A 72089-nucleotide genomic window follows, 5' to 3' on the forward strand; every position below is an offset into this window, starting at 1 on the left:
CTTATCTTGGAGCCTTCCAAACAAGGCTCAAGAAAATCACTGGAGAAAAGCATCCAATCTGATACCACTGCTTATGATGTCAGCTATACATTTTCAAAGATATCCATTATTGTTAGGAAGTTTACTTCTATTCTTTGTTTACTGGGTGCTTATATCAGGAATGACGTTGAATTTTGTCAAAATGTTTTGTTTTGTTTTGCATCTATTGAAAGGATATTTAAGGTTTCTTTTTTTTTTAATTGCTAAATTGGTTAATTCACTTGTTTAACTTTCTGGAGATAAACACCACTTGGTCATGATATATTATTCTTTTATATGTTATTGAATTTGACTGCTAACACTTTAGTAAGAATATTGCATCTATAATCATGAGTACTGGCAATCCATAGTTTTATCTTCTCATAGTGTCTGTCTGAATGTGGTATTACTCCCATTCTGTTTTATCAACTGAGTTGAAGACTATTTTATCCTCTTCAATTTCCTGGAAAATTTTGTGTAGAACTTTTTTTTCTTTTTTTCTTAAATGTTCAGTAGAATTCTTCATGAAACTCTCTGGCCCTGGAGTCTTCTATGTAGGAAGGTTTTAAACTATAAATTCAATACCTTTTATGTAGAATTATAAGGTTACCTATTTCTTCTTGAATGAGCTTTGGTAGTTTATATCTTTTCTATTTAAATTAAGTTATAGAAATACTGGCATAAAGCTCCCCTTTATTATCCTCTAAATATCTGCAAAATCCAGAATGATATTACCACTCTCATTTCTGATGTTGGTAATGTGTGTCTTCTTTTTTCCTTATGAGTCTTACTAAAGATCTATCCATTTTTATCGATCTTCCTAAAGAGCCAGCTTTGAGTTTCATTGATTTATCTCTATTATTTTTGTTTTCTGTTGATTTCCACTATGATGTCCAATACTCTTCTCTTTCCTTTGGGTTTCAAATGTCTTTCTCATTTTAATTTCGCAAAGTGGTGGTTGAGGTCATTAGTTTGCAACTTTTTCTAATACAGATATTTAGTGCTATAAATTTCCCATTAAGACTATGTAGCTGTTTCTCACAATTTTTTATTTTTTTATTTTCTCTCAGTTAAAATAATTTTTACCTTTCCTTTTTTATAATTTTTTTGACCCATGACATTTTTAAGTGTGCTATATAATTTTGAAAAACCTGGGAGCTTTCAAAATATCTTTGATATTTAGTTCTAATATACTTCCTTCATAATCAAAGAACACGCATTGATTTGAACCCTCTCAAATTTATTGAGGCCTGTTTTATGATCCAGAATATGGTCTATCATGGTAAAAAACATTCTGTGTAAACTTGTAAAGAATGTGTATTCTGCTGTTGTTGGGTAGTGTGAACTATAAAATTCAATTAGAACAAGTTGGTTTATAGTGTTGTCCATGTCTCCCATAACCTTGCTGATTTTCTGTCCACTTGTTCCATGAAGTCCTGGGAGAAGGGTGTTGAAATTTCTGATTAATATTGCATAATCTAGGGGCACCTGGATGGCTCATTGGTTGAGCATCTGCCTTGGGCCCAGGTCCTGGGATCCGATCCCTCATCAGGCTTTCCACAGGGAGCCTGCTTCTCCCTCTGCCTATGTCTCTGCCTCTCTGTGTCTCTCATGAATAAATAAAATCTTAAAAAAAAAAAAAAAAGATTGTGTAATCTCTTTCTTCGTGTAGTTGTCTCAGTTTTTGTTTCTTTAGGATTATAATATCCTATTAAGAAATTGGCACTTTTGCCACTATAAAATGAACCCTTTATCCTAGGCAATATTTTTTTTTTAGGCAATATTTTTTGTTCAGAAATCTACTTTGTCTGATATTAAAGTACCCACTCCTGCTTATTTCTTTATTAGTGTCAGCATGTCACCATTTTCCATACTTTTGTGTCTTTGATCTAAAATGGATTTTTTACAGATGATATAGTGTTGGGTCTTGTGTGTGTGTTTTTTAATGAAATCTGACAATTTCTGTCTTTTGATTGGGATTTTTGGGCCATTTACATTTACTGTGATTAATGATATGGCTGCATTTTAACCTCTTATATTGCTGTCGGTTTTCTCTGTCCCATCTGTTCTCTTTTACTTGTTTCCTACATTATTTTGGATTAACTGAATATTTTTTTACAATTCTATTTCATTTGCTTTTTTGCTTATTAGCTGTAACTATGTTATTTTAGTAATTTTAATAATTTACCTTATTCATCTTTATCATATTCAAACTTTGTGATAATGGTACCACTTCAAAGAGAAGTATCTTACAACTTTGTACTTTCATTTCCCACTTTTGCATTTCTAATGGAAAATTTTATCCATTATTTCTTCAAATTTTTTTTTTCTGTCTTGCTTTTCTCTCTTCCCTTTTAAGGACTCCACTGACATATTAGACCACAGGCAGTTCACTGGTGCTCTGTTCTTGTTTTGGTTTTGGTCTTTTTCAGTCTGTCCTTCTCTGCTTTTTTGTGAACAGTTTTTATTGTTATGTCTTCAAGTTCACTGATGTTTTCTCCTGCAATGCTGGTTTCTTGAATTTATAAATTTAAAGCAGTTATAACAGTTTTAGTGTCCTAGTCTATAAATTCTATCCTCTGTGTAATTTCTTAGTTGGTTTCCACTGATAGATTTTTCTCTTCACTATGGGTCATATTTTCCTGTTTCCTTGCATGCCTTATAGTTTTTTTTTTATCAAATTGCTAGACATTACAAATTTTACTTTGTTGAGTACTAGATATTTTTGTATTCCTCTAAACGTTTTCAGTTTTTTTCTGTGACACAGTTAAGTTGCTTGGAAACAGTTTGATTCTTTAGGTCTTTTTTAAGTTTCATTGGATGGGATCAACATTTAATGTTTGGCTAATGTTTTCCACTACTAGACAAAACCCTTCTGAGTATTCTATTCAATGTCTTGTGGATTATGAGGTTTTCTATTCTGAATGACAGAAACAGGAACTATTTCTGTCACTTTATGATCTGCAAAGATGTTTCCTCTAATCCTTGTAGTTGATTCATTCTCTAGCCTTGGGTAGTTTCCTCACATGCATGTACTGATTAGTACCACCCAACTGACAATCTGATGGGACCCTCTACAGATCTCTTTAAAGGTCTCTCAACTCTGCTAGTCTTCCCTATGCACTCTCATCACTTTGCCTTCCCAGACTGCAGCCATGTCCTCTAAACTCACAGAAATTGCTAGGATTTCCTTTCCTGTACCATGGCTTGGAAACTTTCTTCAGACATTAAGCTAGAGTGATCAGATGGCTCACTTCATTTTCCCATATTTCAGGGATACCATCCTTTGTTGCTTTATGCCTAATAACTCAGCCCTTATTGCTTATATTTTGTCCAGTTTCACAGTTTTTTTGGGGGGTGGAAGGGTAAACCCTGTCTCTCTTACTCCATTCTGATTGGAAAAGGAAGGCCTGAAAATACCTTTATCACAGCACTTTCTGCATTTGTTTATATAACTGACCCTCACAAGATCATACCTTCTTTAAGACTTTATTCACCACTACACATAAGATATATTCAATTAGCATCTACTGAACTTAATTATTATGGTAGATTGTGTCTCAATAATTCCTACTCTAGTAAGCATGGGTGAGACAACTCCCTCTTGTTCAATATAAGGTATGAGACTCTGGGATTTCTAGGTTCTGACCACACTTCCATCACTAAAAGTACACTATTTTGGATAAAGTACATAACCTCAATAGATCTCACATGTGAAATGGAGATAAGTATCCTTGTTAATTTCAAAAGTATGCTGAGAAGAACTTTTTAAGGGATAAAAAAATCAGCCCAACAAAAAAAAGATTATCAAAAGCAATTACAAGAATCTCTCAGGAAACCTAAGAAATGACCATACCTAGCAATACATTTTTGAAGTTACTATGATTCAATAATCATAAACATTACATTCTAGAATTGTAAAATGCTGAAACTGGAAAAGTTCTTTTCACATTTTACAGACAGGAAAACTAAGACCCAGAGAGGGTAAGTGATCCACTCAAGGTCACTCGGACAATCAGTGACAGAGCTGGGATTGAAGCTCTTCCTATTACAACACAATGTCTTTCAGTTCAAACCATCATTTTCTTATTGTTTTCATTGATGATTGTTTTTCGTTCATTCTTTGATTTCACAATCTCAGTGTGGTGCATTCCCATGGATGGAGTGGATTACAATGTCATAAATTTTTTTTAATTGTGAAACCCAAAGGTCACTTGCATAACTGTCATGATAGGCAGTAGGAGGATGATTTACAGATGCAGGAAATACTCAGCTGCAAAGGATTCCTCTGGCAGTTAACAGTATTCATTCTATGCCACATGCTGGAGTTAGAAGCTGCAACACTCTAACAGAAAAAAAAAATCCAAGACCAACATATAACTACATTTCACTGTTTAGTGCTCTTGGGATTAAAATACCAGTATGTCTGAAGACAGAACCCTGACCAACCACGTCTAAGGTTTGGCAAACAGGGCAAGGCAGTAACTGAATGGAGGATTAAAGTCCAGAGGGGATGGATGTGAGGTGAAATCTACTGAGCTCCCCCTATTGGACTGGCCCAGAAGGCACAGCCCACAAAAGAAGAAAATCAGAAAACACTGTCCTCCAAAACAACAATGCAGCAGAAGTCCATGGGCTTCTCTGGAGCAGGGGTTAAGGGGTAAATGAGAATGGCAGGAAGTCTGGAAGTATCAGGCCCTTATTTTGCTTAAGTAGTGACAAAGAAGCAACATGATTAGGGGTCCTCTCATTACAGTTTCCTGGAGGACTTCAGCAATGTTCAGAAGTCACTTAGAATGAACTCTCCGGTTCTATATTGTTGGTGGACTGCACAGTTGCTCCCTGGCTCCTGGAAATTTCTTGTAAGCAGATCATCTGTTAGAGAAGCCCAGCAAAGGGTTCACATGGTCATTCATGTTTGGTGTTTTGCTTTTGTTTTTTTAAGATTTATTTATTTGAGAAAGAGAGCGAGAGCGCATAAGCAGGGGGAAGGGCAGAGGGAGAAGGGTTCCCTGCTGAGCAAGGAATCCAATGTAGGACTTGGTCCCAGGATCCTGGAATCATGACCTGAACAGAAGGCAGCCACTTAACCCACTGAGCCACCCACCCAGGCACCCCTCATGGTGTGGTCTCTAAGAATGTCCTGCCCCAGGGCACCTGAAAATCAGGCTCCTAGTCAAGCTCCCTGCTCAGTGGGGAGTCCACTTCTCCCTCTCCTACTTGCTCATGCTCTCTCTCTCTCACTATCTCTGTCATTCTCTCTCAAATAGATAAATTCTTTAAAAAAGGAAGAAAAAAGAATGTCCCACCCCTTAATTGTTCGGTACACAACCTCATAAGTATATGTTACAGTCCTGCGTTTATCTTGAGATACATAGACATCGGAGTTATTTGGTGTTCCACATAATTTACTTACCTACCTAGTTCAAGTATCTAAACAAAAACATTTCTCTCTTTGGCCAGGATTTGGCTTTCTGATATTTGGTTTATAGCAATAAAAAGAGTAAGAGGCCAGCTAAGTAGATCTTTATTCAGAGGCAGGTAAAAATTGTATATATAAAGGCTGAGGAAAAGAAACCACATAGAAATACAAATGAATATGTATGCATATTTGTGCATCAGTCAAGAGAGTCCAATTATGTCACAATCATTTTTTTAAAAAACTAAAATTCCAGTGGCACAGAACTACAAAGGTTTATTTCTTGTTCATACCATAGGTCAATGGCAGATCACCTGGGGGCTCTCACCCCAATATCCAAGCTCATGGAGTAGCCACGATCTGAAACACTGCCAGCAAATGCGACAGAAGAAAAAGCATACCAAGCTACCATAGCTTCCACCTGGAAGTGACACTCATTGACTTTAGTTAACGTTTATTGGCCAAATCAAGTCTGGTGACCATGTCTGCCAATGTCCGGGAAGTGGAATGTTCCCCACAAGGAGGAGAACTGGCAGTTGGTAAATGGTCTTCCATAGCACAGAGACGAAAGGTTTCAGAGAAGTCAATCTAAGAAGATGTCCTGATATTTGGGGACAAGATATGCTAGGTTATATTACATTATGATTTATTCATCCATTTATTCATTTAACCAGACTATTACTCTTTGCCAAGCACTGGCTAGTGTTACTTCAAAGCCTGTGCTATTACCCACTGGCTGTGGGGCCTGCCCAAGTAACCATCCCTTTTTCTCACCAGAATGATCTGGTAAGGGAGCTGGAATGCCTATGGAATCAGAAGAGAAATGGGTGAAAAGAGAGCACTGCCTCATCCCGTAGAGGTAAATGAGACCAGCCACAAACTTCTGAACAAATAAACAAACTAAAGAACAGCAAAAAAAGAAGAAGAAGAAGAAGAAAGAAGAAAGAAGAAAGAAGAAGAAGAAGATGGCTCCAAGTCAAGCTCCCTGCTCGGTGGGAAGTCCACTTCTCCCTCTCCTTGCTCTCTCTCTCACTATCTCTGTCATTCTCTCTCAAATAGAGAAAGAAAAAGAAGAAAGAAGAAGAAAGAAAGAAAGAAAGAAAGAAAGAAAGAAAGAAAGAAAGAAAGAAGAAAGAAAGAAAGAAGAAAGAAAGAAAGAAAGAAAGAAGAAAGGAAGGAGAAAGAAAGAAAGAAAAGAAGAAAGGAAGGAAGGAGAAAGAAAAAGAAAGAAGAAAGAAAGAAAGAAAGAAAGAAAGAAAGAAAAGAAAAAAAAAGAAAAAAAAAGAAAAGAAAAGAAGGAAAGAAAGAAAAAGGAAACCAGCAACAAAAAACGATGAATCACGATGCACAAGGCAAAATAAAATCTGGAAGGGAATAGCAGAGATGGGAAGAATAAGAAGAACCCAGTGAACTAGCAAAGTACATCAGTGAGGGGCATCTGAGAGGAAGGGAGGATGTCAGAGAAGACAGTAAGCCCAAATCAAGGCCTGTCCCCAGACACCAGCCATCAACTGCCCTCAGGTAGGAGTCTATGAACACAGACCCCTGCACTGGGATATGCTCACACACCCTCACCAACAGACCAGTGTGCTTCCCAGCAAGGCTGCAGGCCACTCCATGGCCCAGCTGCCCTCCTGGGACAGCCACCATCTTTCTTTCCCTTTTCCATCTTGAATGGCAATTAGGAGAAGGTTAACTGAGTGTCTTTCTCCCAGGAATCCTCTTCCACTTTTCAAAATCACAGCGTTAGCAAAAGAAAATCCCAGCTTAGGCTAACAGGTAGGAACGTGGTGCGGCCCTGGGAGCTGCTGTTGGAAGTGGGGAGATTGGGCGAATCTTCCCAGCGGGAGGTTAATACTCATCATTCGGAGTTGCAGCTGAGGCCCATTTGAGTGACAGGCAGCCGGGAGCTGAAAGAGCCGCTCGGATCCCAGAACTGCTGGCATGCGGGCTTGAAAGAGATTTATTTCAGGATAATTAGCTGGGAGTATTAAAGGTGGCCAGGAAGATCCGCAATTACTGTTTAGCAAACAGAAAGGAGACACACACATGCAAAAAAAAAAAAAAGAAAAAAAAAGCCAAAAATGAAATTAAAAGACCCAAATTTTTCTCCACTTGAAAGCTGTTGAATAATTGAAAAAAAAAAAAAAAAGCTCAAAGCAACTTTACTATATTCAGACACATATGTAGAAGTGTCAGAGGGGGAAGGAAGGGAAGAAAAGAAGGGAGAGAATGGAGTCTTGGGTGACAAGACTGATGGCAAAAATAGTGTCTTCGAGACCAGGGATTTGGGGTGTAGAATTTTATGACAAATTGTTCCGATATCAAAAGGAACTTTTCATACCTCTTTTCTTTGTTGCTTCCTTTTACCAACACAAAAAGATCTGTGCCAAAACTAACATTCCTTGAACTTAAAAAAAAAAAGATTAAATCAAATCATACTAAAGTGCACATAACTGAAACAAGAAAAGTCACATTTCCTAGATATTTGGAAAGAAGGAAGGAAAGAAAGAAGAAGGAAGGGAGGAATGCAGGGAAGGAAAGAAGAGGCCCTGCAACTTGATCCTCTGTGCCATGGAAGGAATGAGCAGCTTCACCTGAGCATGGTCCTGGCACCTTCCAGAGTCAGAAGGCTGGGTGGGGTATTTCATCCTCCCATTTTTCCACATGTCCACCCTGGCCAGGGACAAGGCTGTCTAAAAACGAAGCCAGCACTTGTTTACCTCCTTTTACCATGCGGTGAACCAAAATAGGATTTTCTAAATAGTCCTCTCAAGGAGAGCCCTGTTCCTGATCGGGGACAGCCAACGTAAGGAGCATTTTCTTCTCCGAGTCTGGTTACCAACGATAGCCAAGGAGATAAACGGGGCTGCATACCTTCATATACTTTCACTTCTGGAGCACTCCAAAGAGGAGCTCAAAAGGTCCCCATCCACTCTCAGAATTCACTCACTAGAGATGCATTCCTTCCTTAGCTTTTAAATGTTCCCTCTCAGGTGTTTTCCCATAAAAAGTCTCCTTGGAGAACGGATCTTTAAGTTTTTATGAGCTAAGGTCTTGGCCTAGAGTCTTTCAAAAGCCTTCAGAAATAAATGTCAAGCCCCTGGTGGAGGGATCTGAGGAAAGGGGCACCAGACGGGAGGGGTGGGATGAGTGTAAGGAAGGAAGGCAAGGTGGCCTCCCAGGTTACACCTTCTCAAATCTGGTCAAGCGTGAATACCACACTAACTACTCAGTAAGGCTGGCAGGCTTACAACGAAAGACTAAGTCTCTGGCCATGTGTGTTTACATCATGCTGAAAAGATCTGTAGAATTTTAAAACACATAAAACAATAGTTTGTATTATTTATGGAAATATATGGTAAAAGTACAAAAGTATGCACAGCAATGATACGCATAAACGTGTCAGAGAACGAGAGCCTAGGACTTTAGTTCTCACAAGTCTTTATTCTTTAAAACAAGGTAATAATTCCAAAAGGAAATAAAGAAAGGTAAACAGCTTGAGAATTACTATAGAGGGAAGTCTGATTTGCCACACATTCAAGTGTTCCCAGGAAGTGTCACAGAAGGTGTAGGATTCATCAGGGAAGGTTCTGCTCCCACTGGCAAACAGCCTCCATCTCCCATGACTCTCCTGTGTCCACTGCCAGTCCTGACTTAGCCCAGGATTTCCTGTAGCCACAGAGAAAAGTTTATTGTTCTTCAGGTCTTACTTTCTTTTTTTTTTTTTTTAAGATTTTATTGATTGATTCATTCATTCCTTCATTCCTTCATTCATTCATTCATTCATTCATTCATCAGAGACAAAGAGGCAGAGGCAGGCTCCATGCAGGGAGCCCGAAATGGGCCTCGATGCCGGGTCTCCAGGATCACACCCTGGACTGAAGGCGGCGCTAAACCGCTGAGCCAACCGGGCTGCCCCAGGTCTTACTTTCTTCATAAGATCACAGGTTCTAGTGGGGAGAATGGTTTCTTCTGCTGGCTCTGGATTCGCCACTAAATTGCCTTCATATAGCTGGGCTGCAGGCATATGAAGGTAGAAGAGAATTCTGGGAGGAGAGGAGGTTCAGTTTTTCCGGCAATTGGGAATAATTACCCAGTGTTAACATATTCACTGAAGTACTGTTTACAATTTTAAAAATGGAAACAATCTAAATATTTGGCAATAGAAAATAGTTTACACAAATTAAGGCACATCAATAATATGGAATATTTTTTAGATTATTTATTTATTTGAGAGAGAGAAAGAGAGCACAAGTGAGGGGCAAAGGACAGAGGCAGAGTGAGAGAGGGAATCTCAAGCAGACTCTGTGCAGAGCCAACACAGGGCTCCACTTTACAACCCTGAGATCATGACCTGAACCAAAGTCAAGAATCGAATGCTGAACCAACTGAGCTACCCAGCTGCCCCAGTAATATGGAATATTTTACAGAATATTTAAAAGAATGAGAGTTATGGCAAGACATCCAAGATGTAGTAAATGAAAAATCCAAGTCCCACCTGAAACACTTTCACACTCAAAAAGAAAAAGGAACACTTGGAACACTTAAAACTAGGCATATAGTATATATACATTTTTATGTTAATGTTATCAGAGCTAGACCACTATATACAATATCAGTCATTATTCTGACCTATACCTCATCACTCTCTACCCCTCTGTGTATACAAAACAAAACTGTCATACAAAACAAAAATGTCAATGTGGCCCTTCTAGCCTTTGGTTTACCCTGGTTATTATATGATCTAAAAGACACTGGAATCACTATATTATCTTTGAGCATAAGAGTCCCTCTCTGGGTACATGAGGCAACTTACCCATCCCATAGGCCCTGTCCTTGCCCAAAGAAAAGGTAAAAAGGTATGGAAAAATCCCATCCCATAGAAGCTGTTTCTCATCTTGCAGAATCTCCGTATCTCCCCATCTCAGAGCTTATGACTCTTTCCAATCCTACCATGCACCCAACTCCCAAGTTGCTGGAGGTTTCAGAAAGGGAAGCTGTGGGCAAACAATGTCAGCTTTGACTTCATAATAAACAAAGTTGGCTCCTTCTGAGAATGGGAGAAGAAAACAGAATAAGAATGGAACACAAATTAATTTCAATAAATTATCCTGCTATGGATAGATGGACAGATGGAAGCAAAAGAGAACAGGCTAGGATATGATAGAGATCTCAGTCAGGGTTCTCTAGAGAAAAGAACCAAAAGGATAGAGAGAGAGAGAGAGAGAGAGCACAAGCTCAATGTATTAGTTCTACTGCCTTGGCTCACGTGATGGTACAGGCAAGTCCAAAATCTGTGGGGTAGGTTGGCAGGGTAAAAGCCCAAGAAAGAGTTGCAGTTTGAATCCAAAGGCATCCTTTGTTCTATTAAGGCCATCAGCCTGACTGGATGAGACCTACCTATAGTATGGACAGGGATCTGCTTTACTGGAGGTCTACCAATTTAAATGTTAATCTAATCTAAAAAACACCTTCACAGAACATCCAGAATAATGTTTCACCAAAGATCCGTCCATTTTGGCCCAAGTTGACACATAAAATTAAGCATCACAAATAGATACAGAGGAAGACAGACAGCTATAGAAATACATGATAGAAATAGACAGACAGACAAAGATAGAAGATACAGATACGTAGTCTCTGGAGAGAAACACTTTCACAATGGTTATTTTAGGAAGAAGTTGAATATATTTCTTACCTGTTAAAGTGTTTTACAATGAGAATGTACTAATACATTATTTGTGGGTGTGTGTTTACATTTTTTTTTTTAAAGAACAAAGATTCTGGAGGGAAGGAAGGGAAAAGAATGCTATTTATGCCTCCAAACTGCTGACAAAGGAACTCTGCTGTCCTCTACTGCTCCTTTGTAGAAGGGGTTAGTGCTGCTGTCACCTCTCAGATGCCAAGAGCGGTGTGAGGCACTGGATGTGGAGAAACAAATTCAACAAAGGAAGCCCCAAACTCATGGAATTTACATTCACATCATCCCATTTCAACAAGCCTATAACATAAGCACTAATGCCCTGCTTTTGCAGATGAGGAAACACAGGCTAGCTGATACTAAGAAAATGTCTCTAGGTCATACATGTTCCAGACCTTATTTTGTCTATCCTCAAATCTCCAGCTCCTCAGGATAAACACTGGACTCCCTCAGCAAAGGGACTCTGCATCTCTTGGATATTAGCACAACAAGCATGTTGCAGCTTTTACAAAGAGATTTCCATTTCCCTTCAGCAGTAAGATAAACTTTCCATCGCCTGCAGCTCCTGGGCCGTGGCTGGCAGTAGCTATATCACAGGCATGCCAAACGCAAAGAAAGTTCGAAGGACAAACGCAGCCAGAAAGCATCAGAGCTTTCCATCCAGCTTCCAGACTTATTATTTCTTATTATTTCTTGAGAGCGTCCACTGCTCTTTTAAAAACAAGGGGCCTATTTTGTGAGCTGCTCAATGGTCTATTTTAAACTCATGGGCTGTGTTTGTTTACATTCAATCCGAGGCCTTGCCCTTTGCAATAAACCGTCACTGGCATCGTAAAGAAAAGCATCGTGGAGACTGCCATATCACTGTTTACAGCTTTCTCACATGAAGAAAAGGGGTGGAAATCGAATATTTGCAATTGTCCCAGTTCTGAGAGGGCCCTAGAAAAGAAAGATGGTGCCAAGCCTACAAGTCTACGGATTCCTAGGGCAGGAGTAAGTAGTATGTAGGCGCCAGAATGGGAGAGAGTGCCTTCTCACATACCAAAGAGAAGAATAAACATAGTAACTTACTCAACAAACACTTATTGAGCACCAATGATGGTATGCACCAGGCACTGTTCTAGCTACCTGAATACAACAATGAACACAACAGAGAAGCTGCCCTCAAGAAATGGCATTCTCTTGAGGGGAAGCAGGCAACAAACAATAATTAATAACATATTATGTTATATATATTATTTTAAATATGATACTAATATGTTAATTATTAATAATAAGAATAAATATGTTGAAGAAACATTCGGTGATACACATACAAACTCAACACCTTTCCTAAAGAGAAGCCCAGGCCAAAAAAAAAAAAAAAAAAAGAGAAGCCCAGGCCTTAATGTGACATTGGCCAATCATTTAGAAGCTGTGACATCTGAACTCTGAACATTGTTGGTCTGATCTTATCACCACCTTACTCTTCCCTCTTCACCTTAGCCCAAATCTTTGCTCACTGAGGGTAGGCTCCAGCATGACCGGGAAGGAAGCCAGATTAATCTGCAACACCCTCCAGCCCCTTCCAGCCTTTTGCCCACAGCAAAGCTGCAGTCTCCACACTGACACCCAGCAGGCCCTCAGTCTTTGCTCTAAGACCCTCAGGTAGGGAGAGAAGAGTTTGCTACAAACAAATGTTTATAACTGTACAGGCTCTGGTTTACCTCTAGCAAGTATTTGCTGTTTAAATGTGAAGACCCTCTCCTACAAGGGGAATGCTTAACCCAAAATCCTACTCCTGGTGGAGAAATTTTATACTTTGTGAAACCTGAATAAGCAAGATATTTGTAAGCCAAGAGAACTTCTGGGCACTTTCCTGGGATCATAGAAGTCTCCCACTCTGTCCCTACATTTGCCTCCTGCAGCCTTCACTTGTCTAATGTCAGAGGCAAGTCGTGTTTTCCAAGGACCAGCAGTCACTATATGACACAGGAGCAGGGAGGAAGAGAGGAAGCAAGAGAGACAGACAGATATCAGAGAACCTGCACATGTGAGCAAGACATTTGTTAAGAAGGTCTTTGAACCCCTCAGGGAGAAGAAGTCCATCACAGATCTGATCTCATGGTCTATGCAAAGGGACCCTCATACTGCAGTGATGTTTTTGACAAGACCTGTGATTGATTTGCCGGTTCACTAATGAATGGACCTGGAATTGCACATTGCTTTGGCTCTAGAGAAAGCATATGATTACAGCATGCACAGTGGCAAATGCTATAATTAAAGATGCAAAACAGGGTTCATTACACACCCATTTTCAGTGCTTGGAACTTTCTGAAACAGTTTCCTTTTCAGAAGCACCATCTGCAGGTGATAAGCCTCAGGAGACCTTCTTTCACCCAGAACATACAAAAAAAAAAAAAAAAATTAAGGTAGAATTGGGGTAGAGGAAGGGAGCTTATAAATCTTTAGAATGAAAACAAACAAAAAAGCTAACACAAAGGAACCTACCTTTTCCAGGGAAAAAGTAAAAGAAGGATGCACACATCTCTCAGAATAGGGACCCAACCAGCTGGATCTCAAGAGTTGGGACAAATGCTGGCTCTCATTCAGAAAGCCACACTTGGAAATCATATCACAGCTCTGAAAGATCGCATCTCAACAGTAGATCACTGTAAGATATGGTTTGTCCTGATACTGGGTTCACAGTGGTTTCTACCAAGCCATTTAAAAATGAATAAAATAACTATAACCACAACAAAGGCAAAAAGAGCCATCATGAATGTATAGCATATCTTCCCCACCAAAGGCACCAAATAAATAGCCTGGGTGTACCTGACGTCTCTAACTTGGAGGAGGCAGAGGAAACGGTCCTTATTTTCCAGGTAGGGAAAGGAAGGTAAATGAGGCACAGACAGGTTATGTGAGCTGCCTAAGGAGAAGGAGTAGGACAACAGCCAAATCTGGACAAAAACTGGCACTCCTGATTCCCAATTCAGGGCTCATTCTCCTCAGACTGCACTGTCTCAGAAATGTCAAACATATTATGCAAGAATATCAGGAGTCTGTGTTGAGGTGGAAAAGCTTGGTTTCCAGTTAATAAAATTATCAGTACATGCACAGCACAAAAACGCTCTCCCCAACTGAGTGCAGACCACAGAGTAGGCCCTGGGAGCCCAGGCACCGGCCAAGCAGTGCATCCTTTTAAATACTAGCTAACAGTGAGGCTGTGAGATGCTGCACCTCTTATCTGCACCCCTTTCAGGAAGCATAAGTAAATATGAGCTTGAAAGAACCACCACATTTGCAGAAGCAGGGTAGAGGGAGAGGGGGCACAGACACTTAAAGCACCTATCTGACTAGTCTCAAATTTTGGCCCTCTTCTTGATCCTAAAATATAAAAGGGTGGGGGAGTGTGAAAACAGAAAAAGAACGTCACATGTACAGCTGCAAAGATGGTAAGACTGCAAAATCTGAGCAGGCCAAGCTAGGAAAACCTCACTCTAAACATTCATGCCCTTTGGCCCTCCTCAGGGGGCAAAGGACACTTGGACATGGGCCATGTGTGTGCAAACTGCCTATGTGCATGTATACACATCACAGATTGTTACTTTCTATAATTACTTAAGGAGACATTCATTATACTGAACTAGGAGGTAATTTCAAGAAATCATAGAATCCCTCTCCCTAGCGAGGAAAACTGAGCAAGTCATAGGTCAGCACCTCTGACTTGAGCCAATCTAGAGAAGCACCAATAAAGACCTCCCAAGAGAGACGCAATGGAACCCTCCTCACCTACCTCTACGTGAGCTTAACTGCTTTGCTGCTAGACAGTCCTTCCTTAAGAAGAACTTACATCCCATAGGCTGTGGCTTAAACCACCTCCCTCACTCTGTCCTGTCATTGTCAGAAGCACATTTGCGTTCTTTTGGCAAATTTCAATTTTTCTCTTTAGTACTGGTAGCTACCAAGGATTGCTGAGTAATAGAGGATAGCATGCAGATTTATGTGAAAACAAGTAAAAACCATGGATAAGGATCTTTAATGACAATCTAGATGTGTGTTTCTTCCTTAAGTTGGTATTGGTAATAGTTTAAATTACCAGGCCCATACCTGAGCTGGCTTTTGAGACAACTTCAGATATTTCTACCTACAATGATCAGTTCAATGAAAGCTCGAAGTTTAATAGTAGCTACAATTTTGGGGGCATTCTATTCCAGTACTAATTAGAATTTCTGGTGTGTATACCAGGAAAAAACTGAAGATTCTTTTTTTTTTTTTTTAAGGTTGGAATTGCTTTTATTGGGGTGAGCGCTGAAAAAATATGGAACGCTTCACGAATTTGCGTGTCATCCTTGCGCAGGGGCCATGCTAATCTTCTCTGTATCGTTCCAATTTTAGTATATGTGCTGCCGAAGCGAGCACAAAACTGAAGATTCTAAATTGAAGGTTCAATGAACATTCTGCTAAGGCCACTAACATGTACCCCACATTGCCCTCATGTCCCTCTTGAAGGGAATCAAGAAATCTGGGCTTTGGATCCTAGTATAACCACTATATAACCAATATATACCCAGGTTCTGTGCAACTCTAGGGAAATAACAGCCCTGAACTGGAGCATTTTTTCCTCCTGTGAAGTAAATTTTTCAGTACAAATGATCTCAAAAGGAGACTAAGATGTCCAAGATTCTGCCTAATAAGTCTGTGATAATAAGATAAAGCTTGTGAACTACTTTTTTTTTTTTAATGATTTATTTATTCATGAAAGACACAGAGAGAGAGGCGGAGACACAGGCAGAGGGAGAGGCAGGCTCCATGCAGGGAGCCTGATGCGGGACTCGATCCCAGATCCCAGGATCACGCCCTGAACCGAAGGCAGACGCTCAACCGCTGAGCTACCCAGGCATCCCGCTTGTGAACTACTTAGCTCAATACTTATAAGCACATGGTAAGCACTCAATATAAATGTTCACTATAACTACCAGTTAGTGATAGGCACTAACAGTTGGCCCAGGCTCACCAGTTGGAAAAGAGAGCTTTATGTCCTATTTCACTGCCCTAGAAGAATGCCACCACTGAGGCCCTAAAGGTCCAGCAACAAGTAAACTCACACTAGTTATAGAAAACTGTCCACACCCACAAGTGAGTGTGTGAAACTTCAGAATGATGAGATGTCATAAAGAAAACCACAAAGCCCCCTGAAGTCATCAATTTGGGCTGTTGCCTTGCAGCTAGCCAGCATCACCCCAAATCAGACCAACCCTACACCTTAATTACTCGATTGCTGAGCCTCAGTATACATCAAAGACCTTCCCTGGACCCTGCCTTAATACTACGGTATATGGCTTATGTCATTCATTGTACCTCCTTACTGTTTTCTTCTCCAGCACACACAGGAAGACTGCATGTCCCAGCCTCCCTGGCAGTTGGGTTGCAGCCATGCACCTGAGTGAGCTCTGCCCATTGGAATGGTGGTAACAGTGATCATGCAACTTCCGAACCCTTAAAAGCATCCAGGATTATGCCATTTCTCTTCTTCCTTTTTGTGGCAACTGTGAAGGCCACATGTGAAGATGACAAAGTAATATGATGGAAGCCACCTGGATCCAGAGAGAGGAGACTTGCCTTAAAAACCTGCCCAATCCACACTGAACTTGACAAAAGCAAAAAATGAACTCCCATAGTGTTATGGCCCAGCTATGTCAGGGCTTGTTTCTGTAGCACAGCTGATTGTATCCTAATTAATAAAGATTCTGAAAAAAAAAAGATTCTGGTCCTTCAACATATTAACAGAATGTACATGTATTAAATATACCTATAGTGTTTTTCAAATTCTGCATTACAAACTATTATTTGGTCCTGAAATCAATTTGATGGATTATAATAACCTTGTTCAATAGAAAATACAATAGAGTAGAAAATACCAGGAGCTACCTTTAGTATATACGTAAAAACTGTTTCATGAAACGTTTGCTTCAGTTTCATAAGTGTGAGTGATGTATCTGTGTGTGCCAGGTTGTGATATAAACTGCATTTCTTACTGTGGCTTGTGCTCAAAAAATGGAAAGCTTACAGCAATCTCATGAGGTAGGCATTATCCCCATTCCACAGCTAAGGGCACCATTCAGAAGATCTAAGTGATTTTTCAAAGTCACACAGTTACTAAGTGGTGGCACTGGCGTTTGGACTGAGGTCAGTTTACCTCCAAGTCTCATGCATGTCGGTCTTCATCACAGGTGGTACAGCCCGCAGCCACTGGCCCACAGCCACATCAGCCAGCCTCCTCCTGGGGCGCCTGAACATGTAACCTCCAACCTTACCTGGCCCTTCACACATTTTTAGGAGCCATGTGTGAGCATTCCAATGGCTTCTATTCACAGATATTTCAAACAGATGTGCATTAAAAAAAAAAAAATCACACAAATTTCTCAGCCTATCTGTAAAATAGGTCAGTTTATATTTGATTTCTCCCAAGTGGTGCCTCAAATACCACAGAAGGAAAACCGAGAGAAAGGTTAGCTGATGCCAGGCCAATGATGGCAAAGGGGGATCTGATATTTATAAATCCTGAGCATCAGATGGGGAAAAAAAGAAGAAAGAATCCATTCTTATAAGGCTAAATGAGGTAAAAGAGAAAAAACTTGAACTCTACCAAGACCTATCCATCCCACTTATGTTCACTGATTCCTCAAGTACATCTGTGGACAATTCAAAACTGGATTCAAATATGGTATATGGATACTGTGTATCTTGAAAATCAGTTTGAAATAATCCTGGGAGCTTTGCCCCTTTAAATATCAATCTACATGGTTATCAGCTTGACTCCTATGCAACTCGGGCCTTGATTCTTTGGGAAATGTGAGATTCATTCTGTTGTCTGATTCAGAAGCTGGAAGCAGCATCATAGGTCTGATTGTGCCTAGTGACAGTAGACCGGCAAGGGGCCACGGAGGAGTCTAGGGGCCACTTCCATGGGTGTGCGGATAATCACAGTGCTAAAGAAGACCAGTAACTTGAAATTTTACTTGGAATGGACAGAGAACGTGCTATAGTCAAGTTCATCTCTAACCCCTTGGGGCTAAAATTTAAAGAAGCTCTGGAATGGCAAACAAGTCTTGACTGGCAGCTTCCCAGGAAGGGAGGTCTACTCTCAGTAGGTGGTATGGTGCAGGATCTCCAGCCTTAGGGCCAGCAGAGGAGCTTCCTGCTTCCAGGCAACCAGGCCTAATTCCCTGCAAGGAAGCAGTCAACAAAATGAACAGGGTTCTGAGAGCATTACTCACCCACTTTACCTAGGGTCTACTCTGTTATACCAAGGCCCTTCAGAGTCATGACCAGTGGCAGACCTTTTTGCTTCCTTGAGGGTCACCTAAAAATCCACAATCATACAAGGTTAGCAAGAATGGCGTTGTCACCCCCACGCCCTGCCCAGGCAGCTCCACTCTCAAACCCACCTAACAGGCACAGGCGGACTCATCACAACTCCCAGCCCCTTTCCAGCTGACAGAGTGCTCCTTGAGGCGGGATCTTTCACGTCGAATATTTCCAGCTCAAATATTCCATCAGAAACATTTGGGCCCCATCTGAGCTCACACGTTCTGGCATGGCCTCGCCCACAGCCCTCCCCATCCACCCCCAAGAAATAACAGTCTGATGTTCCTTCTCTCCTCTGTCTCTTTGGGAAGGGAAGATGTTACTCACTAACCTAACGAGTGTATTTAAAAATTGCAGCTGACTGCCATAGTAAATTCATGTCATGTTTTTTATGATAGATAATATTTCAGAGACACAGTCCTGAATAGAACCTTAAAAAAAAAAAAAAAACACCCTTCTTAGAAATACAATTTCTGTTCAGAAACTCAGCTGCCCGCTTTCGGCTGTTACTTCTATAGAGAAAACATGTTCTGGATTCTAGCAGACAGGCAACAAAGCCAGCGAGGGGCCAGCGCAAGGAGGAGAGTGTGTGTAACTTAGACTTAATGTGGGAAACTCCAGTCATGGTAGCACACCTTTAAATCTCATTAAGCCGCTTCTAGGTATCAAAGGTGGGCCAGTCGGGCCATTTCCTGAGTCCTTCAAGTACAGGGTACAGGAAATTGACAAAAGAGCTTCCATTAGTCGAGCCAAAATTCGCACGGCCCTATTATTAAGATGCAGCCTAGTCTGATCACCCTCTTAATCTATCAAAAACCCCAAAAGGATAATCTTTTAAAAGCTTCCCCCTTGCCCGCCCTTTGAACCCCCAAGCCCTTTCCTTCTTTGTTGCTTAAATCAAGGTAAGTTGATTTTGTGCAAAGTTTGGAGGAGAGACATATTGGTAGCTGGTAGGTGACAAAAGACAAACCAGAGACTTCTCTACCTGGAAACTGTTCCCTTTGATTCAAGACGGAATGTCACCACTTTGTAAACAAAGATGATTTAAAAATGCTGCCTTCCTGATTCTTTTTTTTTTTTTTTCTTTTTTTTCCCAGAGTCTTCTCACGGTACCTGGCACTCTCAAAACCCCCATTAGGCACACCACAAGAATACTCAAAGGGATTACGTGCTCTTTGCTGGTTTTGTTTTATAAGCCAGGGGCCACTGAAAGAAAATAGTGCCTCCCGTCCAGGTGTCCCTGCTTGGCAAAATAATGGATGCAGATTGTGTGATCTGGAGCTAAGGGACATTAACACCCTCAGACCTCTGGCAGGCACACCGGCAGGCCAGCTCCAGCGGCCTCGACGAGCAGAGCAAGACTCACTGGCACCCCCGGACACTTCTCGATAACGGCTTTTATTCTGGGACCAGGCTGGAAGGCAGGTGCTCCTCCCCCTCACGCAGAATGAGTGAGGAGCTGAATGGACATGCAAGATGGACTGCCTGCATTATTGATTTAAGACGGCCAGCTGACGGTACACTGCGCCTCCTTTTATTTATTTCCACAAGGTACATCTTCATCTAAACTGAATTGTCTTTGATTTGAAAGCCGGGGTGTCTTCCCCCACCCCCACCCCAAAGAAACCGAATCCCATCTCGACACAGCTGCTCAAAGGCAGCCTGGTGGCTGTTACCTACCGAGGCAAGCTTTTGTGCTGCCGAAGGGAAGACAAGGCCCGCGCTGTGAACATAATTTTTGATCATCCCTGTTTAAATATGCTGAGTGTCAATCAGAGAAGTTTGAAGAACATTATAATTACAAAATATCTCCCTGCTCTATAATCAGTATTGTTTGTTATAGTGGCCTGAATGGTGATAACGATTTCAATATGTAATCCGTGGAACTTACAAATACCCATTTCACATGTGCGTTTAGGAAACACACCGGCAAGAGGAAGAACAAACAGAAAGGACCACACCAGTCAATGGCATGTTTGGAGGGCTGAGCGATCCTCCTCATGACGGCAACAGTGATGCTGCAACAGTAATGCAATGTTCTCCACCTCAAGGGACATTCTGTGGCCACAACCCCCGGCCTAGAACACTGGGTCAGGATTCTTCAGGTTCACCAAGTGATTGGCTACTGCCTCAATTTTACTTTCACCTCGTGTGGGATCTTGTGGGACTCAGCCTAAGCCAGCATGCTCCCACAGCCACCGTCAAACTGGGGTTCTATGTGTCTCGTGTGTTCTGAAAAGGCAAGAGTGAGAAGCTCACCAAGCCACCTGGATGGGAGAGGAAGAATGACTAAGCCAGGCTGGCTGGGGACTTCATCTGCTTTGCTTTGAAAGCCTCTCACCCTCTAAGAGGCATACTGGAAATGAATTTTGAAAGAGGCCCCTGATACACCCTCAGCCTTCCCTTCACTTTGGAAACTGAGAAGCAAACCTACCCATCCAACATCTCTCCACCTTACGCTGGCTTCCTTCACATCCACCTCCCAGAGCCCCCAGCACTGACGACAGAATCATCTGCCAGCACTCCAGGGCCGGCACAAGAACTGGACAGAACTGGCTGCCTTCCTGAGGGCCCTTCATGAGCCATCAGAGAAGCAAGCTCCAGCGAAAGACAGAATCCGCCTTCACTGGCTTCCTTATACCTACACGGTCAAGTCCACACTTTTTCTAGGCTGCTATCCCATGCTGCCAACCATCTGGCTCCAGCCTTGCAATTCAGCCTGCCTACAGAAACCCTTTTATTCACAGTTACCCATGTCCCACCTTTGCTAGTGCCTTCTCCTGATCTGAGGGCATTGCCTAGCCCTCCTGCTCCAGCAATCTAGATCTTACCAGATCTCACCCACATCCATACCAACCTCCCCACACTATGACACCCAGTCTGATGTTCAGGCTCTCTCACCTGGCACACCTGGGATGTGCACCCTTCAGAAGAATTACAGAATTTGAGAGTAAGACATAGCCTTACATATCACCTAATATAGCTCCCTTCAGTTCTTCAAGTGAGAAACCCAAAGGGTACACTCGGGTTTCCCAACCTGCAGACCAGAGGCCTTGCTCCTGGGCCATGGAGCTTCATGAGCTTCTGGAAGGCAAGTTCCCACTTGCTGCTTATCCCTGTTCTCTCCAGAGCTTCCCATGGTGCCCTCCCTGCAGAGGAGCTAGAACAAGCTGGCAAATGAAGTCTCTGCTGCCATTATGATTTAGGATGCCTAACTATTCTTGAGGCCATGAGGTCTCTGTATTTTTTCCACAATGTGTAGCTTTCTCCAAAGTAAATCATTTCTTACTTAAAAGCCATGTTACCCTTATCTCATTTTTTGCTTTTTCCCTTCTTCCCCTCCCCTCAAAGTGAATCCTTTTGTCAAGGCAATAGACATCTTCCTTAATTGCCACAGTGTTTCTTCCCAATTATCACACCACAGGTTTCCATCCAAGGTCCCAAATTCTGGATCTTATTCTAGGGAAAGGCAGATAAAATAAAAATGCCAAGAGACAAGCTGCAGAGAAAAAGAAAGCAAGGACCCTACCCTCTCTGAGTCCTGGCCACTACTTACCAGACTGTACCATACCCCACACCTTGAGGATTTCACAGTGGCCCTCATGTTCTTTCAAGTCTAACAGTACGTTTAAGAGGTTTTATCTGTTTCACTCTCAGTTTGGAATTACAGTTTTTCTTTTGAACAAGGCCAGGAAGTGGCCACTGTAACTTGTTAGCCAAGTCATATGAGAACATAAAAGCAGGTGTACAGTGTATGTTCAACTCAAGGATAACATTAGCTTGGGGTATATAGGGATGGCTTCATGGGAAAAACAGGATTTGAAGTAGGCCTGAAGAGACAAATTGGATTTGGACAGTGTTTCAAGTGAGGGACATGAGGAGACACAGTCACCAAAATCATCCAGTGTGCCAGGAGACAATTAACCAAGACTGAATATGAACTACAATATCCCTCAAACAATGTCCATGAGTGACACGTCAAGAGATTTCCTCCTATCACTTGGGTGAATGGAGAAAAGGGGGATAGGGAGGCAGGGAGAGAAGGACAGAAAGAAGATCTCTGAGAGGACAAAGCAACCAAACACTCCTCCTAAGGCCCACAGTCAAAGGCAGAGGACTTTGAGAAAGCTACTGCTGAGTGCTGGGAAGGGCCCTGGGGACATTTCCTTTTCCTGTGTCCCCCCTCTTCACCAGCACCCTCCACAGAAGGGATAATAAAATATTAATTCTATCTGATCTGGGGCCACCCAAGCAGTATCATATCACATGATACTTTAATGACCACAATTCAGGCAACACAGCCTGGCTGTGAAGGAGGAACTCCTCTCCTAGCCCAAATCCAAAAGGTGCTCATGTTACTGGAAATAACAGGAAGTGGGGCTCAGAAACTGAGCATGGGACCCCATGAATGCACCAGGGCCCCCTGGGAGCTTGCTCTGTTATAGGATAGAAAGGCATCTACCACCTTCCACCTTGTTCTTCATCACCATTAAAGTGAGCTGTTCTTCAGCGCATGGTGTCACTCCAGAACTAATAAAATGTGAAAGTCTAATTGTATTAGCAATTTCCCATCATATTCTATTAATATGTATCATATTGGTATCCATTTTCACTAATGTGACATGAAAGGCAGTAATGTGATTACTTTTTTAGTGAAAACAAATGCTAATGTAATGAAATGTTGACCACATAAGCTGGGAGATATGGCAACCAGCAGGTATTTGGGACTTTCTTATTCTTTAAAAAAAAAAAAAAAGAAAGAAAGAAAGAAGGAGGAGGAGGAGGAGGAGGTGAAGGAAGAGGGAGGTTTCAATCAGAACTGGGCAAAAATATTTCAACTATGCCATGGAAGTTCATAGCCAAAAACCTGCCAACAGAGCTCTCCTCTAGGGCAGAGGCTGGCACACTATAGGTTAAGAGGCACAATGGGAGGCAAGTCAATATAGAGTTAAGACGTGGTTGTTGACATCAGAGAGATCTGCCTTCATACTCCGGAATTTTCTAGCTGGGAACTTGGGGCAAGTTAATTTCCCTAAGCCTTGGTTTCAGCATTTGAATAGCAGAGATAATAACAGCATCAAACTCAGAGATTCTTAATAGAATTAAATGAGATCATGCTTGTAAAGCACTTGGCAGTATCTGGCACATAGTGAATGTTCACAAAATCTCAGAAATTATTATTGTGATAGACATAAGAGCAGAATAGTCTAAAACTTTTTGTCCAATAATATTAGTTCATGTTCAGCATGTAGTCCTTTAAAACATGCCCTTGTTCTGGAATATTCTACCTTCTTTGGAAGATGCAGAAGAAAATGCTACATTCAAACAAGAAGAAAAAGAAAACATGGGAAATGGAAAATAAACCTCCCCACAAGCCCTTCTGAATTATGTTCACTGCTAAGAATAAGTGAGATTTTAGGATCAAATGTGCAAAGAACCATTTTGAAGTGTAAAAAAAGTGTTGTTTTTGTTGTTATTTTCATCCAGGTCCTTCGTCCTTTCCTGCTAGTTCAGAAGTGAAAACCCAAAACCCCTTCCTGTGCTGACCAGGAGACAAGAGAGGTATTTACTTAGAGACTTGGGCACTGCCAGGGCCACAGAGGATATGAACAAGCCGCCACCGGCCTCTGACCCAGGCCCCTAACCAGCAGGGTGGTAGGTACTCTAACAGAGATGTGGCCTTTCAGAGGCTCTTCATGGCCAGGGCTCCTGCAGGAGGAAAGCTAGTGACAAGAGACAGGACAAGAAGGCCTCCTGTGCTGGTTCCCCAACAGGATCATATAGGTCTGGCTACTGAAAACTCCCAGAGCAATTTGACTGCCAGAGGCTCTGACTCTACAACATGGGCCTAAGAGAACCAAACCACTTAGCCAACAACTTTGACTTGTAACAAGCAACTCAAAGTTTTTCCATGGTCCAGCATCCCTAAAGCATACCATCCCCTGGATATTTGGAAAGAACATCTATGAAATGAGAATGGGTTTGTCCAAGGTGCCTGGTGTCCTTCCATCCCAGGACACACTGAGAATTTCATTTTCTACCTCAGAGAATTCCATACATTTGGACCTTTATATTATTTAGAATTACACCGGGCTGCTCTTTTCATAAATGAAGTTTGTGCACTAAGCTTTATACTCAGCACTGTATTTAATACTCACATCAACCCTCTGAGACAGGCATTGTGAACCCCATTTAACAGATAAGGAAGCTGAGCCCAGAGAACAGCCAGGAACTAGAGGTAGCACGAAGAATTAAATCCAGCCTGATTCTAAATCCAGTATTCTCTGAAGAACTACCTGCCTTTGTGGGATAATACTTCTTCCTGACAAAGTTATGAGAAGCTCACTGAGGGCAAGAATTGCCTTTTACCAAATCCAATGAAATCAGGAGCTCTGGGTTTAATCTCTACCTCCACCTCTCACCATCTCTGTTAACTTTAACTGTTATCTGACCTCTCTAGGCAGGAAGCCAGGTAATTTATATTCCAGACCAGAACATGTCTGAGCCTGAAAGGGGAAACTAACTGCACAGGATGCTGGGATGACAGATAAAACACGGTCATCCTAAGGAAGTGGAGACATATGATCCCTCAGAACCTCATTTGCAAAACACCAAGGTCACCTCTCAGGCTGAGAACCTGGATTCTAAGAGTACAATAAGGGAGAAAAGATACTCATCTGGACATCCAACCAGGAACACAAAATGGTGAATTCTGGGGGCCCAATGAGTACACACAGGTGTGCATTTGTTCATGTTTGTTTAATCCCTAAAAAAACACTACAAAACATGAAAGAAAGGCCATCTCACCAACTAGAGCCCACTTTGGAATTTGGTGCATTGATCTTTCCTGATTTGTACCTATGTTTCAACAACATAACTATACAAGCACATCTTTTTTTTTTTTTTTTAATTAAAAAGTGAGTGACCACACTATTGGCCTGCTCTTATGCATATTCCCACTCCAGCATATAAAAATCTGCCTAAAAAGGTAAGAGGCTGCATATAGTCTTCCATCACAAGCACAGGACTGTACATCTCACCATTTACCCTTTTACTGGACATTTTAACTGCAACCATTTCACAAACCAATTATAAAAAATGTCATTCTACATATGTCCCTAATACAGACAATACTCCTGCTATTATTTTTAGGTATTGCATAAGAGCATCTTAAATGTTCAAGAATCCAGCCAAACTACTCACCAGAAAGTTTGTACCAATATACCCATTCCCACTGACATTGCATATGCCTGCCCACTTCCCTGAATGCTTGTCAGCATCAAAGTGCTTTCATTTTTGCAAATCTCCTAGGTGAAAAACAATTTTATGTTAGTGTTTAACATTTCTTTAATAACAAGCAAGGCTAAGTATCTTCAAATGTTTATCAGCCATTAACAAATGTTCTTCTGTAAATTACCTGTTCATACTTTTGCCCATTTTTCTATGGGTTGTCTTTTACTTCCTGCTTTGTAAGACCTCCTTTGTATATTAAGAACAGTCCTTTATATATGATGCAAATACCTTTCCCTAGTTGGTCATCTGTCATAAATTTATTTGTATTATCTTTTATCATATATAAAACTTTCTGCTTTTAAGTCCTACGTTTCTATTCTTTTTTTTTTTTTTCCTCCAAGGTCTCTGGGGTTCCTGTCTTCCTTTGCAAGTCATTCCACCCCTGAGTTTATTAGGATATTATGCACAGTAGGAATTCTGAAGCTGGGAGTCTCCAGGAGTCACACACAAAGAGAGTTTGGTTGAAGCCACACCTCACGTGCCCTAGGGGACTGCTGGTCAAGGCTGGGGGATAATGAGCAGCACAGCAATCCCTACTTCTCTCTCCCGAAATGCCCCAAAGGGCAGAGAAGAGTGAATCCACACTGCCAGGGGTCTGAGAACCTAGCTCAGTGAAAGGAGAAAGTTCTTAGAATTCCCATGCTTTAAGAATTCATTAGAATTTTGTTTCAACTCAATAATTTGGTAATATTTATTTTGCTATAAAAGTAATTTTTTTAATTACTACCAAACTAAATTATTTAACTTCCCCTCCTTGAAATCACCTACCAGGTTTATGAGGCAGGCAGCACGTCTAGTGGTAACTGAACCCCAGGTTCAGGCATTTTTAACACTGTTATTAAAATTAGACCAAAGCAGAGAAGGACAGTGGCCAGCTGACAAGTTCCACAGGTTAGGGAACTCAAAGCTCCTTTCAGGGCCTGTCATCCTAGGAATCTGACCTGAATGCTGAACACAAAGGGGGAAGGTCTGGGTTTCCAGAGTCCTTGGCCAATGCCTCCATTCCCTCTGCCCCTCCTGCCCTTCCTCCACAACAGTGTCCCAGCTCCTTTTCCTTCCTTCCACTTACCCTATCCTTTCAACATCCCCAAATTCCTCCAGTTGCTCCACAATTTTCTAGCCTATTCTTAGATGAGGCTGTTTTATTCCTATTTTGGGACCATACATCACAGACCTGCAACCAGCCACCCAAAAGGCCTGGGCAAGCAATGACCACTTTTACTGTAGGAGTTACTGTGGAACGTGGCATCTTCCACTAGGACAGACACTGTAGCAAAACACAGCACTAACACTCAGGGTTAAGATAGTTACTGCCAGCCTCCTGATGTATAAAATGGGGCAAAGGGACACCAGGGTGGCTCAGTGCCTTCTCAGTATGCCTTCGACTAAGGTCATGATCCCAGGGTCCTGGGATAGAATCCCACATCAGGTTCCCCATAAGGAGCCTGCTTCTCCCTCTGCCTATGTCTCTGCCTCTCTCTCTGTGTCTCTCATGAATAAATAAATAAAATCCTTTAAAAAATTAAATTAAATAAAATGGGGCAAAAAACAGTACTATTTCATAGGGCTCCAAGGAGAATGAAATGAGTTAATACAAATAAAGTCCTTAAGACAGTTTCTGTCACAAACTAAGCACTCCATAAATGTTACCTGTTGTCCATTATTATATCATATATAAGTGCTCAGTTAGAGTTTGTCAACTAATGAATGGTTCTTGTGCCAATTTTATCCATTAAGAATAAGCAATCCCCTGTCCTAAGAGCAAGGAGGGATGGTGACTGGAGTAGGATGGGGATGTGGGTTGTGGTGAATGATGTTAATCAAGCAAATATATTAGGGTAGGTAACCTGCTTGCCTATCACATGGCACTTGCATTCAAGGCTGCTCCAGAAAAGATCATCAGATCCATACACTGGTTTTCATCACTTCCAACAAAAAAGATTTAGATGAGAAATAGCAGCAGCCTCTGGGGGCCCAATTTTTCAGATGGATTTACTTGGCAAAAGTTCATACCTGCTCAGAGCCTTGCATCCTTCTCTTGGGCTGATCCTGAAGTAGGACTCCTGGATACTTTTCACTCTCTCAGTTCTGAAGCAGCACTGTGATTTGCCATTGCTCTCTAGTTTCCATTCCAACTGCCCACGGGGCCCCATTCCCAGCATGGCCCTACCTCTCACTAAATGACAAAAGATCAAAGCTTTTACAAAGCCACAATGAGAGGGAAGGAGAGATCAGGTTATCTGGGCCATTTACCATACACATACACAGGCATGTGTGTACTCATGTACACACACACACACACACACACACACACACTCCTCTGCCAGATTATAAACTGCAAAGCCAAACAAGCCATAAACTCTTATGAGGAACGAGGGGGGAAAGCCATGCCAGAGAGATAACAATAATGTCAAATTTCAGACATGAGCAGGTTTTTGTGTGTTTGGGCTCCAAACCAGGGGTTTGGGATGGGAAAGCTGGAAAAGCTGACAGCCCCTTAGAACTAACACAGCTCAACTGGGTGCCACTATAATAAATCAAAATCAGTTATGTAAAGTGTAAAATTATCATTTGGAAATCACTCTCTCTGAATAATTCAATCATTGACTTTCACATCAAACAACCATTTCAACCACCCACACACACAGTTCAGTCTCACACTGGTCTTAAACTCTCTTTAATTATCGGCATTAACCTATCACATTACTATTTCATTCCTATTTCATCCTGGGGGAGGGGTCAGTGATTATGATAAATCACAATGAACGAGAAAGACTTTCAGCTGTCCTTCCACACAGTTCCAGAGTTCCCTTGATCTGACGGTGACAGGTCTGCCTTTGTCCCAGGAAGGGACAAGGACAGATAAGCAGCCTCCCTCTTGACAAATGCATTACGGATGCCAGTCAAACAAAAAGGCCAAAGAACCCAGCTCTGCAGCTGTGCGTGGCCGTCTCCCATGCCTACATCCCAGGCTGAGCAGAGATGTCTACTTGCCCCTCTGGCTGGTAGGTGGAACATGCAGATCCATGTAAACAAATTTCACCAACAGCCTAGTTCCCGTATACCCCACTGAGCAGCCATTACCATAAAATAATAACAAGAATTTTTAAAACACATGCATATATCTAAAGCTAATCACTTACCCCTCCAAGAACAGCTTACTGAGCACAAAGGCAAGTCTCCTATTATACTCTTGCGGTGGGGGGGTGGGAGATCTAGCCCTTGTCTCAGTGATCCCAAGAAACTGGGCTGTACAAGAACAGGCTTCAGGTGAAATATTTCACTTAGGGAGTCAGGTTTTCCTCTATTGCTGGTTGCTCCTAGTTCTGTGTATCTAGGAGTGTTTTCCACCTATCCACACACACTTATCACTCCCACCCTCTCAGCTTTCAGATCTCTGGGTTTCCATGTATTCAATAGTGAAGGAGTTACCATAAGGAAAAGCCAACAAGATGAAGATGTTTCTGTATAGATGTCCACTGTACATACTATAAAAAAAAAAAAAAAGAAAACAACCTGCATGCCATCTATAATGCACAGGCTAAGCAGACTGTGGCACATCCATCCAATGGAACATCATGTTACACATGTGCATTCGTAAGCAACAGAAAGCTGTTCATACATATTTTTAAAAGAGAAGAGCAAAATCAAGTGAATCATTTGAGAGCATGTGAACATGTCTGAAGAAAGAGGATAACTATATTAGGATATGTCCAAAATCCTAATAATGGTTATATCTGGTAGCACTATTACAAGTGATGTTTATTTCTCATTTTCTACTTTATTTTGGTTTGTATTTTCTAATCAAGTCTACAAAAGAGCAAGTTAATAGAGTGGTTAAGACCATGGACCTGGAGTCAGTCTTCCTGGAATCAAATCTAGTTCTGTCACTAAATGATGTGACCTCAGGTAAGCTATTTAATGTCCCAGAGCCTTGGTTTCTTTATCTGTAAAATGGGGAAATAATGATTCCAGCTTCTCAGAACCACTGGTGAACATCAAATGGGCTGATTCTGTAGAGCCCTTATCACAGTGGCTGACACATAGTAAACACTGTGCAAGTATTAGCTGTGATTATTCAGATAACTGTATCTTTCTTAAGTAATTTTTTTTAAAAGGGAACTTCAGGCAGCTATCAGACCTTATGTACATCCACATCTCTTAGTATGACTTTTCTCAATAGTAAAATGGGTGAATTAGATAGATGACCTCAAAGATCCATCCCCATTCTGTGCTGGTATAATTCAGTGTGGATGCTTCTAGTGGGCCCTGAGTGTAGCCTAGAGGGTAACAGAGACACTTCAAAGCAGGATGCAGTGGGGGGCTACTGGGAAGAGGGAGCGACAGGGCCCCTGAGAAAGATCAGAGGGAGCGTTGAGTGCAGGGCTGGGGGAGGGGAGACTGCAAGAATGCCAGCCAAGGCTAGCAGCCTCTCCACTCAACAATGTGATTAAGTGACTGGCTTCTCTTTTTCACAAAGCCAGACTTCAGCTCAAAGAACCTGAGGGACTATTTTAAAGAAAAGTTATTCCTTTGTTTTTAATTGTAATTAAGTAGGTATTTTATAATTTTTAAATGGCGCAATTTACATGTCACTTCCATGATGCGCTGGGTACCCTTCACCAGAGGGAGAGAACGTAAGTTTAAGAGGACTGCTGTGTATTCTTTTGTGATTAGTGAAGTGCATTTATGCAATTGTGAGTAGAACGGAGATACTGGGATATTTCAAGACTTCATTAAACATGCCAGAACTTTAACAAATTTACATGACGCCAAAGTTTATTCGTGTTAAGATTTCATTCATCCTTCTTCCCATACTTTGACAAAATGTTTAAGTTAGTTTCTCATTTTATTTGTCTACTGAGTTCCCTAAGTTAGGGAAATTAGTATTGTGTATGCGGTTTGATTTAATTAGCAATTGGGGAAATCGGCCTGGCATGTTTCATGGAAGCTTGGGGAAATTGTCAATTAGCATTGTGTTAATTGGTGTCTGCCGTCCTTGCTTTTTAGTTTTTAACCCCTTTTACCTTGTTCCCTCTTTCAGTATGTAAAATCTGGCTGTTTATTATTCTTTAAATAAAGGATTAATTGCCTGAATTCCTGCCTCTGCTCCATGTCCTTTTTCTCCCTGAGCAGATGGGGAGTTGGGCAGGCCCGCGGTGGCAGCCTTGTTTCTTTCAGGCCCTGGTCCTCCCTGGCACAGGAGGAAGCACTCTCCGCCGTACTGCCCTATGCCCAGCCTGAAGCTTCCTCTCTGCTGTCATCAGTGCCCAGTGGATCCTCGCTGGCTGCAATCACGGAAGAGCCCTCCTGGCTCGCAGGAAACCCCCACTGCTCGTTCTTCTGGAGTCTGTTGTGGCTGATACACTAGATTTGAGCAACTCATGTCCTCTGGCCCAATCAGTCCCCTCCAGGAGGGCAGGTGGGGGATCGTCTCCAAAGGCAGGGTGGGGGCTACTTGAAGTGCTTTCTGGGGAGCCAGCTCTTTTAATCTCACTATATCCCCAAAGGTAGGTTTATAGTAAAAAGGCTGGGGTTCAACTCCACTTATGGGATGCAAGATAAGCCTCTGTTCATCTTGTTTAACACTGTTATTTTCAGAGTTCAGCCCTTTGTGGACCATGCGGTCCTTCAACCAGCAATACTGGTATTAGCTGAGAACCTGAAAGAAGCACAGAATCTCAGGCCCCAGTGGGATCTTTAAGTCAGAATCTGCATTTAACAGACTTCCCAGGGGATTCACATCACATTAAATGTGAGAAGCACTGACCTAGCACATTGCTTGGTTTGTGTTATGCCAAAAAATTGATTCTGCTGCTAAAGTGTCTGCTATACCCCAACATCTGTCGTCTTGTTTTCCATAGTCATAGAAATTTTGACCGGGCACTCAGCTGTCCAGACAAAGAATATATTTCCCAGACTCCTTTGCAGCTAAATTTTTTTACCACGTGAACAAGTTCTGGCCAGTCAAATATAAGTGGAAGTTTCCAATGACAGCTTCCAGAACACTTCCGTAAGAGAGAACTAGAACTGTTCCACTCATCTCCACCCATCCTACTGGTTGGAACACAGATGTGATACCAACAGCTCGACCTTGGACCATGAGAATGAGGGTTATACTTTGCATCTGCCAGAGAAATCTGGAAGATTAGGTCCCTGGGGATTTGATGGGCAGAGCCCCCCAGCTTACCCTGAACTGCCTCCCCAACTTTTCTTTAAGGTGGGAGAGGGTCCTATCTTTCATAGACAAACCTATTCTGACTAGCAAAAAAAAAAAAAACAAAGCCCATCTTATCTACATAACACATAGTGCTTCCCAAAATAGGGGGTAGGATGAGGAAATTATCTACAGTGTACAGAATAAGGACCTGTAAGCAGAAGTCTCTTGAAGACAGGTGTCAGCTCAATAAAATGCTTGCCTGTAAGTAGAAGTGTCCAGCTGTGAAATGAACTGGCTACCTCATTGAGGCAGCAAGCTTCCCATCACTGGAAATGTTCAAACAACAGCTATAGGGCCATCTTCCTCTGCTTCTGAATGCTACAAAGGACATTCCTGCCCTTGATCACTTTCTACCTCTAACTTCTAGAAAACTGTAGAGAAACAAAAATATATACTCAGAGCATGATGGATTTTAAATCTTGAATGTGCCCTAGTCACTGAACCAAGCAGGAAACTTCTGAGTTTCCACTTCTGCACCTTGATCACAAGAACTCTGTGCCATTTATTTATCCATTGCCTCTCAGATCCACACAGGTCCTTCCATGTTCTTCTTCACCGCTGGGGCAAAGTCTGCAAATCACACTTCACACACTCTCCAGCAGCTTCCGGTCAGGTTCTGCCAAAGGGAGGACTCAGTGGACGATGAGAAGGCGGGAGAAAGGGAAAAGCTCCCTGGCTCTTTTCTCGGACATCAGAGTCAGCTCTGGTGCTGGTTGGCAGTTGCCACAGTGGCAACAGAATGGAGCTGATCCGATTCTGATACCAGCCGCCCAGGAGGGTTGCAGCAGCCCCTCCCTGGCAGTTCCAGCAGCGCAGCTGTGGGCTCAGGTGCAGGCTCTAGTCCAGGGGGATTGGCAGCTTCCTAATCTCTGAGTATTGCCTCTTCTTTCTTCTGCTCCTTCACAACCACCCTACCTTCTCCCTTTTGCTCCTCTAGTCCTCCCTTCTAGCACCTTTGTAACCAGTTCTCTGCATTAAACCTCCTCTTTTTGAAACATCCCAGGTGGTTCCTGTTTCCCTGGCTGGAGCCTGACTGATGCAATCACCAGCTCTCATGGGTCTCTCTTTTCCCCTGAGGCCTCCCCAGCACATGCCAGAGGGAGACACATATAAAATCAGCACCTGGTGGCAGCAGCACCCACCACCAGCCTCTCCTGCCCTGGCTGATCCCTGAGCTGTCATCCATCAGACAGCAAGCAAGACCAGAGGGCTGTAGAGTCTTCAACTTAACACCTAACAATCACAGCTGATGAGGCCGCACTCAGAGACAGATCTATGGCTTCAATTTCTCACCAGTATTTTAGTTCCCCAGGCTAGTTGTCATGTAGCTGGTCTCATTGAGAGGACATTAAGGGACCCATTTTTCAGGAGTTGGCTTATGCTAGCAGAATTCCATTTCCACGTGATATTTATCAACAAAAAATTCTCAAACATGCTCCCACACCCCAGTCCCCAAGCAGATTTAACTACTAGCTAGACAGCACCCATTTATAAACAAGCAAATGAAATCCTTCTCTTTGATAAGGAGAGCAAGAAAATTCTCTGCCGTAGGGTTTTTTTCAAGAGGTCCCCTGGGAAAGAGACAGAGAATTCTGGAGCAGATATCTCTGCCAGCCTTACCCCACTTCCAGCTCAGCTTCCAGAATAGGCATTGTGGCCTAGTGGTTGGCTGTGGGGAGACGTGGGACCTGAGAGCCAAGACCAGGAAGCTTGTGAATTTTCTACTCCACTTTCTCCATCTCTCATTCCAGAAAAAAACACTATCAATAGAATTGCAACTGTTACACCGTTAGTCAATACACTGGGTTAGGCAGTCAATACAATGGGTTAGGCAGATGTAAACCTCCATGAGGATAACACGTGCATAAAAACTCTGATACAAGTCTATGGGACCCGACACAGGATCCAGAATTAAAACCTAATGCATTCCCAGAATCTGAAGATCTCCAATCCGCTTTGGAGAGGGGTTGGCTTTTCAGAGACCAACTGAGCTACTCCAGAGTTTAGGGAACACTGAGTGGCAAAGAGGCCTGCTGTGGGACATGGTCATCAATTTTTAAAATACACTTATCATTTGTCCATGTGGCTCAGAACACATTCTTACAGTTCTGGTGGAGGATCAGTACCTATTCGTACAAGTCTCTCTCAGTACCAGGACTAGCATCAGAGGGATCTGGCTCCTGCCTCAGCCCCCTGGCAGAGCAAGTCACTACTCACATCCCATGAGAACAGAATGAGACCTTGGTGAGAGCCAGGAACTCTGGAGACCTGACGCACACCTGGCTGCCACTGTTTCATTTCCACGCAGCTCTCCCATCACCTGAAGGACTAACCACCAGGTCTTTTGGGGTACTAGGGGGATAGAAAATAAAGAAGGTCACAAATGGACAATTTCCAGTGGGTCACTGATGAACAACACTAAAAGTCTCCCTTCCTGTTCTTCTATAGGCATGGCCTCCTTTATTTCAGTTTATGCTCACCTTCCCTCCCCTGAAAGTCCTTCTAGATTGAGAGCAGGATCATACAGTAGACACAGTTAGCTCTAGAATTCCGGGGCTGTAATCAGAGTAGTTAGAAAGTTTCTCTGTCTCTGTGTCTCTCTATACACACACACATATACACACGTACTTATAACATTTACATATACACACACTCTGTATTTATAACGTCTCAATGCACATACATAAACCCCACATATACTATGTGTGCGAGTATATGCTGAAAGAGCAAAATAAGGAAGAGAATTTAACAAAGACAGGAAAGCCTGTGGTCAGAGTGTAGGACAATCATAATCATTAAAAACCAGCATTTACTATATGCCAGGCACCTTGCTAGTGCCTCTATATACACTGTCTCAGTTTTTTTCCAGTTTTGGCTACATCCACATGTACTAACAGTATCATTTGCTAAATGCTTTTATTTTGATATGTTTACTTGTTTTTTTATTATTTTATGAGAAAAATCTCATAGTATCTTAATATAATCCTGGGTTTGATGTGTATTTTTGGTAAAATACATTGGAATAAAATCTACAAGTATAATATTCGATGAACTGTTCACCAAACACTATCTATAACAGTACATAATCTCATTTGGGGAAACATCACATCGCACACTGATTCTTCACAACTCCATGCTATATTACAACTGTCCCCATTGTACACTGGAGCAATCAAGGCTCACAGGGGCTAAATAACTTAAATAAATAAAGCCCAAGACAGTAAAGTCACAGTAGTCAATGGAGGAGACTGTCCAGAGAGAGGGAGTGGCCAAGAGTGTCCACAACCAAAGAGGCCAATCAGGTTAACCAAAAATGCAAAGGATCCCTTCACACTTGGACCGTCACAGGCCCAGACTGTAATAAGACAAAGAATGGAAAAGTGGGAGCAGAGAGGCTAAGTGGGCAATTCCAGAACTTGGAAAGAGAGAGATGCAAGGAACACAGAGTTTGTATTCAATTCATGATCGACTATAAATTCAATCGTGCCTACAGTTGCTCCCCAGTGCAAACCTCAGAATTGTTCCTATTTCTTCCTTGGTATAAGTAAAGTGAGATGAGGGCAGATGCAATCATAGGTCTGGAAAGGATGTCTCGGATCCCCATAAAGGAGTATCGAGGTACTGTCAGGTGGCAGCTTGAGCCAGGTTGGAAAAGTGAGGCAGCTGGGTTACACTGGCAGCCCTCAGAGTTCTCAGCGTTTCCCCATCCTGAGGAGGAAAGATCCTCACAGCAATGCTCGTCCTAAAGATGTTCCCTATCATAGATGTCACTCAAACCTAACTTGAGACAGGGACTCTCACAGAGATTACCATCTCCTCCTTAAAAAACTGAGCACCCTTGGGAGAGCAGCAGATGCTAAAGTCCAAGAATGCTAAAAAGGGCTCCAGCCTTCACCATCTCTGGAGCCAGTGGGTTTACAGCCATTTAAAGGAGCGCTAAAATTCCAAGAGCCTTTATGGATGTCAGCATCCTCTCCTCGTAACTGCAGACATGGTGCTGGGTAAGCCAGGATGTGTTTAAGGTAAATGTTTTAGAAACACTGAGAAAGATAAAGACCAGATCTTCCTTCCCCTCCCCCCCCTCAACCACGTGGAAGGATAGGGAAAGATGAGGACAGAGTGGGAACCCTCTTATATCTGGGGACTGACAATGACTATCAATCATGTAAATCATTTGTGAGGGCTGGCACTTCTCCAGAGAGGCGAGACTTCCATTTCCTGAAAACTATTTGGTTCTATCCAAAGCAATCCTCAAAAAGTTAGATGAGAGTTGAATCAAATTTGCCAATTTTATTTTTCTTTTCTGTGTAGTCCCTCGACTCCTCTCCCCTTGTCATCTCCCTGAACCCCAGTCCTCAGAATCTCTACAGAGCTCCCAGCAGCAGCAGCCAACAGTGAAAGAGGCACAAGGCATGGAGACAGAGAGGCCCTGATCACTCCTCCAGATATACAACCACTTACCTGGCTCTTTGGACCCATCCTCCCAGCTTGAGGCAGCCCTGCAGGATGAGGTCGAACCAGGATGTCTCCTGTGTCCTTCCCCTCTGGCTGAGCCAAGAAAAAGAGAAGGACACAAACTAGCCCTATAGCAGGAAGCTTCCACTTAGCTATGAGGATGGTCATTTTGATCAGAGACTGCTGGTCAAGAGCTGTTTTAACCTTGGCAGGAGGAAGAGAGAGTGGGCCTTTCTTTTGTGACTGCAGCTGTAGAATTGTACTTTTAAAGGCCTAACCATGAACTTTATGACCTACCCAAGTCTGACACTGTACTCATTCAGTCCTCTACTTCCCAGGGTTCATAACCCAACCAGGAAACCTACACCCCAGATGAAACTGGGGCTCCAAACATCCACTCAGAGACAAAATCTGTAGCTTTTAGTAAAAAAGTGATTATTTATAGGTTGACAATGAAAGCCAACAGGGCACACATATGATGCTTTCCTGAAAGACCTAGGAACAGATCTGGACTGGGCAAACGCTGGTGTGAGAATGGGCCTAGCTTTGGACAACAGGTAAGTGATGAGAATACCTGCAAAATAACAGACCAATGTCAGACAGAATGATGACAGTAACAAATATTTGCAGAGCACATATCACTCTAGAAGTAGTTTCATACTCATTTTCTCTTTCATTCTTAGAAGTGATTTCTGCCTGGATGGCCTACAAGTACATTCCCACATGCTCAAACGCATCCATCTTCTCCTCTACCCATCTCTCCTCTACCCTAGTGCCGTTAAAGATATCAACCCTCTCCCCAGCTATAGAGCACAAAATCTAGCAGCGTTTGATTCCACCACCCCTGAAGTTCCATGGCCCATCTTTGTAACATTTCATATCAGGTTTTGTTTCTCTATCCCATCACCACCACCCAAGGTAACCTCAGGACCTCTCACCTGGACAACTGTAATTGTTCCTAACTGGCCTCTTCACCGTGTCATATAGGGAGGGCCTCAATCCACAACTAGGTGAAGGTCACAGAACCTCTCTGCTCACAAATGCTGATGGCCTTGGCATTCTTATCCCCCAAAGTCTCTTTCAACTCAACTCCCATGACAAAATGTGGGTGCCTCTTTAGGCCACCTGTTAATACCTTAATGCCTCTATTTGCAATTCCAAAATAGAAAAAATTCTGAAAATAGGAGAGGAAAAAAAAGGCAAAACTTATCTGATCGTAATACATATGACGCTACTTAATTTTTTTTACTTCAGAATATTCATATATTTCACTAAAATAATATTAGTATCTTTGAACACAGAACAATTACCTGAGACTCCACCTGGGGTATTATAAATTATACTGGATATGCACCAAACAATCTTGGTAAAATCTGAAAAATTCTGTATTCTGAAACACATATGGTCCAACAGATTTTAGACAATGGATTTGAGGCCTTTATTAACTTTCATTAGAGTCCTTAGTCTTCATGCCTTTCACTTAGTTATCAATTAGTGAATCCTCAAATTGAGCACTTATTATATAGAAGGCAACTCCCCAGGCAGTGAAGACTTGTAAGAAGTTAAAATACATGATCCTTGACAACAAGTTCTTAGAGCCCTACATCCTATAGATCTAAAGTAGAACCGATATGCTATGGGCCCAATGAAGGAATCTAATGAGAAAGGCATCATGGCAGACTTGCGCTCAGGAATAACTTTGCAGAGGAAGTTAACATTATCCTCAGTAGTAAAGAAGAAACAGAAAAAGCAATAAAGGCCCAGGAAGGCAACCCAGTGTGGACAGGTAGGGTGGGAAATTCACAAGGACTTGCAAAGTAGTTGCCTATACTGAACTACTAGATTTGTGTACAGTCATGGGACAGTTGGCCACTATTTATACAATTACACTTCTTAGAAAACTATTCCTTCTACTACTACTAATATTCCTACCAGCACTGCAGCCGAAAATGTCAACTGGACCCTCAGCAATACTGGGTGAAAAATCCTACAAGTAACTGTTTATGGAAAGTGCAATGAATGCCAAGGCTGGTGAAAATGTGGTTGGAGACGTAGCCAAGGTCAGATCATTATGGGCCTACATAGTAAGTGGTAAAGCCTAGTGGCGGACAGTATGAGCTCAACATTTAATAGGTTCAGCAACCCTCAGAAAGTTGCTTGATTCTGCTGTGCCTCAGTTTCTTCAACTGCCCCAGAGGATACTGTATTGCTGATGAAGTTGAAACTACCTATTCCATCCAAGCATTGTGAAGATTCAGTGAGAATATGCACGCAAAGCATTGTGTAATATTCAACAAACGTTAGTTGCCATTACATTACCATCCACAGGAGCTTAGGGGCCAGAGAAAGCAACTGAAGGATTGTGACATGGTCAGATTGACATCACACAGCCTCAGGTCATGTACAATCTGGCTTGAAAGGAAGCTGGAGGCAAGGAAACCAGTTAGAAGGCTGTTGCAGTGATCCAGGCAAGAAATGAAGCAAGGCTGAAATCACAACCTCGGCAAAGGGATTTAAGGCTGACCTATGGGTTGAATACAGTAAAGGTCCAAGTCCATGCTAATATAAATAAATAATATTAAAAATAAATAGGGTAGAAGGAGCATTAATTTCTCACAGCAGAATTCCAGTCAACAAATGTGGAAGTAGAGACAGAAACAGAAAATCACCACAAAGCAAATACACTGTAGTAACTGTGCAGGTAAGAACCACTGATGGGTGCTAAACTTCATGGGTGAAAGAATGATGGGAAGGGGAGAGCCTGGCAGAAATGAAAAGGTGGTTCTCTATCATAGCCAGACGATACAGCAGTGGCTGCACTTGACCGTCTACAGCCAAAGGCACTATACACATTGAATTGGAGGTGCTGGGGCCTTGGCAGAGCAACTCAATGAGCCCCCAGCCCTGCCCTCTGGGAGCAGCCAGCCTGCCTGCCACAAACAGTGCTGACTCCAGTCACCTCTGAACAAAACAAAGCCTAGCACATTAGCTGTCTCTCCAACCAGCTGGTAGCAAACACAGAGCCCCTTCTGCTTCCAAGCAAATGGAGCAGCTGTTCTAGGGCCTGTGTTTGAGCAGGACCTCTGGAGCCAGGCTGCCTAGGGTCCAATTCCAATTTACTACTCACCAGCGCACCTCTGGGTGACTCATTCTTGCTGGGCCTCAGTTCTCTCATCTGGAAAATGGTAATACTGGTATGCACCTTAAAGGGTTAATCCACAAAAAGGGTTTATCACAGTGAATGGCCTAAATCAGCGCTTGGGATTATTAGCCATTAGCACATCTTGATGTAAGATGCCTGCCCGGGGGCCTCCACCCAGTGGGAAAGGCCCAGGGGATGGCAGCAGCTGTCTGGTCTTTCTACTCACATACACCTTGACCCCTGACTTCAAGGGTTTGGAGAGGCACTTCCACTACCACCCCCGAATTTGGTAGGAACTTGGAAAGTGCTGATAAATCCATTTTTCTTTATTTCTAATTTATACCCTGCCTGCCAGCTTCCAGAAAGGATGTAAAGCAGCACAGATAAATCTACTCAACCTCTAGTGACAGGAACCAGGGTATTCTCTTCTTCCACATCTGCCATGAAGGTCAACTCATCCTACCCTTCCAGGCAGACAGGGGTTAACCAGGGAGCAAACACAGGAGGGGGACGGCACCCCACCTCGCACCACAGAGCTGGCATCCCCACCTCACCCACCCCAGGCCACTTCCCTCCCTCCCTGCCTGCCTGCAGCTCCCGTGTTTCTTGTAGCCACACCATGTACGACACCACGTACATCCACGCCGGCCTCTGCCACCTGGCAGGGGCTGCAGGAACAAAGAGTATCAAGGGGCAAACTGTCCTCCCACAGCTGCAAAAAGGTATACAAATGAAATCAAATCAACAGTACCTTCGGAGGGAGGCTGTTTGCTTCATCCTGGAAGAGCAGCCGGACAGTATCAAAGGACGAGGGTGCGTATCTTGGTGGCTGGTAGGTGAAGCTATTCTCTCCCCTCCACACCCCTGCAGCAGCCCCCCATGACAGCGCCCCCCCCACCCCCCCACCCCCGTGACACCTGCTCCCAGCAGCTCCACTACCCACGGCTGGCTCTGGCTGAGCAGCCCTTATTCTCTCCCCTGACTACTCCAGGCTCCGCAGCCTGCCAAGGCCTCCCGGTGCCTCTGCTCCCTCCAGATGTCAGCATCACCAGTCACTCAGCCTTCCCTTGGGCACACAAACCCCTATTAGCCTTCCTCACTGCTCAACCCAACCCCTCGGATGCTGATCAACAGATGTGTAAGCTCCCTGAGTACAGGCCGATGGGGCAGCATGCAGGGCACAAGCTGCATGATTGGAAGGCTTGGAGATGTTGCCACACATGATCCTTTTGCATTTTGAGCAAATTACTCAAAGCTAAGCTGGCAATTCTCAAGGTTTAAAGTATGTAAGAACAACTGGGAGCTGGAAGCTAGGGATGAGAGGGACATGCTTTTGGCTACAGCAAAGATTTTCATGCACTATTCCAGAAATTCAGTTTTAATGAGTCCAGGCTGGAGCCCAGGAATCTATTTTTAATAAGATGCAGGGGGTCTTATGTCATGCTATGAGTAACAGACCCAATCCCAGGACCTCGGCTATGTGGGAAAGGCCAGGCTTGGGAGTCCAGTGCTGCTGGAGCAAGGCCTCAGCTCTAAATACCAGGTGGGTAATCTTACACAGGTAAACAACTCGTCTGGTGCTCAGACTCTATCAATGAAATGGACAGGCAGGACAAGACTCCTAGAACTCTAATAGTGCAAAATAATAGCTAATATTTATTGAGCATATATTATATGCTAAGAATTCTTTGAAGTATTTTTCACATATTTTCCCAGTTTCTCCTCATAACAGACATATGAAGGAGGTGCAATGAAGAAACTGAATAGTGGCGTGTTAAGTGACCTGTTGAGGGCCACCCTGTTGGTGATGAGAGCCCTGGGATTTAAATCCAGACAGTACAATCCAGAGCCAGAGCTCACCCTCACCATGCTCTGGCTCCAAAAAGGACTCTTGGAGTGAGACTTTACAGTGAGAGCAAGCAGGACACCTGGGTGGCTGCCGTACTGGCTTGCCCATTTCAGGACTCCAGCCCCACCCCTGGAGCTGCCCCCGGGGTCACCTTCTAGGCCGGTTTAAAAGCAAGTCTTACTGCATGAAGTCAAAATTAGCCTCAAAGCACAAGTAGGAGAAACACCCATTACTTCTGCAAAACTGGAGAGACTTTTAAAAGCAAGAAACAAAGTGTACAGGCCTAAGGAATGCCAGGGCCTCCTCAACTCCAGAAGCTCCTCACAGGGGAGGACCAGACACTAGAGGGGAGCCTGGGAAAATTCCCATGAGGCCAGATTGCCAAGCAGAGCTGGTCACGGCATCAGGCCACTGCAGGCCTTTGCCCACATTTTCAAAGGAGAGAAAGCACAGATTACACCTCAGGCCATGAAGCAAACGGCCAAAAGTTCCTTGGGGAATCCTGCCCACCCCCACAGGAGCAGCAAGCTCAGGAGAGCACCTTAGAACCAAGATCACACGAGGGGTTAAAGGTGCCTGCCTTAACCTGAAGCAATGTACAAGCTGGACCCAGGCAGAACCCTGAAAGAGAAAGGAGGTAAAAGGAGACCAAGGGTACTCACCATGGGGTCCTTTTCCCTCAGGACCCTCTGGCTGGGCTTGCCCTCTGCTCACACCATTTGTGAGGCCCATATATGCCTCCCTCTTCCATCATTCATTGCCTTCCCAAATCCTACTTATCCACCTAAGCGCAGCTGAAAAAAAACCCTCTTCCTCCATGAAGCTGTCTGGAGAACTCCTCCTTATCACCCCACCCCAGATCACAGACCTCTCCTACTTCCAGCTTCTCCCACTCAGCCTTTGGGACTCCTTCTTATATTACGGACTTGTGATAGGCACAGCTCATTGCTTGGGAGCTGGGCTCCTGGGTCCACCTGTCTGGGTTAGAATCCCAGTTCCGCCCTTTACTAGCTGTGAGATCTTGAGCAAGTCACTGAATTTCTCTAATGCCCAATGTCCTCAGATTGGGGCTGGGAAGAGTAATTCTTTCAACCTCACTGGGTTGTGAGAATCAAGACACGTATTAGGTGCCCTTGCACCTAACAGCCACTTAATGAAAGTGGAGGATTCTTAGCTATCTTTTTTAATGTACCTGTATTTTAGCTTTTGCCCAGCTAATACATATTTCCATGATGGGGGTGTCTTTATATCTCCCAGCTGCAACGCTGTCTATCCTCTACTGAGGACCTACTGTATGCCAAGTCCTGTGCTAGATCACTGAAACCCTAAGCTGCCCTTTGGGAGACTCCAGGCTGGAGGGCCTACCTGGTACCCTACATAAAAGCCATTTTTGTTGGCATAAATCTCCCTGCAGTAAGCCTTGGGCAATTTCTGTACTCCCCTCAGTCCCAGGTTTGGCAGACGCCCACAAGAGGGAAAAGGTGGCCATGTGGAGTTCTGCAGGGTGCTGCAAAAGCACAGAAAGGACGCTATGGGTATGCATGTCCACATCCATGCATAGGTAGGGTAGCCCATGGAAGAACATTTTGCACTCTAGCTCATTTCCTGGGTCTCTCACATAACCGGCAATGTGACCTTGGTTAAATTTCTAACTCTCTAATTCTTGGTTTCCTCATCTAATCATGGGAATGCAAATTTCTTCACAGTGTTATTATTAGAATTGCTTCCAACAAATGCTAATGGATTAATCTTGCCAAACTGGGAAGCTACCAACCTTCCCCTGCCCCATGAATCAAAGGGAAAGGGCATGTGGCCTTGGAGGAAGGCTCAGAGGGACCCAGAGCATGGAAGAAAAATAGCTACATGCCCTTTAGCAACACTCAACAGTCAGTGTAGAGATTCCCAGGAGAACACAAACTCCAGTAATGGTTAAAAGAGCTATGAATTCAACAGTATGCACGAACGCAGTATTTCTTCATACATCTTTGCCCCCAAGCACTATATTGTAATGTGAATGGAAGCAAAGTCAAAGCAAAGGTCAAAGATGTGTTCATAAGTGAACATTCAAAATGGCGGGCAAAACTATGTTAACAACAGGGGCCATGCTACACTCAGTCCAGAAGGCAAACTCATCTTGAGAAAAATCACTCTCCTTCCACCCACACTCCCCACTACTTTAACCAGACAGTAAAAAGCAAAGAAATTTTACATTACATTATTTAGAAACATAAGAGCATCACGAAAAGAAAAGGTTTTTTATTTTATAGTCAATTTAATGGCCAACAGTGTGTCCTGACTCTCCTTCTGCAAAATGGGTATTAAAAGACTGCCTACTTCATAGAGTGGTTGAGAGAATTAGCTGAGATAAAGAATTAGCTAAGGTAAAGAATTCAGCACAATATCTGATACATAATAAGCTCTGACAAGTGTTAGCTGCTGTTGTTGTTGTTTTTGTTGTTCCTGTCCCCGAATTGTTAAAATTAAAGAATCATGAATTGGGGAATTAGGCACCCTAATCAAATGGTTCAGTCTTTGGGTTGGAAATCTTATTCAAATATCTAAACATCCCCTTCTTCCCATAACATCTGTGGCTTAATGGGACACAACTTGCATTGCTCTGGCATATCCAACAAAAAACCCTGCCCTGGTCTTCTGACACTCCAGGGCTCCCTGGGGTGGAAGAAAAGCAGAAAGCTCAAGTCAGGTGGAAAGACTGGGATTGAGGACTGGAAGAGGAGTGGCTGAAAAGAAAATGGAATTGGTCCAAAAGACACAAAAAAATAAAAAATAAAAGGGGAGTGTGAACAGTTCTTTAAAAGCCTCACATGCCCCGGGAGAAACCTTCAAAGGAGAGAAGAATGAGCTAACCCTTCAGACCCTTTGAAGTACTTACACGTATGGTGGAATCCCTTGGTCCGCTCTGTCTTCAAATCCTGCCCAGTTAAGGGCCCCCCAACTACATGCTTTATATGGTGTGTACCTGAAAAGCCAAGTGCTCAGGCATTGCAGGGAATTTCTCTCACCATTTAATATGGAATGCCTGGAATATTCCGGCCGAGAAGTATTTCTTAATTTCCTGTGCAATCTGAAGGCATTATCCAAGGGTTATTTTTGTTTTGTTTTATTCAGAAGTGGGGTTGCTGGAGCATTCCTCTTGGACATGTTCAGATTTGAATTAATTAGAATTCCTGTACAGTTTTCTTCGGTTATAATTATAGCTTAATTTGATTGCTTAATAGCTCTGGTTTTCGTAATGTTTAGCACCTGTTGTAAATTGCACAAGATAAATCACCTTCTACCTTCCACCGTGTTTATGCCTAACTTTTGCCTTTCCCCTTTCAGCTGGTGGGCTTGCGGCGACAGCCACACGCTTTGCTCATCCCTGCCCTTTCCACCACAGAACTCTCTTTTGCAAGGCTATTTAACCAGAGAAGAAGTGACTTTTACTTAAATGCCTCCTTAAGACTGTTAGATTTTTTTAAGGGGAAAAAAAATTGAGAAAAAAAAAAAGAGTATTTCAGATGCTATAAACTCTGAAGACTGACCTCTGGTATTATGTAGACTTCCACTTAAGGGTCACCTTTTTGATGCACTGGGTGTGTAGAATTTTTTTTTTCCCCTCCTTTCCTTTCTAGAATTATTAGACAGCAGTGGAAGCCCTGCATCATTAATTGATTTCTCCCATGCATTGTGCTATGATACAATTTTTCAAGGCTGTGCATAATTGTGTTCTCTGTGCCAGCGTTCTGTGTTCTGTCCTTGTCATATTGTCATTGAAGGCTGTTTCCACCCTCTGTAATTGGAGATGTTCTACTTTTGGACAAAGGTGTGGGGGCAGCTCAGGGGAACAGCGCTGACATTTACTTCATCAATTTATTTTTATTGTTCCTACATTTATTGCAGCTATAACAGCCCTTTAATAGTTATATCTCCTCCCTGTAGGGTATTCTGGTATTTGAAATTTTTTTAACTCATTTGTTCTCATAGATAACAGTAAAGTGCATTTCAGGATAACCTTTAGGTTTCAATCTCCTCTCTTCTTTTGGCTCTGAGGCAGTCTTTGCTTTAAACTTTTACTGCATTGCCAGTCTAAAGGCCAGAGCGCCAAGTTCATTCTAGCACTGGAGTAACCACAAATTAGTGGTCCTGAAAATTTCAGGGAGGTTAGTCCTAAACCAAGAGTGCAGCTATTACCGTAATTCAAAACTGGTCATCCTTTTAATGGGGGGGGGTGGCAAAGGAAGGTGGGCGGGAAGGAGAGAAAGTGAGAGAGGATGACAGAGAATCCCGGGAAATACTTAACAGACCTCACGTTACAATCCTGGTCAAAAAAGGACTGTAATTAAATCTTTATGACTGATGAAGCATCGCAATGAACCAATTCTGAGTCTCTGTCCTTCAAGGCCATAGACACGGGGCACAATGAAGAGGAAACTGCACTTGGATTTACTATTCTTTCTTTGGATACCATAAGCCTCCATCCCAGTCCCACCTCCCTTAGGAAAGGTTACCTTAGGATAGCCTGGAAATAAGTCCTTATCTGCAAACCTAGCTTATTTATTTACTTTTTAATTTTTACCAGCCCTGTAGAAAAAATAAGTATCAATTTTGTCTGCTTTCCTACCACCATCTTTGTGGTTGTGAAAACATTTGTCTGGGCAAGAAATGTTTCAGTGCTTATTTTTAAGACCATGATACTAAGCCATTGTATAACAGTTTGTGCTCTGGTTGCCAGATTTAAAACAATCATTTCCACTGAACAGTCTACGCATATTTCAAATGGGGGTTCATTCCAGTTTCTATCCCCCCAGTTACTTCTATAGAATCATTACTACAACAGTATCACCAGAACTTACTAGAAATCGGCCTTCGGCTCATCAGAGAGGGCCAAACACTTTGTCCATTATTGTAATGCCAAATACGTAGCCAAGAAAAACAGCTCCAAATTCCACACCGGTTCTGGCTGCAGGAGCCTTTTTTCTCTCCCTACTAACAAGAACATCAACCTGGGAAACAGCATTTCTCATGCACCCAGTTGTCACCATTTATAAAAAGAAAGGTTGTTTCAAACTACACAAACTCTCAAGACCTCCATGACAGGAGATTGGTCTCGTATGTCCCTGACACAGCAGGAAGAGATAGATTGAGTGGGCAAGGTGGGTGTTCCTGGTCTGGGTTTCTCTCTCCCCCCAGTTCTTTCACTATAATAGAGAAGGGGGACCCCAGGCCCAGTACATCTTGGTGAAACTTCTAGAGCCAGGGAAGCCTCTAGTCCAGGGATTCCTGCAGACACGCTCTGTTGAGTGGTAATGCCTTCACAATGCCCATTTGTGCCACCCTCCATATCTTTTTTTTTAAGATTTTATTTATTTGTTCATGAGAGACAGAGAAAGAGAGAGAGAGAGAGAGAGAGAGAGAGAGAGAGAGAAAGAGAGGCAGAGATACAAGCAGAGGGAGAAGCAGGCTCCATGCAGGGAGCCTGATGTGGGACTCGATCCTAGGTCTCCAGGATCACACCCTGAGCCAAAGGCAGACGCTGAACTGCTAAGCCTCCCAGGCATCCCCAACCCTCCGTATCTTTCCAGTTTTCTCTACTCCCTGCCCTCTGCCACCACTTCCAATGCAAAAGGACTCTTCAGAAGACTGTCTTCTACTGTCATGCTGGTACATGAGTTAACCCTTCAGAAAGGGAAAACAAGATGAAGAAATAACAAGCATACAGCACCAAGAGGGAAAAGTACCTCAGACTCTTCATCCTGGAATCCTAGCTTGAGGAGGGCATCAGAAGAGCATGGTTCTGGGTCTTTGCTTCCCAACAGGGCTCCACAAAACTACCCCAGAATGATGCTGCCAAGTTTCTGATGAGGATAGGATGCTTGGAGGCTCGAGTGGGATTTTTTCTAATTATTCTTATTCCGGTTGGACTTTATCCCTAGAGAGTTACAGAAAGATACCACCAGCAGGGCATTAATCCAGATGAAAATATTTTAATGATTCCCTTTTACAGATCTGGCTCAAAATTCCAGGTCTTGCTTACATAGGTTCCTGACTCCTTTCCTGATCTTTGAAGACATACAGAGAAAAATCACGACAGGGAAAGACACCATAGCTTGAACCCTCCAGAACTTGGAGAATATACCCATTGAAAGGGTACAGACCAGAGGCAGCCCTGAGCCCAATGGCAAGAGTTATTCTTCACCAGTATTCATCTGAATCATGGGTGCAATGAGGCAACTACGAGTTTCACCATCCACAGGCAACTTATTTTCAAGGATGTTAGAACCTGAGAGTAGAGCTGCCAGGATCTGAATGATTAAAATCACTGAAAGTTAATTTTGGCCAATTCTGGTTTTTAATTTGCACGTGTGTCTCCAAGTTAACCATGATGCTGGCCACAGCTAATATGAAGCAAGCTCGATAACAATGCCATTCCGACAAGAACACCTTGCATAGAGGAGGGGTGTCTTTGGACTCAGAGATGAGCCCTGAAGGTCAAGTGTGTCCAAAGTGGCCTCCTGAATAGCAGACTAAAGAGGGCATGGGGGGGGGGGGGGGAGGGGGGAAGGACATGGAAGAGCACAGGGAACAGAAGGAAGGAACTCTATACCACTCCCTCAGATCTGAGAGCATGATGTCAGCACTGGGACAAGGCAAGGCAAGGCAGAAGGGAAGCCACCCGAAATAAAAATGAAGGAAGAAAGAGGCCCTCCAATGGGAGGCCTATTTACATGGTTCTCTAGCCAGCTACTGAATGCCCCTTAACAAGGGGATGCAGAAGAAAAGGAAATGCCATGTCAGTTGGTGAAGGACCTGCCATGCCAAGCCTATCCTCCTTCAAATGGTTTGCCAGGAAGAGCTGGAGTCTAGGACGGGTAACGAATAAAGTAACAGGTCCTCAGAGCTGAGCTACTCTTAGGCCCCAGTTCATGGCACCCATCACTGCTAGCTCATGCAAAGTTCCCTCATTTAATCTTTTCATTCTTCCTTCCTTTTTCTCCCTCAGTCTCCTACCCATTGCAATAGGTACCTACTGTGCTTCAACTTTTATCTTGCATCTATGGATTCTGAGGGGCTGGTTCAGGAGTCATGTCTTATGGAGATCAAAGAAAAGATCTAACAAAGAAAATACCGTGGTGGACTTCAAGGACTCTATTAAAGGACATGTATGGCTGTGAAGTTTATTTCTGTGAATGGTGCCATCTGGATCTGTGGAATGAACAACCTGTACAACTGGACATGATGGTGCTGTTAAATATTTTCTAAAATACTACTGATATTGCTATTATTGGGTTGACATCAATACAATTCTTTAGATTTTAGGACTTTTTTTACGTTAAAGGTAATACATGCTTGTTAGAAACAAAACTAAAAGAGCTCAGAGGGTACAAAGTTAAAAGTTCAAGGACCTCTCTTCTCTTACCAGCACCCTTCCCATTCTACTTCCACAGTTAAAAACTGTTAACTCTTCCTTGTAAGTACATCCTTCCAAAACTCTGTTATACATGTGAGAATATAACACATGCAAATATTTTTATATAAGCAAGATCATACTACATGCACTGTTTCACTACTATTTCTTGTAACATATTTTGGACAAGTTTTTATAAAGAGACAAAAACGCATATTTCACTCTTTTCAGCATCTGTACAGAATTCCATTGTATGAAAGTATGACTATTTATTTAACCATTGCCCTACTGGTGGAAATTTAGTCAGTCTTCCATTTTTGCTATTGTAAGCAAAGGTGCATGTTAAACGTTCATTTTTATATGCATGGAGATATATACATGTATACATATCCACAAGTGTACACAGAACAAATTACTGGAAGTGGCATTTCTATGTCAACAGAAACACACAACCTGAATTGTGGTAATATTATCAAACTACCTTTTCAAAAAGTAGTACCAATTTACACGTCCACCAACACTATTTGAGAAACTACCAATTACAGAAGTGAAAATGATATATGGTTTAATCTACCTTTTAGAAACTACAATATAATTTTTACATATTTACTGGCCACTAATATGTCTTTTTCTTTGCAATGTCTGTTCGTGAGTTCTCCTATTGGTATATTTCCCTTTTTACTGGTGTGAAAGAGCTCTTTGTACATTAAGGAAATATATGTTTAAAAGATGCTCCCCAGTTGGTCATTTTCTTTCCCCATACCATTTGTTTATGGTATTTTTGCTATGAAGAATCAACTACTCACATTTATTTCCAATTTTTATGATAGTCTGCCATTTAGAAGTTTCAGATTTTGTTTTCAAACTAATCAGTTTTTTATTAGCATCCATGGTTTCATGCTCTACTTAAAAATGTCTGCTCTACTTGAGTATCATTTTTTTGTAATTGTACTTTTATGGTTTGCTTTTTCTTTTTTACATTTAGGGATCCAGATTTATTTATTTGTCCAGGTGACCTGTCAGCATCTCAACACCACTGATTACTATACCAATTCTCCATTGCTTTGCAATACCACCTTTATAATTTCATAAAGTCTCATATATTTCTGGACTTCCTATTTTGTTTCATTACTCTGTCTATCCTTTTCCTCAACTAGTACCATACTGTATTATTACTATATCTTTACAATACAGTTTTGGTCTTGGTAGAGTGTTTTTTTTTTTTAACTGGAGTTTATAAAAAGCAAAAAATTGTCAAGATCTTATCCTAGGACAAAAATTTTTCCTTTCATGAAGGATACTCATACAAAGAGTTTGAGTTTATTTAAAAAGAAAAGAAAAAACTAGAACGTGTAATCTATCAACCATAAAATAAATGTTTAATAAGAATTTATTATGCCAGTTGCTGAGAGAATTGATAGAAAAGATAAGATCCTGTAGAAAAGAGACCCCAATCTGAAAGAATTATTTAGATAAGAAGGTGCCAGAACACAACTACCAGGACAGTTAAAACAAAAGACAGCCCTGTGGGTCTGGTGATCAGAGAAGCTTCTCTGGGATGATAATGGAAAGACATAAGGACTACTCACAGAACTCTAAGTTGTCATGAGCAAGAAGGGCCCCTTTCCCCTGGAGGGAAAAACCTGCTTACAGGTTTGTATTTTTGGAAAATAATAGTAAAAACCAACACTTACTGAGTGCTTACTGTTTGTCAGCCACTGTTCTAAGTGTGCTACATGCATCAACTCAAACTTACAACAATCCTATGAAATAAGTACACACTCTGACTTGGCCTATTTTATAAAGGAACAAACGGAGTCACTTACACAGTGGTAGAGCAGAATTTGAACTCAGGCTGTCTGACTCCAGAATGTTCCTCCCTCATCATTAAACTTCACTGCCTCCAAAGCCAGAGAGAGAGGGTTTGATCCATACACCTCCTCTGCCTGAACCCCTTCCCCAGATGATAAAACTATTAATGGTGGCAGGCTGCCAGTCAGCCCAGCGGAGGCCCTGTGTTCAGGCTGCAGAAACCCAAGCTCAGTGGACAGCCTGAACTTCCTGAAGGAATCGAGGCACCTGGAATGCTGGCACCCTGGCCAGAGTGTGCAGTTCATTCTGCTCGGTGCTTGCAGCTCCTCTCCTGCAGAGGAGGCCAAAAGTTCATGCTCCTGCACACTCCCTGGGCCTCCGGTGCAATCTGGTCACCTGGGTGACCCCTGCCCACCTGGGACCAGGGTGGCCTCTGTCTGACCTCATCCCAGGCTGACAGCTGGTGTCGCACTCATCCAGACAGCCGACGCTCCGGGCCGGACAGAGCATTGTCTCTTGCCCTGCCTTACAAATGGGAGAGAGAGCAGGCCACTCCTGTTCATCCGTGGCCTCTAACAGAGGCAGGTCCCTGAATTTAAGGAGATAGGATGAAAACAAAATACCAGCCACAACTATTTCTGACTTTAGGAGAGAAAAACGGCCAATGGTCTCCTGAAGTCCAGTGCCAGGAATCGTTAGAAACAAAGGCCCTCCGTTAGGCAGGGTCAGGCTAGAGCACAAAGCCCCATTGTTAGATTACACCAGTGGTTTTCCAACTTTTCTTTTTAAGCCATGGAAACATATGCAACCCCTCAGCCAGGCCCTCGACGTCTGGAAGGTCTTTCAGGTAAAGCCCATTACCAGGAAGAAAAAATGGCACTCTGAACTCATGTCAAGCATTGAGACAATAGTGAAAAATGTCCAATTTCCCATTAAGTCACCACTCAGTATTTACAGAGACTGCCTCAGATGGGTATCTGGGAGTCCCTTCCTTCTGATCTCCCTCTCTCCTCTCACCATGCCCCTAAACTGAAAATTGGTGGGGTCCAGAAGACCCTTATTCCTGGCTCCATTCTGGAAGGGCAAGGTTGGGTCCTTATCCTGCCCCACTGGAGTCTCCTGGACTCTTCACAGCCACAGAAACCCCCCTCCCTAATGTTGACAGCCTCTCAACCGAGCACTGTCATAGAATATAATGTTAACAAATCTCTGCCTCTTCGCCATCATTCTCTCCTAACTAGAGGAGAGGAGAAAAGGAGACAGAAATCCTGACCCTGCCCCACCATTTTTCAAAGAGTATCAGACACAGGAAGCAGGTTCTGTAATACTACTCTGGTCCAAGAAAGGGCAGGACTTCACCCTCTCTGCCTTGGACAATGACATGCAAGTAAACAGGCTCATCTATACAACATTTTCAATTCAATTCCAAGAGGTTCATGAACCCTCCACAAATTCAAGAATCTTGGATTAAGAACCTCGGGCCCAGTTTAGGAGCTATCCTCTACCACTCCAGAGTCTATCTCAGGGACAGGCAGGTACTCACCAAGCCTGTTTTTGTTTTCTCTTCTGAACTCACAGCTAATCTACATCCCCGAGTCCCATTGCACATAAGTGGAGATGTCTTGCGGATGGAGGCAAGCTCAAGTGATGGCAGTTAGAGGCAGGCATACCTAACTTCTCCATTCTCTCTCCTACACAGTCTACCCCCTGGATGATTCCAAGGATACTCTGAAGCCACGTGGTGAAGAGGACTGAACCTTTACATAGAAGGAATTTGGGTCCCTGAGTGACAACTTGGAACAGAAAGGCCTCCTCCCCTGGACCAATCTACATAGGACTGTGTGATGTAAACGAAAAATACGTTAAGGGGTAGGCTACTGAAATCTGGAGATAGTTTGTTACAAAGGCTAGCAAAATTACCCTATAGTAGGAGGAGCTCTCACCATTCCCTGAGAGGTGCTGTTAGGAACTCACACAGGGCAGTGCTCCTTCTCTACTCCGAATACCCCCAGGACGTCAGGAAGAGAGCTCAGTTCACCTATGCCCACCTCTGCAGTCGGCCGCCACGCTCAGGAGGACCTCAGGAGCATGGTAACGGCTGACATTACTGAATACTCACCCTGAGCTGGGCCTTGCGCTGGGCACGTTACACCAAGACCTCATCTGGACTTCTCATCGCAACTCAGAAGAAGGCACTAGTCATATACCCATATCCATTTCAGATTTGATCCAAAAAGGTTAAGTAACTGCCCCCAGATGGCGCAGGTAAAAAGAACACGCAGTCCTGAGACTTCGAACCTGGCTTGATGTTCCCAACTTCTAAGCCATCTTTTCTAAGGCAGATAAGCCCAAGGAGAGTCCTATCTGAAGGCTTTACCGGTCATCACCCTGGTTATCAGCTAACGGTGCATTCGCAACTGTCAGAAATACCTGCGAGCGCTCACCGGAGAAGAGGACAAAGCTGGGGGTGAAGGGCTGCTGGTTGCAGAGTCGACAGGCTTGGGAAGGCAAACTCGGCCCGGGACGCTGGGCTGACGGCTGGCCCGCCCTGGGCCCTGAGCTGCCCTTGCCTGCAGGCCACAGTCCCACGTGACCTCACAGCTGCCCCAGAGGGGGCCGAGCAGCTGAGGGCCCAGGTGCACGCGGAGCCTAGGGCAAGGGGAGAGAAGGACTTGGGGTGGGCGGTCCCCCGATCCAACACGGCCCGGCCGAGCGGAAGCCAGACTCCGAAGGGGGCAGCTTCTCCCAGTCTTCCCATGCCCGGGGAGGGGGGTACTCAAGGCTTGGACTCCGCGGCCTGTACACCCAGGAGTTTGGTTTGCGGTGGACAGGAGCGGCACCTACCCGCCCGTGGTAAGGGCCACGTCCAGCCAGTCTCCAAGCTTCCAAACACCCGGGGGAATCAGGTAACATGGAGCATCCCTCCATCCCCCGCAAGAGACCAGGACGGGGGCGGGGTCCGCGCGGGGGCGGGGCTTTGCTGGGGCGGGGCCTGCGCGGGTAGGCGGCTTCCCGCAAAGGCTCGCACGGTCCCTCCCACATCAGGCCACCTGTTCGGGGCCTTGCTCCGATGCTTCGGACACTTCTCGTCTTTAAATCTATTTCGCACGTTATTACACTTTCCTTTGTGCAATTTTTAAAAATCTATAATTTATGAAAGCTGTCATTCAATAGGGTCTTTGCGCTCCCCGGCTGGAACTTCTTATAAAGTACTTATCAGTAGGCAGCGAATCACTCCCCTTTGATTACCATGTGATTAGTTTGTTCAACTGATGGCCTTTCTTCTCTAAGATATTCATTGTGTCTTCTGCCTCCTATGCAGTTCTTAAGAATTTAAATGAGCCATTTTATATCTTCCTCCAAGCCCAGAATCCACACACCCGGCTCCACCCTTCGGCCTCCCCTTTGAGTGCGCCTAATAAACAGCAGCGCGGTTTCCGAGGGCCCCCTCTAATGGGGAATTTTATGTTGTTTCTGACATTGTTTGTTGTGCTTCCCACAAGACCAAATGCTGCTAAAGATTGAGAGACAGTGACATAAATGTCAGGGAAACGCCTCAGTAGTGTCAAGCCTAATTAGACACTTGCACTTGGGGGGACAACCAGGAATACCATAAAACTCAGAGCGCATCCTCTCTGAGCACACGCCTGGAGTCTGGCAGATGGGGCAGGACATGAGAGAAGGCCCAGGAACAGGATCAAAGGGGATGGAGAACAGTTTCGCTGGGATATTGAACTTGATTTTAACACATCCTTTTGTTGCTTTCAGGTCACTCTTGTCCTGGAAGTACCCATAAGCAAAGTCATTGAACGCTATCAGTCACTATGGGCACAGTAATAAAGGTCTTGAAGGCTTGTTAAGGGCCAAGAAAATGTTTGAGATGGAAAAAAAAAAAGAAAGAAGAAAGAAGAAAGAAAGAAAGAAAGAAAGAAAGAAAGAAAGAAAGAAAGAAAGAAAGAAAGAAAGATGAAGGCTCCAAATGACAAAACAGAAATTATAAACTCAAAATGACAAACTAACAATTAACAAAACAAATTACAAAAATTATTTTATGGAGCACACAAACACACATATTATGACACATAGGTGCATTTTAATGATTAACATAACGTGGGGTGAGGCTTCCAAAACTAAGAGTGCCTTTAGCCCATGAAGGTCCTTGAGCAGCCACATCTGCCTGATTATAACATATTTCCATGTGCATGTATGGATCCTTTCACATAGATGAGATCACTAACATCCAAGTTCTTGAGCACTGTGCCAGGAACACTGGGGGAAATGAAGATATTGTCCCTGTCCTCACAGTTATTAGAATCTAGTTGAAATATAGGACCAAGCTATGAAGAACAATTCACTTATTATGAGAATATTATGAGAATATTATGTGCAATATTCTCAATATGGAGAATAAGATGATGAACAAAAGATACAAAAATGTCTGCCCTCCCATTCAACAGTCCAATAAGCAATGGTATAAGAAAAGTACTAAGTTCAACATAACCACCAATAATAAAAACCAATAAGTATTTTTAATGGGGTAGAGTGAGGAGCAAAGGAGTTTGGTGTTGCCCAGATGGTCAAATACAAGTACACGGAAAGGGAGGGTATGAGCTGTGTCTGGTTGCTCAGTCACCCATTCTGGAGCCTACCCTCCTCCCCAGTGGTATACAAAGAAGCAAAAAGTCTGTTTTTGCCCACAGGGAGATAATATATATATGGATGAGATAATGTGTGTAAAAAGGCACACTGGAAACTCTCAAGTGCAATGTGAATTATGTATCTTATTATGTATGTGACACATTCTGTTTATTCACCTGAGTAGAGATACTGAAGTCACTATGGAGAAATGCATGTTCAATAATTTTCTACTCTCAATTTTTATCCAGAGGAATCTGGGTGGCTCAATGGTTAAGTGTCTGCCTTTGGCTCAGGGCATGATCCCAGAGTCCTGGAATTGAGTCCTGCGTCAGGCTCCCCATAGGGAGCCTGCTTCTCCCTCTGCCTATGTCTCTGCCTCTCTCTGTGTCTCTCATGAATAAATAAAAATCTTTAAAAAAAAAAAACTTATCCAGATATTCCTTCTCTGCTAAGTTAAACCAGCTTGTACATAAATATCCTAAATCCTCTTCAGTCAAACTTCGAATCCCACTGAGGTACGAGATCAGTAGCTACCTCAAAATAGCATTTAGCGAAACCAAAATCATTGAGAACTTGTCCAAGGGGCTTTCCCTGATGCATTTGAGGAGAGGGGTCTGATTCACTTGCTGTTAGGAGTATCCAGACAAGGATTCCAAGGCTTGGATTCCCAAAACTATGTGGTACAGGTCCGGTGTATTTTGGCAAGACAAAGGGTCTGTTTCCTTTAGTGGTATAGCAAGCTTACCACAAGTTTACTAATGTTTCAAACAGCTTGAGCGTTGTTTCAAAACTCATGACTCAAAATAAACCCTTGAAGTAAATAGAATAATTATTAAGCCCCATCTGACAGATAAAGAAAATGAGACAAAGCAGCCTGATATGGGTTGCTCAAAATCACACTGACTGGCCATAATAAAGACATTCAGCCTTCCTGGCACATTCTAGTCTTCCTTTCACCATACCCTTTACTAAGGCCACAGTGCCAAGACAGCTAAAGACACTCCTCCCTAAATCACTAAGCCCAGGGTTGCCTCTCCTGAGATAACCAGAATTATTTTATGAGTAAATACTCACCATTAATTTCCCTCTCAGACTTCTCCTGTAACAAGCACTTGTCCAGTTGCTCAAGTAGTTCTCCCCTAGACCCTCCCTTCTCTCCCCCAAACACATACCTAAAAAACAAACACAACCAGGCACATACAGTGTGGATCTTTTCAAAGCCCATTCATCAAGTGCCTAACTTTTAGGATAGCCAGATGTAGCCTGAAAAAATAAATAAATAAATAAACAAACAAGCAAACAATAAACCCACCACAAGTTACCCAGCTAAATTTGGATTTCATGTAAACGACAAATATTTATTTACTCTAAGTATATCCCAGGCAATATTGGGGATATGCTATGCTAAAATTTTCCTTTTTTTAAAAAAAGATTTTACTTATTTATTCATGAGAGACACAGAGAGAGAGAGAGAGAGAGACAGAGACAGAGACACAGGCACAGGCACAGGGAGAAGGAGGTGCTAAACCACTGAGCCACCCAGGGATCTCCTTATACTAAAAATTTTCATTGTTCATTGCAATACACAAAACTAATTGCTCAAATGGATCAGAGTCTATAAGCCTCCTAATCCAAAAAGCAAATGCTCTCTCCTAGGTCTAAACATATCTTGGTTCTACTTGTAATCAGCTGCAAAAGTACAAAGTGTGAACTCACCTGTTTAATTGTCAAAGAATCTGAGAGTGATAGAAAGTTAAAGGTAATTCTGTCCCTGAGTCCCATGAGATCACACCTAAAGTAATGAAGACTAGATGACATTTAATCTATATATGCATACAGAATGCAGAACCCTCCCTGGGAACACTGAAACTATCATAACGAGGAGGCTCTTTGCACCCAGTAGAACTCCTAGTAACTGTGGATACAGTCATTTCTCTGCAGCCTTCCTCAGTGCTACCCAAAACCCCTGCTCCCCTACCATGACAAATTCTCCCATAACAAGCCTGGCACCCTTGCTGGTACATAGTAGGCTTGATCTTTATTTATAGAAAGAATAAAATGCAATGCATATTGAGAACCATATTTCCAATAGATTACCTCAAGTAAGATGAAACTGGGAAGAATCAGAAAAAAGAAAGTTCTGGGGAGAGGCATCATTGCTTCCTTTTGCAGGATGAAATCTCCTTGAGGGCCAAAGAAAAAAGGAATCTAGCACCTAAAAAGAAACAAGTAGAACACTGATAAGGCAAATACAAGCTTTCTCCTCATAATAGCGAGTGAATAAGTATTCACTAATACATCTCAATGGTACAGAGAAAAATAGCTAATCCTATGGAGGAGAGAGTCCCCCAAGGAGAACTGAAGAGGTCCTGGGCTCATCTGTATTTCCAGTGTCAGGCAGGACTGGGGATGGCTTCCAGGGTCAAGAGCCTTTCAGAAGGATGTTGCTAAAACCTCACCTCAACCTCCTCCCAATTAGAAAAGTAGCTCCCTTCATGCCCTTAATCCCATAGTGTTCGTTTTTAGAATGAGGGGTCCTGAGAACAAGGGGAGTGAGGGAGAGCCTTTATTTCTTTATCATTTATATTTAGTGTATTAGAATGTATTTACAACTCACAACTCTTACCAACTACAGCTCAAGAGAAACAAGTTTGTGAGAGCATGTGGAGAACTGTGGAAAGAGGCAGGAAACTGCTAGGGAATCAATTGAAGGAGCATAGGATAGAGAATAGAAAGTTACTTCAGCCCACCCTGTCACTAGTTCTGGCAAGGTAAGCTACACCTAGTTAGGGAGGGAACAAACAGGAAACCCTGAGTTGGGGATCTATGCAGCGGGGTTGTGGCAGCCCACAATGGCTCTGCATCTTCAGTGAGCCTCTCCCTATACCCCTATAGGGTACCCAAACAGACATAGGCCCTGCTCTCAGGGATCAGAGTCCAGAAGGAAGACAGACATGTCACAGGCAATTCCACACTATGAGCTGAGCAACACAGGGCGACCAGTAGGCCAGATAAACACATGCACAGAGGCTTAGCCTAGCAGTGCCAACAGCAGGAGAAAAAGAGAAAGATTTTTGAAAGAATTTCATATTGAAAAAAAAAAGAATTTCATATTGGATTTTTCTCCAAAAAAATGCAAAATAGAGAAAAATCAGAATTTTGTTCAACTTCTTTACAGTGCATGGTTAGGAATATAGATTCTGGAGCAATTCTGCCTATATCTGAAGCACAGCTCTGCCATTTACTAGCTCCATGACCTTAGGATGAGTTTCTTAAACATTCTGGGGCTCAATTTCCTCATCCATAAGATGGGGATAGCATAGAGCATAATATGTGATTGTTGGCCATTGTGAAACTTAAATGAATTTTAACATAAAGCACCAAAGCCTGTTGTGTAACAGGTGCTCAGGAAATGTCAGCCATTATTATTATGACATATAGAGTTATATATTGCTTTTATGTTAGGTCACATATCAAAATGAAGACATCTTAATCCACTCTAGGTTTAGAAGTTCTAAAAATCTTAACATGGTCTGATGATAAATATTATGGCAGAGGTATGCCCAGGGCCATATAGTTAAGATGCCCCTAGAAGAAACTCAGACCAGAGAATCAAGGGGGCTTCCTGTAGCAACATTCTAGGCTAATTTGCACAGGTGGAGAGAAGAGAAGTAGTCTGTGTAAAGGCCAGAGGCAATATGCAGGAAATCACAAACATCTGAAAATAGCAAGAATGGGGCAGGAGGGCCACCGACAGACAACTGCCCAAGCCCAGGCAACAGTTCTGGCTTGATGCCAGGTAGCACAATGCTGAGGGAGAAGTACATTTGGCTTTTGGAGAGGGTTTCCTAACTGGGGAAACTGGTAGGACATAGTAAATGATTGATTATGAAGGTAAGGTAGAAACTGACTTCTTCCCAACTGCTGGACAGTTGTTTGGGCAGCTACAAAGTTGTTGACACCATTCGCTGAAACAGGAAACACAGGAAGAGGAGATGAGTCGGGGGTCAGAGGGTGAGGGAGGTGGGAAGAGTGCTGGAAGTGAACTAAGGTCATGACTTCCATTTGGAATTATTTACCTTTGGTATTTCTGTCAAATAGCTAAGTGTGAATGCTGGCAAGTTAACTGGATACACAGAGAAAATAATTAAAAATTCAATAGCCATCCCCTAAATTACATAGAATTCTACTGTAGAATGAATCATTCCATAGAGTTTTCCTAATTCCTGGGGGATGAGAACAATTATGACAATATATGTATCAAGCGCTTACTATGCTAAGGATTTTACATACATGAACTCATGTAATCCTTAAATCAATCCTGAGAGCTACATACTGTTAGTAACCCATTTTATAGTTAAGAATACTGAGGCTTGGAGCTAAAGATTAACTGGTTTGACAACATCACATACCTGGTAAGTAGCAAATCCATTTCCCCTTTTGACAGGTGCAGAAACCGAAGGTCAAATAGGACAAGGGATGTAAACAAGACTGCAGAATCTCAGAGGCTGTGGAGGCAACTCTACACCCAAATCTGCTCCTTCAGGAGGCCGGTGCTCTTTGCATCACTCCATGAATTCAAACTGTAGGAGTCTATTATTTACAAAGGGCAAGAATGAGAAGATTATAGGGGTAGGACCAACCAGTAGCCCTGTTCAAACAAGGCAATAACTGCTTATTTCCCTCAGAACAAATGTACAGCCTCCTAAGAGTAAGGCACTTCATGTCTGCCTGGTGCTGTTGATGGTGACGATGGCGATGACAGTGAAGGAGACTGGCTGCTGCTGAGGGTGATGCTCCAGTGGTGCTAACACTTCAATTACGACACAGAGATCTCTGTGATCTTAAAGTTCTTGAGGTCAAACTTGGGACTGAGAATGATCTTTTCTCTCTAGATTGTCCAAGAGAAGCGAACTCTGGCTGGAGTTGTGTTTGCGTTCGTTCATTCATCAAATATTACAGTGGCTGAGCAACTACTTTCAGGCCCTGTGCTAGGCGTACAGAACACAGAAATGAACAAAACACACATACTCCCTGCTCTTGGGCAGCTCACAATCTTAATTAAACACTCCACCTAGTCATGCCCACTGGTTGGAAGGTGAGTGGGGAGCAGTGTCCCCACATGAAAGCTGCCCCTAAGAAGCTGGCATTTGAGGCTTTTGCTGGGTCCCACTGACCAAGGCAACACTAAGACACTAGCTGTGGGCTAGGCCTGGGTTTCCAGCCCTGGTGCTGCCAGTGGCCAGCTAGGGGACCTTGGGAAATGCATCTAGCATCTCTGGCCCTGATGTAAAATGGCTGGGCAAAAGGGAAGGGTAAAAAAGACTCAATTCATGGTTTTCAAACTCATTTTAAGCTACATTCTCATTCTTTACTCAGCGAATATTTACCTAGAGTCGATTTTGCACAAATACATGAACAACACAAATATGGCCCGAGGCCTCAGGGAGTTTGAGGTCTGGTGGAAATCGTATACCAAACTCCACTGTGTAGAAATGGAGCTAATCCTGAGATCATCTGAGGCTCTACAAAACACAGTTTAAAAAAAAAAAAAAATATATATATATATATATATATATATATATATATATATATATATCCACACAGAGACTACTAATCTCTCAGGCTCCTTCCTGCACTGAGATTTCTTGGGTTCTCCCAAGTTGGGGAAACAACAGCAGCAGAAACTGAACATCCTATATGCCTATCTCTAGTCCTATGTTCACGGGTTATTTTCTGTAATTTTGTCCAACAAGCCCCCGGCACTCAAGCTTGTCAAGGTACTGCTGCTTTGCTCCATTGGTGTGTTCTGGGGAAGCCAGCCATTTGCATGAGACTCTCCAAGTGTCTGGTTCAAACTGGGCAGGGAAAAGAAGGCCACGTGTATTTTCATTTGGAGGCAAAAGGATTTTCATGCATTACTCCCCAAGCACAGAGCAAGCTCTGGAGAGGCTGCCATGGATATTAGCAAAAGCAAGACAAAGGGGCACAGTGTGAGTTTCTTCTGCCCAGAGAATTTTTTTTTATTATTTGAAAGAAAGGGAATGAAAGCCCAGCTCCCCTATTCCCTTGTTAGTTTTGCAAAACAAATGAGCAAATAATTTTCATTCATCGACTTTGTTTTTTCCTTCCAAAGAAATCTCTCCATCCTCTCTAAGGAAGACCCATTTGAGGTTTCCTGCACACGGTCTGTCCACTTGGTAGGAAGGGATTTGATTTTTTTTCTTTCTCGCACCATTCTGTGCCAACGTGAGCCTGACCATTTCCAGATGAAACACTGCCTTTACCAGAACGAAATGTTTGCAAAAAGGTCTTTAATGAACTGAAAACGTTAATTTGAAAAGTCTCCTCTGTGGAAAGAGTGAGGCTTGGAGAGGAAAGGAAATGACACACAGCCTGTGGACTGGCAGACGGCTGGTTTCTCTCAAGTGTTTCATAAGGGGGAGATAGAGGATGGGTTAGGTTGAGATCCAAAGTGGACCCTCACTTGGAGAGCAGGACCAACATGGCAAGTCTGAGCTTCGTTCACACACTCAGCTTTGTTTTGGTATTTTAAATGTCTATACACACAGGATTCTCCTAGTGAAAAACAATCTACAGTCCCTAGGCCCCTTCCCCACCACCAGAAATTCCAGCAAATGCCCCACTGGCATTATTTCAAAGGTAATCTCAATGAGAATGATGTTCATGTTAACAGCACCAACCACCACTAACACCACTCTTTTTTAATCAAGGTGTTATGCTCCCTCCCACCCACACCACCGGTGCCACCCAGATCGCACACAGGAGGAGAAAACATGAAAGTTACAGACTCTGCTAAGAACGTGATTATAAGTCATCGGGCAGATATAATTACAGGAATTGCTCTTCCTAGCCGAGCTGATATTTATTTCAGCATCTCTGACCCTTCACGAGGATCTTGCTGCCACCTCACCCCCGACTTTCCACCCCCACCCCCAAAGGGCTTTTCTAACTGAAAGCAAACCCCAGCCAAATCCTGCTCATACTCTCGGCCAGGTGCCAGGAAAAGTGTAAATTTTCGTGCGCTCCGGCTATTTTGCCAGAAGTCTGCAAATGTGTCTGGACACGAATGGCTGTTCCCTTTTGCGAGGCCAGGCCCAAGCACCAGGAAGTTCTAAAAGCAGCACATGGAGAGAGATCAGGTGACCAGAGAAAGGGGCAAGAACAGCCTGTCTGTGTAAGTAAGTCAGGCTCTCCTGGCATATCCTGTCTGTGGCCACAGTCAGTCACCTTATTGCCCTTAAACGGAAAAAAAAAAAGAAAAAGGATAATCTTTCTCAGACTCAGTATTCCAACTGTGTGCTGTTAACTCTGTTCCCAAAGGCAATCTCCCAATTCCCTACCAGGACTTCACCTTCCATAATGGAAATTAAATCAGTTAAGTTTGGAGTGTCTGCATGCATGTGATGTGTGTGTGTGTGTGTGTGTGTGTATGTGTGTGTGTCTGAGAGAGACGGAGAGGCCGTCTGTAAGCATGGGCACGGCTAACTAGAGTTAACCCATGCAGCTCCTTTGGCCTTGGCAGAGATGAAAGCAAAAAAGCATTTATTTTAAAGACTGTTTGAAAGGAAGGATTTAAAAAATGTAGAAAGCAAAGATCACTCAACAAGCAGGGGGCATCATTAACCAGTCTTGCAAGCCCAGGTCACTCTTGCTGCCACTCAGGATAGACAGGCCTTCATCCTTTCGGAACCCCCGGCACCTGTGGGTAAGTAGGGCGCCACCGAGCCCCGTGCAGGTCTTCTCCTCCATGTTGATGCTTTGCCTCCTCACCATGCCACAACTGGGTGGATTTCACTGCTCGGTGAAGCCTGTGGTCTGTCTCTAAATTCCCCCAGTTTTCATTCCATCCCTATTGAAGGGGGCAATAAACTTTAATGCGGAGGATGCAATTATTTGGGGGCCAGGTGTGACTTAACAAGCTTGAAAGCCTCTGAACAGAAGCAAAACCAAAGGGAAGGGTATGTTTTCCAAGTGATTAAAAAGTGGTGTTACTCCCTTCACACCCATCCTGCCCTCCCCCACTCCCCAACTCCCATCTTGCCCTGACAAAGCAAGGGACGGATTCAAATCAAAGGGATCTGGACTTTACTTACCAAATGAATATATTAAAGTGCTCTGGCTGCTAAGTTTCTACCAAAACAGCCATGGCTAGAACAAGGGAAGGACTGGACTAAAAAGGAGGAGGTGAAAAACCCCTACAAGAAACATAGGTTTGCCTCGAATTATACAATAGACATATTTCACTAAAGTGAAATATAAATGGTTTTAATAAATGGATTCACTGTCAGTGTACTGGCTATTGTTCCTAGAAGGAAGCCTTTCATAATTTGAAAAAGAAAGAGTAGCTGCTATTTATCTTTCAGGCCAATTTGGGGTGCTAGGTAGGATATGGCATTTTTATAGAGGACAGCCAAATAAAAGGGTTTACGGAATTTCTTAAAATGTGAAACGCTAGCCAGAAATGTAGCTGCAAGGTACATGTACTGAAATAAACTAGAGAAGGGGAAGAGAAGGAAAAAGGAGAGAAGGAGCGAAAGAGAGAGACAGTGCCTCCTTGGGTCAATGAACCCAATTCAATGGATTAAGGTGTCTGTACCCCATCCTAAAAGGGACTGAGATGAGCAAATAGCATGCAGAGAGATGAACTGCCAAGCCAGACAACCAAAGAGAGGGGATGTTACTCTATAAAGAGCAAGGCGGAGAAAAGGAGTGAGGTCAGGAAAAATGCATGGCAGGCTGAGTGTCCTGGGAGGTTGGGGGTGGTCAGAGACCCCAGTCAAGTGTTTGAAATAGAGAAGTTAGAAAATGTGTTTTGGCGATACACAGGTGCCTCTTGTTCTCCAGCAAAGAAGATTCCAAAATAAGCTGTGCCTTTGCTACCTTGGGACCTCATGGACCAGAGGGTCATAGGCCATTCTTAGGGCCACAGTACCCTTCCCTGATGGAAAAAGCTCACATCTATTTCCAACTGCAAAACCTACCTACCCACGTCCTCTCAGCCTTGAGGAGCACAACTCCATAGACAGAAGGCAGAAAAGAAGAGCCACCAGTGAGATGCAAGAATTGACAGCAGAACAGGAAAACTTCCAAGTCATTAATTCCTAATGAAATAAAGTGCATTTCAACCTTGTAGAGGTTTTTAATGTGTTCATTTTTTTTTACATGTTTTGCTTAATTTGTTTCTTTAAGAGGGAAGTTCAAAGAGGCTGCTACTTTTTCAGATTATTTTAAGAAATCTGCTTCGGTAATTCCGTTATTCTTGGTTACTCGTGTAGCCCACGCCGACTGTCAGGGCCTCCTTGGGTATCCAGCACCCAAGAAGCTCCTCAAGTGTGCAAGGCCCAGACCCACCCCAAGGGAGATTACACTCTGGCTGTACACAAAGGGAGGAAGATCAGGCCAGGAGAAGAACCAGCACCCTTTTCTAAGAGCCATACATTGTACCCAAGAACTCCATCTACCATATTTTAATTAATCCTCACAAAAACCCATGGAGGTAGATACAATTCCACCAGCTTGCAAAGGAGGAAGCTGAGGCCCAAGCAGGTTAAATCCCTTGCCTGAGATCACATAGCTGGTCTAGGTCTGAGCGCCCAATGATGTAGAACATGCTGCACATGCCATAAACAGTCAGAGGAGAGCAGAGCCCGGGATGCTTCACAAACCATCTTAGCACTGCTGTGGGGGACCCAACCTGTCCAGAAGGGTGGACTGGACTCACCTGCTCGCTCAGGGGCTCTGTGAGATGCCAGTCAATCATATGTGCAACGTTCAAAAAAAAAGCACCCTTTACAAGGCACATAAAGGAAACCCGTTTTTCTATCTTTAGGTCAGTCTGTGCCTCCACAGCCATCTGCAGGGATGGAACTTGGTTTCATTAAACATGATATTTTTGTCAGCTCTCTTATGCTTTTTTGTTTTGTTTTCTCTTGCTTTCAATTAAAGGATTTTTTCCCCTCCCAGAAATTCTTTGGGGATTTGAAACCCACTTCAAGGAAAGAAGAAAAAAAAAAAAAAAGGAAATCCATCTTAGAGTATTAGTCACTGAGATGGGTGTGAAGACAACGGGCTATAAAACTGAAACCAGCTCCATCTCCAAAAGCAAAGAACAACCTCTAACAAACTGCTTTGAATTTTAAGAACTAGAAATAATGCAGGCAAACTGGTTTGTCATTCTTAAAATGCAATAATATTTAAACAAAAAAAAAAAACCTCCAAATTAACTCCCAATGGCTACAACCAAATAAAGAACTTAGGCTGGGACCTCAAGCAAAAACTAGGATTCTTTGCTGGAGAAAAATACTTAGCTATAAAGAAATAAAAGTATGAACTGGAAATAAAACAAAAATCACACAAGAACAAATGTGGTGGGCTCTGGACATCCTGCATTCCACCAGCAAGTAAACCCAATACAGAATTGACCAGTATGGTAGAGAGTCAGGGAAGAGGGCCCAGGCTTGGACTGAGTGTTGCCCACCTTGAAATCAAAGAAATGGGCGTGTATGGGGTGTCTGCCCTGCATGTATGACCATCGTCTCCTCAGTCGTGATGAAATAATCTTCCTCTTATCATAGCCTTTGATCTCACAATCCCCCTTTCCCACGCTATTAAGATATCCCATGTCTCAGCAATTCAACTTTGCATACTCAAACTCCTTTTTTCCTCTCGGCCCGCACCTGCCCACACATCAGGGCTCTGCTTTGCTTTATGCTTTTGCTTTGTGCCACTTCGAAATATTTTCATTAGATGGGAGCGATTGCCGTGGCAGAGGCCACATGCCACCCCCACATGGGGAGCTCCAGCCAGCATCCCTCCTCTGTGGGGCTGGAGAGGTATCCCAAAGGCTCCAGGCCTTCCTCAGAGAAGAGGCACTGACCCAAGGGAAGGGAAAGGTCACACTTGCTTAGCGAAGCTCCCAGGGTTCTCAGGGACTCTCTCTCTCTCTCTCCCAGGGTTCTCAGGGTCTCTCCTCTCTCTCTCTCTCTCTCTTTTTCTTTCTCCCTCTCCCCCAGCATTCCTGGACAAATGCTGCTGTAAGAAGCTCATTGGGGAGCTTGGCTCAAACAGAGAGCACCTACCTGTTTCTTGTCTTTTGCAAACATTTCTACTAGGTTTGCTTCATTACCCCCTCACCTCCAACTTTCTGGGTCCCTTTTTTTTTTTTAAGATTTTTTTAATTTATTCATGAGAGACACAGAAAGAGAGAGGCGGAGATATAGGCAGAGGGAGAAGCAGGGTCCATGCAGGGAGCCCGATGTGGGACTCAATCCTGGAATTTCAGGATCACACCCTGAGCCGAAGATAAATGCCCAACCGCTGATCCACTCAGGTGTCCCATCTGGGTCCCTTCCAAGACATCTGAATGTAGAGTCTATGATGCAGGCTCTGGCCTGGAAATTGCCTGGAAATCCCCTCCAGCCATCTTTGGTCTTCCCTCTAAGGAAAGGAGAGCAAAATTCTGGAATCAGGTGCACCTAGGCTCAAGTTTACCTCACTTGATTAAGGCCCCTTAATCCCTCAGTTTCCTCATCTCTAAAATGAAAATCACTCCATTTCCCTCACATGTCTTTTGCGGCAGTTACATTGAATCATATGCGTAAAGTGCCTGTGTGGTCCAGGGTCAGGCACATACTAGGTAGTGAAGCACAACGGTTCCTGCTCCAACTGCCTATACCTAGTTTACCTATATAAACTTACAATAATAATACTAAATAAAATACAATAATAATAACTAAAACTATTTATTGAGTCTTTACTACTTGCCAAGCACTAAGTACAAGTCCTAAGTATTGTACACAGATTGCGCCCTCCAAAAGAAAACCCTGTGAAGTAAGTACCACCCTTATTCCCCTTTTAGAGGCCAGGCAACAAAGGCTCAGTGCTGCCCCTTAGTAAGCTACAAACACGGAATTCACCCCCAGATCTTCTGGACTTGAAAAACCCTGTCCTACTGTGGCCATCTGCTGCTTCCTGAATTCTCACAATATTCATGAAAACTTTTTAAAAACCTTTTCTTAAAGTTTGTCTCTTAACATTTCCCATTGATTCATTCATAAACAAATCCTAGCCTGCTTGAAAAAAGAAAAATAAGTAATCTTCCCTATCCCGTGGTCATTTACATGATCCACAGCTGTATACCACCTTGTGTATTGGCAAAGTAGGTTTCCACAAAAAGTGATTTGTCTTTTCTCCCAAACCCACATTGTAGCCTGGGAACACCTGGGAACAAATGTATTCAGATCCCTTGGGACAAGACCTGGGTCCTCATCCTAAGGCAATATCCACTCTGGCTACATCCTTTGCAAAACCCAGTTTTCATTTAACCTAAAGCACGATAAAAATTTATTATATGGGAGGTCAGCCTCCTGCGTTCACCTTCAACTTTGTTCTCAAAGACCAGCTCAGATTCTTCTAGGCAGCCCTATCTTTCAGCCCAAGGCCCGAACCACATGCCCTGTTGTGTCACAGAGCCCAGAGCCTGTTCTACAGACACCATCTGGCACTTCCTTAAAGGGTTTTCTAAGTGCTTCACATGTGGACACCTTGTTGACCTAAGAAGATTATAAATTCCTCAAAGGCTGAAGTCTTGTGTTCTGTTGTTTTTTGAAACTCCTAAAGTACTTAGCCCTTCTCTAGGCATCAAGTAAACACCTAGCAGAAAGTCCATGCATGCAATTACTCCCACAAAGTGCTAACTGTATCAGTTGCCCCACAGCCACAAGCATTCCTCTGTTTTTCCATTGGAAGTTACCATTAGCCCTATCCCAGTGCCCAAACCAAACCAAAATGATGTAAGGTCCAGAAGAGACCCAAACAGAGATGCAATAATCCTAGCTCCACAACCCAGGTGGTCTCCCACCTCCTCCTCATAAAGATCATCCAGCCAGTCCCATCCAACCCAGGCTCTCTTTGCTCTAAACTCTTCCTTTACAAGGAGACACAGGCATCAATCCTTCCCTCTTCTGATAATTGCACTCTCCCCAATCTCAACTGTTTGGAAACTGCTTTCCTCCCAATAGAACCTAATGAACATAACATCATGGGCACCCCATCCCTCTTACTTCAATAATTGGTCCTGGGATAACCACAGGATGTATATACCATCTCGTGGGCACAATGATTGAGCCAAGGATGTGCATGTGACCCAGCTTAGCCAATAGCATCCTTCCCAAAGGTTTTTGTTTTGTTTTGTTTTTACTGGAACTGACAGAGAAGCTCCTCCCTCTCTGATTATGAAACTGTAACCATGAAAGTCAGGAGCTGCCCATCTCCTTTTGGAAGAGAGAAATCAGCTGAGACTAGAGCAAATGAAGTGGACAAACAGGAGAACAGAACCTGAGAGAGTAATGACAACATTCAAGACCTGACTGCAATGATTCTTAAGGCAGCCCTTCTGTCTGAGACTAGGTTATGGGGGTTCAGATTTCCCTTTTGTTTAAGTTAGATTTCTATCACTTGTGTCCAGACAGTTCTTCTAACATATATACTTCCCAGGAGGGGCCTGTAATTTAGTGCCAAAAACAAGTACAGATGAGGCCATCCTGCAGATAAAGGTAAGTGGGTGATAGAATTGATCCAGAGGTTCCTCGTGGGCAGGGCCTCTGCTGCTCTGAGGTAGACACAGAAGGGGGGGTGGCAGGAAGTGCTTCTCAACCCACCATGGCTTGGGTCATGGCCTACAGCATCAAAGGGCTCACGACTGAAACCCCCTGAAAGCAACGCCCCTTCCTTTCCTGCTGGCCACAGGTACTGGTAGGAAAGGGACTTGCCAGCCTCCTGGTTGTACCCCTGAGGCAGGGGCCTGCTCTCTCTGCTCTGGGAAGACAGGGAGCACTGGGTGGTTCCTCAGCCAGAGCCTGCTGTGTCAAGATGTCAAGATGGCACCAAAACAAAACTTTGGTATCGTCAACCTAGTATGAAAAGGTGAGCTAGGAATCAAAACTTGAGCTTCTCTTCATTTTCTCCGTTACATGGGTAGAGAAATGCCTGGTTGCCTCCCAGGCAAGGCTCGAATAAGAGCATAACAATAACTACAACCTCCTTAGTAGTCACTATGTGCTGAGCCTGTGCATGCATTAGCTCATTAAGTCCTCCCAGCAGGCACACTCAAAAAAACTCTGGTTAGATTTTTAAAATGAAATCTTACCCAAAGACAAAGAGCTAGTAAGTTGCAGAGCTTGGTGTACAAACCACATCTATCTTAACAGTTTTGTGCTTTAGTGTTTATGCCAGTCCTCTACCCAGAAGTAGCATTGCTACATTTGCGGGGGGGGGGGGGGGGGGGGGCCAGGATACCCAACTACATTTGAATTTCAGATAAACAACAAATAATTTTTTAGTCTAACTATGTCCCATGCAAGAGTTGGAGCATATATATTAAAAGATTATTTGTCGTTTGAAATTCAAATATAATTTGGGTGGTTTTGTACTTTATCTGGCGACTCTATCTGGAGAGATCAACTGTATGAATTAACTCTGAAAATGGTAGAGCATTACACACAGCAAAGTCCTTTTGTTACATACCCTAACCCCAGCTCTAGCAGTGACTGGCATTATTCTGGGACCACTGCAGGACATTCATATCCACAGCTATAAGATCCAGACAAGTATCCAGCATTAGCAGCTTTATATAGCCCTTGTGGATATCAGATAAGCTCTAAACATAAAAGGTACTTGAATAAAGTTAATTGGGATTCAGAAAGAATGATACTGACCACCTTTACATCCTCTCACACACATACTTGCCTTCACAGTGGCTAGGATATCTTCTCTGGGGCCTCTTCTTCTCTTTTCCCCACCACTCAAATACCTAGATCACAAAGTCATCCCACTTGCTAAGTTTCTGGCCACTGCATGCCAGTTTAATACTAGATTCTGAGGATTTTAGTGTAGAGATATGGGCGCCAACTTCAAGGCATAACACTGTGGTTGAAGAGATAGCATACAATTTGGTGCAGGAGCATGATGAGACAGTCCCCACTTGCTGGGCACCTTGGGCTCATCAGGCACTATGCTAGCTACATACCCAGAGATGGTCCCTTATAATGCTCCCAGCCCCTCATCTAGGAATCACAGGTACCCTGCAATCTGTTGGAACACCTGGAAACCACCAGGGAGCCCCCACCCTGCTGTCAGAGGTGCCAAATGAGGCACTGGCTTCTTAATAGAATGATTAAAATCACCAACTTGAGTATTGGGAGGAGAGCTCTGCATTTTTCCATTTCTCAGATTTCTCATACAGATCACTTTAAGACCAGGCATGCTTCAGGGACATTTAGAGTGTCAAACTGGCCCAGGTCCCAAAACATGAACCCTGTCAGAACACACTGTACGACCAGGACAATAGTAGTAACCGGCTCCATTATCCCTCGTTTGTGGACAGAGTGGGAAAGACAGTGTCTGAATCCCCTTTCCCAAACCTTGCGACTTGTCCTAGCGGCGCAGTTGGCTACCACCACCCAGATCACCTAGCCTTGCACTACTGGCAGGCTAATGACTGCCCTGCCCTAGGGGACTAATGCCCTGCTTTGGTCTCATCAGGGATTCCTAATCTCTTCTCATTTCCCCCCATAATTCCAGCTGATAATAGTTACCAACTTTTCTCTATGGAAGAGACCTTCTGAGATAATGCAATTCCTCGCGTTCATTAAGTGGTTAAAGGACAATATTCAACCAGGGTTTTCCAAGGTCAAAGAACAACAGAGCAAGCTACAACTACCTGAAAGAGACCACACCACTTCCAGCTTCCCACACCACTTCTCCCAACTCAGACCTCTGGCTACACTGGAAACATTATGCCGAAGCACGTTTACTGGTCCCCACACTACCAGCCTTCCAAGAATGGCTTCAACTCTGTAAGGCGAAGTTGAAACCGAGGAACCAGAAGGCTGCCCAGTCACATGCTGCTTGCGCTGAATTAGGCTCTGGAACCATCTAGTTTTACAATCCAGGAAATACGATGTGACATCTTGGATAACCGAATCCAGGAAAGAGTAAACAGGATCCTACTGGACTTGTATGTCCCGCTTTTATCACCCTCTCTTCATTTTCTGGAATATATAGTTAATCGCTTCCATACTAAACATTATATCTGCTTTTAATCCCAAAGTTTTCAGTACTTCAGTAGAGTCTCTTTTATTTATTTCTTTTCTTTCTTTTTTTTTCTTGCTCTTTCAAGTTCTTCATTTTTTCAATTTATTTATTTATTAAAGATTTTATTTATTTATTCATGAGAGACACACACAGAGAGAGAGGCAGACATACAGGCTGAAGGAGAAGCAGGCTCCCTGGGGGAGTCCGATAGGAGACTTGATCCCAGGACTCCCGGATCATGACGTGAGCCAAAGGTAGATGCTCAACCACTGAGCCACCCAGGTGCCCCCTCAGGGCCTTCATTTTATACCACTAACTTGTAGTTAAAAGGCTTGTTTTTGTTGCTTCTGTATTACCTGGAGGGTTTTGTTTGATTGTCTGTTTGTTTGTTGTGTTTTGTTACTAGCCTTAAGAGATTCTAGGATCCTAACTCTGGTTCTAATGTCTGATATTTGACCTCATTCCTAGCTTTTTGCCTCTAATACTTCCTTTCATCACCTAGAACATTTCATCTTTCCTTAACCCTCTCTGAAATCCATACCTGTGGCCATATTCCTTCCCAAAGTTAGTCTTCCCTCCATTGTGAGTTCCTAAATAAAAGGGTCAGTAAAAATTTTCCCCTCCAAATGAGATACATTCAACCAATGCCCCTTCACCATTTT

At 43.2% G+C, this 72089-nt stretch overlaps 1 long non-coding RNA gene and 1 other non-coding gene across 2 annotated transcripts; both read right to left on the reverse strand.

Moving 5' to 3' along the window:
* Nucleotides 1-8864: 8864 nt before the first annotated feature.
* On the reverse strand, nt 8865-40704 carry LOC121490445. Its single transcript, XR_005987674.1, has 3 exons — nt 40356-40704; nt 39590-39664; nt 8865-9109 (listed from the first exon to the last, which is right to left on the reverse strand). It is a non-coding gene; the product is annotated as an uncharacterized LOC121490445 (long non-coding RNA).
* LOC121492332 lies at nt 15439-15545 on the reverse strand. Its single transcript, XR_005988211.1, has one exon. It is a non-coding gene; the product is annotated as a U6 spliceosomal RNA (small nuclear RNA).
* Nucleotides 40705-72089: the final 31385 nt, after the last annotated feature.

Source organism: Vulpes lagopus, chromosome 5 (genome assembly GCF_018345385.1).
Source record: "Vulpes lagopus strain Blue_001 chromosome 5, ASM1834538v1, whole genome shotgun sequence".
NCBI lineage: Eukaryota > Metazoa > Chordata > Mammalia > Carnivora > Canidae > Vulpes > Vulpes lagopus.